This window comes from Rhinopithecus roxellana, chromosome 19 (genome assembly GCF_007565055.1).
Source record: "Rhinopithecus roxellana isolate Shanxi Qingling chromosome 19, ASM756505v1, whole genome shotgun sequence".
NCBI lineage: Eukaryota > Metazoa > Chordata > Mammalia > Primates > Cercopithecidae > Rhinopithecus > Rhinopithecus roxellana.
In genome coordinates, this window is record NC_044567.1 from 7,802,040 (window position 1) to 7,864,534 (window position 62,495).

The window sequence follows — 62,495 nt, forward strand, 5'->3', positions numbered from 1 at the left end:
ATGCAGTGCCTGCAAGACCTGCAGCTCCCACCCCCACCCCATCTCCTAAACCTGCTGACGTCCCTGTCACCTCCCCTTTCCGGAGGCCTGGGCGCTGTGGAGGAATGGCCTTGGCGGAGGAGACTGTGGTGTGGGCCAGGCCTTTCCAAGGAGAGGTGTAGGAAACGCCTTCTCTCCTTTGAGATTCTGTTCAGGCTTGAGCCCCACCCAATGTCATGGTTGTGCAAAAGCAGACCCCAGGCCTCTCCCTCTTCTCTGTTCCCCAGCCCTGAGAGGGCTCCCCACCAGCATTCACCATTCTTATTTCTGCATGCTGGCTTTCTAGACTAGATGGTACCCGCCCTGTGGACAAAGATGGTTGTTCTTTTTTCTTTCTTTCTTTCTTTCTTTTATTTTTTTGAGATGGAGTCTCGCTCTGCCGCTCAGGCTGGAGTACAGTGGCGTGATCTTGGCTCAATGCAACCTCCGCTTCCTGGGTTGAAGCAATTCTTCTGCCTCAGTCTCCCAAGTAGGTGGGACTACAGGCTCATGCCACCACGTCCAGCTATTTTTTTTTTATTTTTATTTTTAGTAGAGACGGGATTTCACCATGTTGGCCAAGCTGCTCTCAAACTCCTGACCTCGAGTGATCAACCCACCTCCGCCTCCCAAAGTGTTAGGATTACAGGTGTGAGCCACCATGCCCGGCCTGTTACTGGTTTCAATGTGCCCAGAACTTAGCACATAGTAGGTGCTCTAAAAAACCTTTGTGGAAAGAAATAGAGGGAGCAGGTGCAGTGTGAGGTAGGAGTGTGGGTGTGGGGTATGCATAAGCCACGTGGCACCCAAGATACTCTTGTGGCACCTCTGTGCCTCCCCATCGTGGCTGCTGGGGGTTGGCTGACTTGGGAAATGGTGTCAGCTGTGCTGTCCTGTCAAGACCCTAGCAGCTCAGGAGTTGTTAATGTCAGGGTGAACCTGAGGTCAAGGGTCACACAGAGTGACCTGGTGACCTCCTCCCACGGCTCCTAGAGCAGGTTTGAACCCACCCTGGGGGGTGTGAAGAGTCCGTGGTTTTCTACCCTGTGACAATGGAGGGGTATGGAGGGGCTCTTCCAAGATGGGGCTGAGCCCAGCGCTCTCTGACCTCTCATCCTGAGAGGTAGGAGAGCTGTGCCTGGTGTCCTTGGGAAAAGGGGAAAGGGGAAAGGGGAAATGGGAAAAGGCAGATCACACCCAAGGCCAGGCCTCTGCTCAGGAGACCCAGCCCAGCCTCTGCTCCCAGTGGCCCGAGTGGAGGAGGCCTGGTGGACAGTGGGCATGTGCCGCTGAGCCACTCCCGCTGGGCCCACCTTTGGTACCGTGGGTTTGGTGAGAGTGGGGCCCACACCACCCACAGGGAAGAGTGTGAGGGACACAAAGTCAGACAGACAGACAGACACACCGAGGGGAGAGAGAGAAGGAGGCAGATCCGGAGCCAGTTCCAAGGGCCTCTGGGAGGGAGGAGGAGACTTCAAAGCACTCCCAAACAGCTTATAAACAAGCCAGTGGGTGGGGCGGCCAGTGTGGGCTGGGGGTCGCTTTCTGGAGGGGCTGGAAGCTTGCATGGGGTGTGTGGAGGCCATAGGCCTGGAGTGGGCGGGAGGAGGGCCCAGCCTAACCTCTCTGTGACTTGGTTTCCTCTCCCGCACAAGGGAGCACCCTCCTGGGGCTGCGGTGGGGTCAGCAGCAATGTGCAGGTGAAAACGCTGTGTGGGCTCCAGGCCGATCAGATGTTATTTATTATTCTGAGCTGTGTTTTGGTGGGAGACTTGGAAGGGCTGGAGGGAGAGTCAGAGTGTTTTGGGCCCCTCTCTTCCCCGATGCTGCTTTGAGAGTTCTCCTAGCAGAATGTCCAGGAACGGGGCCTGGAAAGGAGAGGCCCATGGCTTGAGACAGGACCAGGTTGGGTGCGCGGGCTTTCTCCATGAGCACCAGCAGTGGGGGTGGGAAGGCCAAGCTTCCCCTGCCCTGCCCTGCGCCCCTCTCCCGCTCTCCTCAGCACCCCCACACCTCTGCTGGGCACCTCCCCTCCTCCCACCCTCTCTCATCTCTCCCACGCCCTCTAATGGTCTCTTGGGACTGCCCAGAAATCGGCCTCCTCTCCTTGGATACTTGTCCTGGCCTAATGGGGCTGTGACAGTTTTTCTAAGTCCTGCTTAGAAATGTGTCACTGTCCATTTCCCTTTGTGCTATCCAAGGAGGCTGCGCAAACCACGTTTGTCCAAGGGCTGTGTGAAGGCCCCCGCGCAGAGCAGCTGGAACACGGGCTGATGAAATTACAGGGAATTCAAAGCAGCCGGCGTCGCCCGCTGTCTGGCTTCATTACGGGGACTGGCCTCGAAGGGAAGTTTATTCCAATAATTTAGAGGATTAGGATCTGACACCCTTCATTAGCGATTTGACATAAGCAGAAAAGACAGATCCTGCAGAATGGCCGCCCAACGGGAAGGAACCAGCTCAGGCGAGGAGAAGGCAGCACCCGCCCGGCTGGGAAGGGGAAGGGTCTGGGCGTGGAAGCAAGGGTCCCATGGCTGTTTTACAGTCCTGTGAGATGGAGAGCTGTGTTCCTGAAGGGGAAAGTGGACGTGGGGGAAGGAGTGGCCTGGGTTCAGGCCTCAGTTTCCTTAGCTGTAAAGCGAGATTACCTTCAGGATCCCTTCTGTCTCTGATGCGTGTGGGGACCACCCCACCAACTGTCCCCAAGGCCCTTGTGGTTTGGCCTTGGAAAGGTACCTCTCTTTCGGGGCTCTATGTGCCTCCACCCCCCACCCCCAGGATCGAGTGACCAACTCGAAAACACTCAGACTGCAGGCTGCTCTGTGGCATTTTAGATACAAGCCATTTGCTGCCAAATGGGGGAGAAATCGCCCCCAGCCCCTGGCAGCTTCTGGCTCTCTTCCCGGCCCCTCCACAAATATAGCCCCTGATGTTTCAAAAATTTCTTGTCCAGTCTGTGAAAACCAGAGTTTGGGCTGTGCCTTGACAGCAGTTCTGACAGATGGATGGGGGAGGGGTGGTTTTAAAAGGCCCCTGCCCACACCCAGCAAGCTGGTGTCCCTGTTTCCTGTACCGTGGTGGGGTAGCTGTGCGACATGGGCAGGTTGCTTAGCCTCTCTGTGCGTCCTCTCCTGAGATCTGAAATGGAGGTGCAGTTTGTTGTGAGGATTAAACGAGATGATGCATTCAGAGAACCCGCACGTGTGAAGAGCCCAGTGCATCTGGCAGCTGGTGCCAGCAGGACTGCTCGGTGTGTGTGACCTTGGGCAAGTCGCTCTCCTTCTTCGACCACAGAACTCCTTTGGGAAGTGGGGGAGGCCAGACACGGCTGGCAGCTCAGAAGGAGCTCACCGAAGAGTGGCCACTGTGGAGAGTCCAGCGAGGGCAGCTGGACTCCAGCACAATCCTGAGACACTGTGACCGCGGAGGTTTTCTTGGTATATCGATGGGAGGAATGTGATCCGTCCCAGCCGCCGGGGGAGCCAGAGCATATCTGGTATGTGTCTCTGGAATGATTTGGGGAAAATTAACTGAAGTTGGAACTTAAGCCGCAAACTGCCCTGGACACAGAGATAGGGAACTGTCCGTGTGCACACCCCCTACAAAGGGACGGGGCCGGGGTGGGAGTCGGCTTACAGGGCACAGCGTGGCGCAGGCCCGCCCTGGAATGGCCGTGAACTTGTTGTTTTTCCACGTCATTTGCTCTCAAATGTACTATCAAGCCGGGCGATGCTAACCCGGCGGCTGCAGGTCCCTCCTCGTAACAAGCGATTGTGTGTTCTTTAGAGGTGGCCAAAGGGGAGGAGGGGGCCCGGCCCCAAGGAGGTGGGGGAAAGGGAAACAAGCCCTCCTTCAGAGTGAGCTTGCGTGTCCTGGAGCCAGCTCCCCGCAAAGCACATGCCATTTCTGGCCCTTGAAGGGGTTAAAGGCCTCCTGGAGTCAAAAACAAGCAGGTGTCCCACCGTGCCAGATACGCTGCCTAAACTGCTTCCAGCTTCTTTTTTTTTTCCCCCTTCTGCAATAAGTCTGTGATCAGCCACGGGACAGAGGCGCCAGCAGCCTGCCTGTGACAGGCATCAGGTTAGCTGGCTCCCACTCGGGTGGCGCGCCCAGGATATAAATCTGGGCGCGGGCCCCTGCTGCGGCTCCTCTCCCTGCACACTCAGGAGAGGGAGCTTCCTTCCAAAGACCTTTCTTTTATCTGAAGCCGCACAGCCCTGCAGCCTGTGCTGACTTGGTGGAGGCAGCAGCGGCAGCAGCCTGAGCAGCAGCCTGAGCAGGAAACCTGCTGGGGTGGGGAGGGCAGGTGCCTGCAGCCTCTGAGAGGAAGGTCCTGGTGGGCCCCAGATCCTGGCATCGTTTCAGGGGAGGTCTCTAGCCACCCCAGCCTGCACCATGTGGGCCCTAAGGTGTCGCCAGTTCTGGTCTTGCTGGGAGCAGGTGGCAGCGCTGCTGCTGCTACTGCTGCTGCTCGGGGTGCCCCCGCGAAGCCTGGCGCTGCCACCCATCCGCTATTCCCACGCTGGTATCTGCCCCAACGACATGAATCCCAACCTCTGGGTGGACGCACAGAGCACCTGCAGGCGGGAGTGTCAGACGGACCAGGTGAGTGGGGTTCAGAGACCAGAGATGGGCCACGTAAGCCTGTGAGGGATGGGGGTGGGACTGTGTGGGAGTGTGAGGAGGGCCAGGTCAGTGGGGTCCAAAAGCCGCAGTATGAGATGGACCAGGTGAGTGGGATCCAGAAGTGAAAGTGTGGGACAGACCAGGTGAGTGGGGTCCAGAAGCCACAGTGTAAGGTGGACCAGGTGAGTGGGGTCCAGAAGCGGGAGTGTGAGGCAGTGAGGCGGACCAGGTGAGTGGGGTCCAGAAGCCGCAGTGTAAGGTGGACCAGGTGAGTGGGGTCCAGAAGCCGCAGTGTGAGGTGGACCAGGTGAGTGGGGTCCAGAAGCCGCAGTGTGAGGTGGACCAGGTGAGTGGGATCCAGAAGCCAGAGTATGAGGCGGACCAGGTAAGTGGGGTCCAGAAGTGGGAGTGTGAGGCAGTGAGGCGGACCAGGTGAGTGGGGTCCAGAAGCCACAGTGTAAGGTGGACCAGGTGAGTGGGGTCCAGAAGCCGCAGTGTGAGGTGGACCAGGTGAGTGGGGTCCAGAAGCCGCAGTGTGAGGTGGATCAGGTGAGTGGGGTCCAGAAGCCGCAGTGTGAGGTGGACCAGGTGAGTGGGAGCCAGAAGCCACAGTGTGAGGTGGACCAGGTGAGTGGGGTCCAAAAGCCGCAGTGTGAGGTAGACCAGGTGAGTGGGGTCCAGAAGTGAGAGCGTGAGGTGGACCAGGTGAGTGGGATCCAGAAGCTGCAGTGTGAGGCGGACCAGGTGAGTGGGATCCAGAAGCTACAGTGTGAGGCGGACCAGGTGAGTGGGATCCAGAAGCTGCAGTGTGAGGCGGACCAGGTGAGTGGGATCCAGAAGCTGCAGTGTGAGGCGGACCAGGTGAGTGGGATCCAGAAGCTGCAGTGTGAGGCGGACCAGGTGAGTGGGATCCAGAAGCTGCAGTGTGAGGCGGACCAGGTGAGTGGGATCCAGAAGCTGCAGTGTGAGGTGGACCAGGTGAGTGGGATCCAGAAGCTGCAGTGTGAGGTGGACCAGGTGAGTGGGATCCAGAAGCTGCAGTGTGAGGCGGACCAGGTGAGTGGGATCCAGAAGCTGCAGTGTGAGGCGGACCAGGTGAGTGGGATCCAGAAGCTGCAGTGTGAGGCGGACCAGGTGAGTGGGATCCAGAAGCTGCAGTGTGAGGTGGACCAGGTGAGTGGGATCCAGAAGCTGCAGTGTGAGGTGGACCAGGTGAGTGGGATCCAGAAGCAAGAGTGTGAGGTGGACCAGGTGAGTGGGGTCCAGAAGCAAGAGTGTGAGGTGGACCAGGTGAGTGGGGTCCAGAAGCCGCAGTGTGAGGTGGACCAGGTGAGTGGGGTCCAGAAGCCACAATGTGAGGTGGACCAGGTGAGTGGGGTCCAGAAGCCACAATGTGAGGTGGACCAGGTGAGTGGGGTCCAGAAGCTGGAGTGTGAGGCAGACCAGGTGAGTGAGGTCCAGAAGCCAGAGATGGACCATGTGAGCCTGTGAGTGATGGGGGTGGGAGCCGCAGGGTGGGGACCATGCAGTAGTGCCCTGCAGGGCCCAGGAAGGTGAAGGAACACAGGCCCCATCCACCTGGAGAGAAACAGGACACCATCCTGTCTATTAACACCGAAGCCTGGAAGGAGAGGTGGGAGCGATGTCCCACTTCATCAGGGACTGAAGCCTGAGGATTCCTCCTTCATGCATGCTGAGGGCTGCTGTGGGCCAGCACCGTGCCAGGCATGTCATGTGTGTCGACATGACAGATCAGCATGGTGGGCATCAGAAGCCCACTCACAGGTGAGAGAGTGGACACAGAGTCAGGCAGGGAGGGCACAGGTGCCACGGCCAGTGAGGGAACGGTGGGCTTGGAACCCATGTTTAACAACAAAGCTTTGGTTGCATTGGACTCTAGGCCACTTCCCCAGGAGTTTGGACCCTGAGCCTGAGAGCAGACCAGGCTGATGGCAGGCCAAGCAGGAGCAGCTCTGAATGGATGCTCTGGTGTCCCTGGGAGGAAGGAAACCACGTTTCAGCCTGTCAGCTTCCTTGGTCCTGCCTTCTGCTCTGTATCAGAGGGCAATGCCACAGGGCAGGGCCGGTTCTCTTCTGGTTCCCGAGTCATTCCCTAGGGCCATTCCTGCCCACCCCCTCTGGGGCAGCAGGCTGTGGGACCTGTACCTGCTCCAGGCAGAGCTATTTCCTGCCCAGTCTGGCCAGCTCTGAGGGCAGCACGGAGTCTCCCAGGACTCCAGGTCCAGGCTGGGGCATCTCCAGGGAACACGAGAGACAATGGTGCCCCCGTAGATGCCTGGTGTACCCACAGGAGAGCAGAGGGCTGACCTGGACAGAGTGGCCTCAACCTCACAGTGCCCAGGGACAATTCTTAGGCCTCCCAGGACAGATGCCCCCATTGGGCAATGGTGGTGCCAAGTGAAAGGAAGATGAGAAGTCAGGAGGAGTGGTGGCTGCTCCCATCTGGCCAAGGTCATGCCATTAGTTGGCTACATTTGCAGGCACAGGCTGGCCTGATAAACCAGGTAGGGCTTGGGGATGCTGAGACTCTGGTGGATTTTGTGTATCTTGGGGAGAAGGCACCTGTGGAGGGCTGGGGATCCAGACAGCCCTTGGGGAGATTCTGACCTCCTTACACGGAAGTGTGCTAAGGACCCCCTCTAGGTTTCCTGTGGCCAGAAGTACCTTTCCTCTGGTGCCCAAGGACCCAGCCTTTCATGGACCTCCAGGTCCTGAACGTCTTAGGGAATGGGATGAGGCTCAGGCCAAAGAGAAGGTTCTCCTGCTCCCACTCCCTTTCCTGCCCTCCATTCCCTGTGGGGTCCCTCTCCCTTAGACCCAGCTCTGAGAGCTGCCCATCCCTGTCCCAAAGCCTCCCCTGGTGTGGCCTAGAAGACTATGCCAAATAAGGGCTGCAAAACAAAGTCCCCATTCTGAGCCGAAAGGGGCAGAACAGTAAACAAGTCAAGCAGGCAGGCTCCATGCAGCCAGGGTGGGGGGATATTTCCCCCCTCTTAGCTGATGTGGAATGTCAAAGAGGCTGAAATAAAAGTTGGAATGACAAGAGGCCAGCCCTGGTGGGGAGTAATTCACAGAGTTACTACCTGGTGGAGGATTAGGAGTGTTGCCTGCCTGCCCAGTGGGTACGATGTGTTATTGTCGAAAACACCACATGAAATCCTTGTTTGTGTCGGCTCCAGGAGCATGTTGCTAATTTCGAGGAATTAAACTAATGCTTTACGTGGCTCCACAGAAAATCAGAGGGGATTACGGCCTGGCAAGTCCTCGCTGACGGCCTTGCTGACCTTTGCCACACAAGGGGACTTTTTTTTCATGTTGTTTTCCCCGTGAAAGGTCCTACATGGAGCTGACACCTGGGCCTGGCAGAGCCTGTGACTCTGAGACCCAGCGTGGGGGACCTGTCATGCCTGCCCTGACTGTTGGCTGTGGATCGGTCTGGGCTCTCTCACAGCCTCTGTTCCCCGTGTGTGTCGGTCTCCTTGACGGGAGGAGAGGTGTGGATCACCTTGGATAAAGTCCCGGGGCATTCCCCTCTCAGCCTCTGACGTGACCTCTTCTAGTCGGCAAGGCATCCTCGCTCCCATAGGAAAGAGATGAAAGGCAGGCCTACTTGTTCAAGCTAGACCTCATTTGTGCTATATGATGCAGGAGAAAAAAAAAATGCCATTTATCGATCCCTTCCACTGGGAGCTTGGAGCCTTGTTCTGCCACTTCCCATCTCTGTGAACCTGGGCATCGCCTCTCTGAGTGTCTGCAGTCTCATCTGTCAAATGGTTGTAGGAAAACTTCTCTTAGAGTCTTTGGCCCACCCCTTCCGACCCTGCCAGCTGTGTGACCTTGGGAAAGCTACTTAGCCTCTCTGTGCCTCAGTCATCGTCTGTAGAGTGGAGATAATGGCTGTAACCTCCTCTGGCTTGTGATGAGCATAGCAAGCTCACGGATGTCAACGTTCTTACACGAGGGCCTGGCACGTAGGAGATGCTATGTATGCATTCGTCATTATTTTTAAATGTTTTGCTCCCACTAGATAGTGAGTACATGTTAGTTCACCTCCCCACAAACCATGGGGTGGGATAGGGAGCCCCTCCTTTCCCCCTCCTCCCTGTTCAGGCCACTCTCTCTGGCTCTTTCAGGAGTGTGAGGCCTATGAGAAGTGCTGCCCCAATGTGTGTGGGACCAAGAGCTGTGTGGCGGCCCGCTACATGGACGTGAAAGGGAAGAAGGGCCCAGTGGGCATGCCCAAGGAGGCCACATGTGACCACTTCATGTGTCTGCAGCAGGGCTCTGAGTGTGACATCTGGGACGGCCAGCCTGTGTGTAAGTGCAAAGACCGCTGTGAGAAGGAGCCCAGCTTTACCTGCGCCTCGGACGGTCTCACCTACTATAACCGCTGCTACATGGATGCCGAGGCCTGCTCCAAAGGCATCAGCCTGGCCGTTGTAACCTGCCGCTATCACTTCACCTGGCCCAACACCAGTCCCCCACCATCTGAGACCACCATGCACCCCACCACAGCCTCCCCAGAGACCCCTGAGCTGGACATGGCGGCCCCGGCGCTGCTCAACCACCCTGTGCACCAGTCAGTCACCATGGGTGAGACGGTGAGCTTCCTCTGTGATGTGGTGGGCCGGCCCCGGCCTGAGATCACCTGGGAGAAGCAGTTGGAGGATCGGGAGAACGTGGTCATGCGGCCCAACCATGTGCGTGGCAACGTGGTGGTCACTAACATTGCCCAGCTGGTCATCTATAACGCCCAGCTGCAGGATGCTGGGATCTACACCTGCACGGCCCGGAACGCGGCCGGGGTCCTGAGGGCCGACTTCCCACTGTCGGTGGTCAGGGGACATCAGGCTGCGGCCACCTCAGAGAGCAGCCCTAATGGCACGGCGTTCCCGGCAGCCGAGTGCCTGAAGCCCCCCGACAGCGAGGACTGTGGTGAAGAGCAGACCCGCTGGCACTTTGACGCCCAGGCCAACAACTGCCTGACCTTCACCTTTGGCCACTGCCACCGCAACCTCAACCACTTTGAGACCTATGAGGCCTGCATGCTGGCCTGCATGAGTGGGCCGCTGGCCGCGTGCAGCCTGCCCGCCCTGCAGGGGCCCTGCAAAGCCTACGCGCCTCGCTGGGCTTACAACAGCCAGACGGGCCAGTGCCAGTCCTTTGTCTATGGTGGCTGCGAGGGCAATGGCAACAACTTTGAGAGCCGTGAGGCCTGCGAGGAGTCGTGCCCCTTCCCTAGGGGGAACCAGCGCTGTCGGGCCTGCAAGCCTCGGCAGAAGCTCGTTACCAGCTTCTGTCGCAGCGACTTTGTCATCCTGGGCCGAGTCTCTGAGCTGACTGAGGAGCCTGACTCGGGCCGCGCCCTGGTGACTGTGGACGAGGTCCTAAAGGATGAGAAAATGGGCCTCAAGTTCCTGGGCCGGGAGCCGTTGGAGGTCACTCTGCTCCACGTGGACTGGGCATGCCCCTGCCCTAACGTGACCGTGAGCGAGACGCCACTCATCATCATGGGGGAGGTGGACGGCGGCATGGCCATGCTGCGCCCCGATAGCTTTGTGGGCGTGTCGAGTGCCCGCCGGGTCAGGAAGCTCCGCGAGGTCATGCACAAGAAGACCTGTGACGTCCTCAAGGAGTTTCTTGGCTTGCACTGAAGCCCCCCGACCTCCCCGGCTCCCTCCCTGGCCTTCTTCCACCTATCCACCCCAATGCCTCTCAGCAGACTGGGCGAGGTCAGATTAGACAGGCTTGGGCCAGCAGGGAAACATCAACCGGCGTGTCAGAGAAAAAGCCACAGAGGGTCTCAGATCAGCATCTATTCTTTGGGTTCAATAAGGGGTTCATATCTTTTTTAGCTCAGGTGGACAAAAGAAGTCAGTGGACACACGGAAGTTATTCCTGACCACCAACTTGCTCAGACATTCTCCTCCTCCCCTCACTGGCCCCACACCCCTGGCTCTCTCAGCCACCCTCCCCCAGCCAGTCTCCCAGAAAGGGTTTAAGAGATGGTCGCTGTGTGCTGGTCACAGGAACAGTTGAATGGATTGGCTTGCAAAAGGCGTAGGTGGGGAGAGATTGGAGGGCCCAGGGACTAATGGGACACCTTTCCAACAGCGTCCTCAATTGCTGTGAGCAGAGGCCACTTGGGGTTAGGGGCATGGGCAGTGGCAAGCTGGAGGCAGAGTCCAGCCCAGCACATGACTTGCCCTGAGTGGAAGCTGCTGGAATGGGTGCCTTTGGGTGGTGGTCAACTTGCTGCTGAGGCCATCACGGCACCAGCAGAATACGTATTTCTTCTCCCTGGCTGCATTGGTTTGTCGATCTAGTTCAGTTGAATTCAGTGGACGTTCTCTGAATGCTTACTGGGTGCCAGGACCACAGAGAGATGTTAGTCACTGCCCAGCTCTTAGTGCCCCAACACAGATGCCCTCGTCCCAGGGCCCCCAGATGCACCCCTCTGCTGGACTCACAGCTGTCTGGAGTTTCTATCTGATGGATGGTGTGCTTCCATATGCCACTGGCTTCCTTGGACATAGAGCAGACAAAAGCCCCGGGATCTGTTTGGTAGCAGGAGAAATGAAGGAAGAGGAAAAAGCAGGCAGGGAAGGGGGTAGTAAAGGACTGAGAGAGGAGGGAGGTGGCTGGAGAAGGAAAAGGAACATTGCTCGATGCTCCCATCTGGTGGCGGCCTTGGGAGCCCATGGGAACCTGGAGGGAGGCTCTCTGTGAGACCTGGGCAAAGGATGTGGCAGCTCGTTGGTGATTTTTCTGTGTGTTTCCAGACTTCCTGTGTAGGCCTGGCCATCCCGCCGCTAGAGAGAGGATTGGGAAGCCGCACTGTCAGCTCTGCATCTGCCCCCACGACCCTCCTCTGCCCTATTCTGTCCCTGCCCCTCCAAGCTGAAGAAGGTCCTTGTGGGGCATCCTCATTTCTTCCTCAAATATAAGGAGGAAGATACCAATTAAAAGCTCATAGTATCAATGGCCCTGCTTGTGTGTTTCATTTGGGTTATGATGGGGAAGGGAGGGAGGTGGGTAGTGTCATTTGCTTTGGTGACCTTACAAGAGGGAAGTCTGGCCAGTGGGAGCATCTTTGGGGGTTGGAGAGACGCTGGTAATATTTGGGCCCCCTTTGTAGCTCCAAGGCCCTGAACTGATGCTCAGCTCAGCTCTGTGAGTTAAGCTGAGGTCGGAGAGGTGAGGTGGCTTGCCAAGAACACAAAGGCAGGAAGGGGTGGGGCCCAGTCCAGGTGTTCTGCTCTGTAACCTGCTGTCACCCCAGCGTGACAGCACAGTTGGTCAGGTCCAGACCCTGCCACCAATGGTGTCAAGTTCAGAGGTGAGAAGGTGGAGGAGATGGGAACGGAGCAGGCAAGGACAGCTGCCAGCTGTGACTCACTAGGGGGCCTCTAGGTGAGGCCTGGTCCCAGGAAGACTCTGCATCAAAGCCCTAGGTATGCTCAGGTCACAGGGCTCAGTTCCCAGAATGGGGACAGCAGTGCCTTTGGCCCCAGGGAGGCCCACAGCAGCTCCCCAGCCCTGGAGACGTGTTCAGGAGCCCTGCAGCCGTGGCACACTGCACAGCCTGTTTGTCCCCAAGAGATGCCACTCCCCTGCACACTTGCCTGTGTTTTCCTGGGCTCCAACCCAAAAGAAGAATCCAGGCCCAGCCTAGCCTGGCCCACCCCATCTCATCTGCAATAAGGGCACGAGGAGGAGGTCGGGAGCAGGAAGAACAGAGGCAGAGGATCCAAGGTTTCTCAAGTGGACATCGGGAGAACACTGAGCACAAAACTGAGCCACCTCTCAAGCCTGTAATCCCAGCACTTCGGGAGGCCGAGACGGGCGGATCACGCGGTCAGGAGATCGAGACCATCCTGGCTAACATGGTGAAACCCCGTTTCTACTAAAAAAGTACAAAAAGCTAGCTGGGCGAGGTGGCGGGCGCCTGTAGTCCCAGCTACTGGGGAGGCTGAGGCAGGAGAATGGCGTAAACCCGGGAGGCGGAGCTTGCAGTGAGCTGCGATCCAGCCACTGCACTCCAGCCTGGGCGACAGAGCGAGACTCCATCTCAAAAAAAAAAAAAAAAAAAAAAAAAAACTGAGCCACCAAAGTGGTGTGGGCAGTAGCCACGGGCCCCCACCCTGCTCAGGTCAGGTAACCAAGGAAGGTGAGGATGGTCTCACCCTGACCTCAGAGACCCAGGGACATTCTGTGCACCTGCTTCCAGCTCGAGCTCTAACACATTACCATGGAAGCTGTGGGGGCAAGTGTCCACATGCCAGCGCCTGTCACCTCCCTTTCACCCCCATTTGCACAGATATGGGACCTGAGCACTGTGGCTGGGCCAGGACAGCAAGGCCCCCAGTCGCACGTCTGCTTCCCTGATGAAGGTGTGAGGTTCAAGAAAATCCCATCTCGGGGCTCCCTCTAACCAGACCACTGCCCACTCACAGCCCCAGACCTGGGGTGCCTGTCACACTCCAGCCCCACCTAGCAGAGCGAGAAAACTCAGCCCGTGAAGTCAGACTTGCCTAGGTCTGAATCTAGGCTCTGCTGCTTACCTGCGATCTCTCTGAGTCTCTGTTTCCTCATCTGTAGAACAGAGGGTAGTAAGATCACTCTACAAGAGGCTCAGGAGCTGGGCCCTGTTAACTGGGTACAACTGGAAAGCCCAGGAAGGAGGGCCTGGCGCCGAGTGGCTGCCCCCTCCCACCCTCAGCAGCTCTCCACTCAGAACAAACCCTAGAACTGAAAGCCCGCCCCTCGCGTTTCTGGGTCTTGGGCTTTGCAGCTTCAAATGTTTTATTCTGTTGCTCACAGAGTATATCCAATCCGAGCACCACTATAAGCTGAGGTGGGGTTCAGAAAATATGGGCACTTAGAGAATGGGTGGTTTCGAACCTATTATAACTTCTGACCTACTACCTGGCATTCATTTTCTATCCTTGAAACCAAGCCAGAGTTCTTTCTTTCTGTTATCCTAGGCCTTATACAAACGCTGGCATCTAGCAGGAGCTCAGGAAAGGGTGGATGGAGCTCCCAGGGCCTGATTGCCAGCCAGACTCAGGAGGTTGCTTTGCTCAGTCAAATCGAGGAGATTTGGCCCCAGCCTAGGTCCCGGGACATAACGAAATTGAGGCCCCTTTATCTAGGCTAGACTCACCTGTCTCCTATCTGCCTGGGATACTCACTCCTTACCTTCCTGCATGCACTTGGCTCTCTCCTTCCTGCTCTGACCCTCAGTATGCCTCTTCAGAGGCCTATTCCTGAGCGGCCTGTCTCCAGATCAGTCCCTAGGGCCTCTGAGGCAGGGCAGCTTGGCTTTGTCCACCCTCTGCCTCCCCCAGCACCTCCAGCCTGCTAGGACACTCTGCTCCATTGTCTAGCCAGCTGCTCTGTAGTCTGATGTCATCCCCCGGACAGTGGGGCTGGAGACCAGGGATCGAGTGGACCCCGACTAGGGAAGGGGGAGAATAAGTCCACAGCCTCGGTGATTGCCTTAAGCCGTGGGGAACTCCCTCCGTCCCCTTGTCCTGTTGTAAAACAGCAGCATGCGTGAGCACGTCCTATGTGCCAGGTACCAGCTCTTGCAAGGTCCACTGCAACTGGAGGAGACAGAAGGCTATTTTGTAGGTAGGAAAACTAAGGCTAGAGGGGATAAGAAACTTGCCCCAAATCGGGTGGGTGGCAGAGCAGACTTGAATCCTGCCAGTCTGACTTCAGAGTTGTTGATTTGTTTTGTTTTGTTTTTAAGATGTCGTCTCACTCTGTCACCCAGGCTGGATGCAGCGACGTGAGGTCGGCTCACTGCAAACTTCGCCTCCCGGGTTCAAGCGATTCCTGTGCCTCAGCCTCCCTGAGTAGCTGGGATTACAGGCATGTGCCACCATGCCTGGCTAATTTTTGTATTTTTAGTAGAGACAGAGTTTTGCCATGTTGGCCAGGCTGGTTTCTAACTCCTGACCTCAGGTGATCCACCTGCCTCGGCCTCCCAAAGTGCTGGGATTATAGGCGTGAGCCACCGCGCCCAGCCTAGAGCTCGTAATGCTCATGTTATGTTGTTTCTCCTAGCACACAACACACACACACACACACACACACACACAAACACACACACCCTGCTCTGGGCTGGGCAGTTGGAGTCCCATTAGGACCCCGAATGTCTCTAAAGAGGCTGCCTCCCGTCAGTACACACATGCCACCCAGGGCTGTTTACAACCTCCCTGTGTGACAAGTATTTCCATCACACACACAAGCAGTCCTGGCCTACATTCATCAGCCTTCTGCCTACTCATCCTTCAAGACTCAGCTCCTTGGGGACGCCTCTGCTGTCCCCCAGCTGTGTGAGCACTCCTCTCTGAGTCCCTCTCCCTCTGTTTGTGCTGATCCAGATCAGAATCATTGCCTAGGGCCTCCAGGAAGCTGTGGGCCCAGCTCTGAGAGCGCATGGAGGGGCCTGCTGGGTGAAACAGAGGGTCCTGGGAGCAGGGTCCATGCAGTGCTGCTGCACTGAACAACCACAAGCCTAGAAGGGGCCTCTCTGGGGTCCTCCCTCTTTCTTCCAGCTCCACTTCCTGTTACCTCCTCCTCCTCCTCTTCCTCCCACCTCTCCGAGGAGTCTGAAGCTTCCCTCCTACCCTGGATAATTTGTGATTAATGCAGGCGGGAAGGGTGGCAGGGTTCCTGGGCCCTATTCTTGGCTGTGGCCTCATTCTGGAATGTGCCCTGAGGTCAGGTGACACTCCTCACTCAGGCTGTGTCAGAAGGAAGGAAGAGTAAACCTCCAGCCGGCATCTCCTGAGGGAGAGGGCAGGGTGGGCAGGTGGGCAAACCCCTCACCCCTCTCCTGCCTGCCTCCCAGGCTCCCGAGGCCCTCGGCCCATTTCAGGGTCACGTTGGAGTCCCTGTGGTTCCGTCCCAAATTACCCCGGGACACGGAACTCCACTAGGTCTCCAGCAATACTCTGGCCACCCTCAACCACACTTGGATGAGGGAAAGCAGAACCCAGCCCAACACAGACTAGCCTCTCCCGGAGGTGGGGCCTCTTCCCAGGTGTCTGTCAGGGGCAAAGCGGGCACTTGTGTGCTTTTGGCCTTTTTCAGGTCTTGAGGACACTGCCAGAGACCCGATGGGAGGAGGTGGACCCACCCCAATAACTTGTTTTCTGTTTTGGTGTGAGGGATGCATCCAATTCTGTCCATAGTCTAAGCGAGAGCAGAGGGTGGTGACTTTATCTCCTTTCTGTATGGGTAGCCTGGAAGCAAGGAGGGGCCTGGGGTTTTCTCAAGGACCCTGGGCAGGGGAGAAGCACAGTGCCAGCAGTGGGGTGGACGTGAGGATGCTAACCCCTGCGCCAGGCACTTTACATGGAATGTCCAGTTGAATCCTCCCAACCCTCTGAAGGCACCATATTATTTTACTATTTCACCACTTGGCAGATCACACTCTAAGCTGCAACCTTCAGGAGGGCAAAGACCATGCTTTGTTCACCTGTACGCCAAACACAAACCTGACCATGTTCATTAGGTGTTTGTTGAATGAATGGATGAATGAATGAGGCAAGCCCTACAGGCTTTATGGAGGAAAAGAGACCCTCTTAGGTGCTATTTTACAGGTGCTGAACCAGAGACTCTAAATGTTTAAAGAATCCAAGGCCACAGGGTCATTCAATGAAAGAGCCAAGATTCAAAGCCAAGTCTGTCTGAGTTTGGTGCCTATACTCTTATCATGATGTCACATATGTATTTTAACCATCGCAGTTAAAGGTTGAGGACCCCAAATGGCAGTTCCCCCTTCTAAACACCCATAACCACCACTTCCAACTGGTCCTTGACCTCTGGGAGTACCAAGGGTTTCTAGAAGTTTTATAAAGCCATACTCTCCAATATTGTTAGTACTGAATTCATGTAAATGAATTTAAATTAAATAAAAATATAAAATTCAGTTCCTCAGTTACACTAGTTATGTCTCAAGGGCCACATTTCATGTAGCTAGTAGCTGCCATATTGGACAACAGGCAGAATATTTCCAACATTACAGGAAGTTCTATTGCACACCCCTGTTATAAAAAAGATTGACACGAAATTCTCTTTACTCCCATTGTCTCATGACCCTGGTCTCAGCCTCAGTATCCCCTCATCTTTTCTCCTGAAAGGCTTATACATTTTTTTTCTTTTTTTGTTTGAGATGGAGTTTCATTCTCTCACCCAGGCTGGAGTGCAGTGGCGCAATATCGGCTCACTGCAACCTCTACCTCCTGTGTTCAAGTGATTCTCCTGTCTCAGCCTCCCAAGTAGCTGGGATTACAGGTGCCCACCACCACGCCCAGCTAATTTTCATATTTTTTAGTAGAGACGGGGTTATGCCATGTTGGCCAGGCTGGTTTCGAACTCCTGACCTCAGGTGATCCATCTGCCTCAGCCCCCCAAAGTGCTGGGATTACAGGCGTGAGCCACTGCACTAGGCCAGGCTTACACATCTTCATGCAAATAAAGTTCTTGATGGCCTCCCTCAATACCCCAGAGTTCCCAAAGATGGACACAAATAAGCGCGCGTGCACACACACACACACAAACACGCAGCACCAACAGTCACGACATGCAGGTGAAGACGAGTTCTCCAAACTTTTAGCTGAATATGGTAGGGGAGCTGCTGATAGGAGGGAGACAGTGGGAATGAGAGGCTAAGTCCTCCCATGGCACAGTGCAGTGCCCATGACGGCTGCTGCCTCCTAGGAATCAGTCTGCCACCAGGCCAGTTATTCAGCAGCTCTTCAGAGACACCTATGCTGCAGCTGTCATCTTGTTTCTTGCATGGAAGTGCTGACTAAAAGTCTAATAATTATTTTGTTAGTGGTCATTGCTGCTATAAGTGAGCTGCATAAGCATTTAAAAAGAGGGCCCGGGGGCTCTGTTCCGCAGGATGGGGGTGGTTAAAGATGTCAAGAACAAGGCCTACTTTAAGAGATGCACAGGAAATTTAGAAGATGACAAGAGGGTAAAACTGATTGCTATCCTTGGAAACACTTGGTGATATAGGATAAAAACAAGTACAACATGCCCAAATACAGGAAAAGTCATGTAACTAGTAGAGATAAAATTTGTCAGATTACTTATGCTCATATAGAAGGGGATATGATAGTCTATACAGCTTACACACATGAACTGCCAAAATGCAGTGTGAAGGTTGGCCTGACAGATGACACTGCAGCCTGTTGTACCAGCCAGTGCTGGCCCGCAGGCTTCTCAATAGGTTTGGCATGGACAAGATCTATGATGGCCAAGTGAAGGTGACCAGAGATGAATTATAATGTGGAAAGCATTGATAGTCAGCCCGGTGCCTTCACCTGCTATTTGCATACAGGCTTTGTCAGAACTACCACTGGCAATAAAGTTTTTGGGGCCCTGAAGGGAGCTGTGGATGGAGGCTTGTCTATCCCTCACAGTACCAAATGATTCCCTGTTTATGATTCTGAAAGCAAGGAATTGAAAGCAGAAGTGCATCAGAAGTACATCACGGGTCAGAATGTTGCAGATTGGATGCATTACCTAATGGAAGAAGACAAAGATGCTTACAAGAAACAGTTCTCTCAACACATAAAGAACAGCATAACTCCAGACATAGTGGAGGACATGTGTAAGGAAGCTCATGCTGCTATAGAAGAGAATCTAGCTGTGTTAGTCTGTTCTTGCACTGCTATAAAGAAAAGCCTGAGACTGGATAATTTATGAAGAAAAGAGGTTTAATTGGCAGGCTATGCAGGAAACATAGCGGCTTCTGCTTCTGGGGAGGCCTCAGGAAACGTACAATCACGGCAGAAGGCAAAGGGGAAGCAGGCACGTCTTACATGGCCAGAGCAAGAGGAAGAGAGAGAGAGGGGGGAAGTGCCACATACTTTTGAACAACTAGAGCTCCTAATAACTTACTATCACGAGAACAGCACTGAGGGATGGTGCTAAACTATTCATGAGAAACCACCTCCATGATCCAATCATCTCCCACCAGGTCTCGCCTTCAACACTGGGGATTAAAATTTCACATGCGATTTGGTGGGGACACAGATGCAAACCATATCACCAGTCTATGAGAAGAAGCCCGAGAACGAAGCTAAAAAGAAGAGATAGAACCGTCCCCAAATGTCCCCTGCCCAGAAGAAAGATTGGGTAGCTCAAAAGAAGGCAAGCTTGTTTTCTCTGAGCCCGTTCTCACGAGAGTAAAGGAGCAGGCTGCTGAGGACTAAACCAAACAACAATTTTCTTTTCTGTTTTTTTTTTTTTTTTTTTTTTTTTTTTTTTTTGAGATAGGGTCTTGCTCTGTTACTCAGGCTGGAGCTCAGTGGTGCGATCTTGGCTCAGGGCAACCTCCACCTCCCAGGTTCAAGCAATTCTCTTGCCTCAGCCTCCCCAGTAGCTGGGATTAAAGGCACACCCCACAACACCAGGCTAATTTTTGTATTTTTAGTGGAGACGGGGTTTCGCCATGTTGGCCAGGCTAGTCTCAAATGCCTGGCCTCAGTTGATCCGCCTGCCTTAGCCTACCAAAGTACTGAAATTACAGGCGTGAGACACCACTCCCGACCCCAGACAATTTTCTATGAGGATTTTTCAGATAAAGACAATCAACATATTAAGCAATTAATTAATTAATTAATTAATTAATAAGGGACCAGATGTTTTAGGCCTCAAGGTCCCCAAATCTCCTTGCTATCCAGAGTGGGTGGCAGTGAGAAAAGATCACAGTCATGGCAGAGCATGGGCTCAAATACTGGCTTTGTGACTTTGAGTAGTTAACTTCTCTGTGCCTTAGTATTATCATCTATACCACAGAATAATAATGGTAGCCATAGTGCCTCTCCAGGGTAGCTGGTCCTGGGCCTCATTGCTTCAGCTTGTTGGCGATAACTGCTGTTGCACGTCCCTGCCCATGATTGGAGCAAGAACCAGGAGGGGAGAACAGACCCCTCTCCCAGAGCAAAGCCAGAACAGATTCAGTCTCCTTTGCTGACAAGGAAAGAGTCCAGGAGAAGGGTAGCTGGAGAAGAGACGGGGAGAGGAGGAGGGAGGGAACAAGAAGAAAAAGGAGAAGAGGGACAGGAAGATGCATACACACATACGCACACACTTGGGGTTGTGCAGTTGGAGGCCCAGGAAGCAGAGATAAAGTGTAGTAATTTGTTTAGAGATGGGGAACCTCTGAGACCTCCATGGAGGCCCTAAGAACATTCTGAACTCTTCATTCCCGGCTCCAATACCTCGGGGTACAGAACGAAGCTCTCATTGACCCTTTATTTCAAGTGCCACTCTCCATCTCAATGTACCACAAGGGGCAACAGAATAAAAGGGGAAACAGCCTTAGAACCCTGGTGTGATCAGTAACAGACTCAAAGCAATCTTCACAATCATTACAACCAGCAGTTTTACCTCGTGACCCTAATAAGCGCTGAAGCTGGTGTTTATGGATGACTAGAACACAGCTTTAGTGAGACTCACACAGATGGTAACCCATCCCTGTCCCAGGCCTCATAGAAGGTGGGCACCCTTTACCAATTAGATGTCCTTTTGGCAGGGGTTAATAATTTCTGTTACTAAGAGCTTACAGCACTTAATATGTGTTCAACATGCATTATCTCATTAAATATTTACAACCCTGTCATGTGTATATATTTTCACCTCCATTTAATAGTCTGTCCATTTCAGAGATAATGAAACCGAGGCTCAGGGAGATTGAAAAATTTTCCTAAAGTCCCTGGCCAAGCAGGGAACCAAACCTAGGTGTGTCTACAGGACTCCAAAGGCCACATACTCAACCGCATTTGTGGTATTTTCCACCACAGATTCAAGAACAGTCAAGTCTGGTTTCGTCTCATTTTTGTGTCCTTCCTTCTCCCTGCTAATATACCAAGAAGTTTTACTTCCTAGGATTCTGATGAAAAGGCACGTTTATGGCCAGTTGACTTCCCCTAAATAGGTGAGCGCTCGTCCTTGAGGCTAAGCCATGGCAGGAGAAGGGGATGATTTGAGCCCTCTCTCACCAGAGTAAAGAGAGTTCAGGTTATTCAATGTAGGGAAGAGGATGATGCTGAATGCTTTATTTATCTTACATACTCATCACACCAACCCTAACAAGTAGAATTTAGAACCCTTTTACAGATAGGAAATCTGAGGTGGAATCGTTTTAACAGTGCACTGCTATTTAAGGTTGAGTTTGGGATTTGATTCAAAGTCTGACCCCAGGCCAGGCATGGTGGCTCACACCTGTAATCCCAGCACTTTGGGAGGCCGAGGCAGAGGATCACCTGAGGCCTGGAGTTCGAGACCAGCCTGGCTAACATGGTGAAACCCCGTCTCTACTAAAAATACAAAAATATCAGCCAGGTGTGGTGGCGGGCGCCTGTAATCCCAGCTACTCAGGAGGCTGAGGTAGGAGAATCCCTTGAACCTGGGAAGTGGAGGTTGCAGTGAGCCAATATTGCGCCACTGCACTCCAGCCCGGGTGACAGAGCAAGACTCTGTCTCAAAAAAAAAAAAAGGAAAAAACTCTGACCCCAAAGCCCATGTTCTTTCTCATAGAGGATCACTAGGAGTAATGTTATTTGGAGGCTGAATGAAGTGCCCTACACCACTCTAGAGCATTCTTACATCTGCAGGGAAAATAGTGGAAACATGTGTCCCTGCTGGTCCAGTGGGTGCGAGACAAGGGTCAGACGCTGGTGTCTTCTGTGCCAAAGCAGGATCCACGCTCTGTACAGAGTAGTGATGCTCCCTAAACAGTCCCAGGTCACATGAAGGAGCTTGGCCAGCTTGTGGTGGTATTTTCAGTGGATGACAGAGTGTTCAGCCACAGAGAACTTAGGGAAGCCTGGGGAAGGGCATTGCCCGGGAAAGCGACCCAGGCGAAAAGTTATTTGGGAATGTTAATTTCTGGCTGAAATTTATACAAAGCTTTCCCTTCAAAGCCTCATTCTTTGATTTATGTTCAAACCGGAAGATATTACAGGCACCCAAAAAGCCAAACTGGAAAAGGAAACTACTGAGCTCCACAGACTTGTTACCTCGGCCAGGGGTTGGGTGTGGCAATGGGAGTGGCAACTGGGAGTGAGCTGGGGGTGTCTGAGTTTCTGCAATGAACACACACTTTCCACCACCACCAACTTCTGGAAGGGTGGTACCTGCTGTGAGCCCTGACATCACAAAACCAAAAGAGGCTTTGTCACTAAAGGTAGGAAAACAAATGAGATGACCCCTAGAGGGAGCTTCTAGCCTGAGGAGGTTTCTAGATTAAGCATGAAACTGAAACTGTCTTGAAAGCAAGGAATTTGACATCCCTCTGACACAGCCTGACGCCCCTCTCACTCCCACCTCTTCCTTCCTTGGACTTCTTACCGGTCCTCCCCATCTCCCTCCTGGGTTTGATGAATAAAGAAGTTTTAAACTATTTCTCTTTCATAATGTTTCTGTACAAAGCTTGAAACAGTGAAAAAATAAGTTAAAATGTTCAAATTCAAAGCAGCTTCTCCCAGGGGAGATGGGCTGGCAGCAGAGCTTCTATTTCTGACTTCCTCTGCCTTTTCCCCAAGGGTTAGCAGCACACATTCTTCCTACTGCGGATACATCTGATGAAGAACACACACACACACACACACACACACACACACACACACACACACCAGGACCAAGGTTTTCCTCTCAACCCCCTGTTCTTCTACTGGAGCTGGGAATTTGAGGGAGCCCAGGTTTCTCCAGGTGCTTCCAGTGGACACTGTACCCATTCTTCATAGCTTGATATCTCCTCCCAGATCTAGAATCTCTTAGATAGGCACAGTCTCTCCCTTTTTTTTTGTTCATATCCCTACATATTCCTGTGTATTATGATTATCTGGGCGTGTGTGTTGTTCTTTGCTAGAGTGTAAGCTCCTTTAGAGGTTCTGAAGGAGTATATATATCACTACCAGTTCCTAACGCAGGAGATGCTTAATAAATGTGTTGAGTGGATGAATACAGGAGCTGTTTCTAATCATATCTCACCTTGTTTGAGAAAGAATTTAGGGACAAGAATGGAATCTGACCCCAGGGCAGCCACTTGAGTCAACATCACCCTTTTGCTATCACAAGTACTAGTAAAGCTCAGGACCCAAGACTTCAGTATGTGAAGTGTGTATAGCTGCTTCTCAACAAATCTAATCATCCAGAGAGCAGTAGTGATGTAAGTAAGTAAAGCTAGCACGTAGCTCTTAAACTCATATCTTATTCCATTGTGTTTTTGTAACCGATTTCCCTTTCCTAATTGTGCCTGGCAAAGGCTGATAGTAAAATAAGTTTGGGATTGCTGAGCGAACAATCACAAGTGAGGTTTGCAGGAGAGGGGGACCAGGCACAAAGTGCAGCTTAGATGACTTCTGAACAACCAAGTGTGGCTCTTTTTAGAAAATCGACCTGTTGAGGTCAACCAAAGGAGCAGGATAGTGTAATGGTTAAGGACCACGGACTTTGGAAACAGAATCCCACAGTTCAAATCCTAGCTCCACTGGCTGTGACTGCTGCAAGCTCTCTGCCTCCACTGACATATCTGTAAATGGGAGAAACAGTACAACCTTCAGAGGGTTGTTATGAAGTTGAACTAAATTTAAATGGGGCAGTATCTAGCACATAGCAGATGCATATAAGGGTTGCCATTATTATTACTGAGCTTTTGGGGCTGGTCATTCCCTCTGGATTCCGTAAGACTTTGTGATAGTATAAAAATCATCCTTCAAATGGGCAGTGCTTTACATAGGAGCAGCTCCCCATCCTCCTTGAAAATCTGGAAAAAAGCATACACACAATCTTCAGGAAACTGTGGTGTCAGAACTTCTGCAAAGCCTCCTTCCAGGGAAACTGATCTCCAGGGCAAGTTGTCAGGCAGTGTATGCAGAAGCTCTCTCCTTTACTATCCTTTCCACCTTTCCCAGGCCCTGGAAGCAAAAGCAGATAGAGGACATACACCCTGGTCCCTTGCCCACTGCCAGACCCTTCTCCTTTGGCAGATGCTCCTGAGGAGATAAGCTCTCACTTCCATCTCTCTATTTCTTTTACACAGAACACAAAAAGTTCTTTGAACTTCAGTGGTTCAGAAAATAAACAAGAATCTTCCTTCTAAGTCACCAAAAAAAGTTTCCTTCCTTTCTTCCAGACTTTTTCAAGATTCACAAAGCAGAATTTCCCCAAGTAAAATCCTTTATAGCTGTGTGAAAACTGGTTGTTCTCAAAATCTTTAAAGAGCCTCTGGTGACACCTTAGTTTCTAGAAAGATCGACTGCAAAGATTGCAGCTATCTTAAGCCTTGTATTAAAATGGTTTACGAGATTCCCATCATGTTTTCTGGAAATAAAAAGAAATTAGAATAAAGTAAGTCACCAAGTCTCCACAAAACTTTAGAATGGCAGGTAGTTTGCAAAACTAGAGAGTTTTTTTGGAAAAAGAGCTTTGAGGGCAGTAGGCAAATCTGGATAATCAGAGTGAAGAAAGAACAGGCATTCTCATTACAAAACAAAACAAAATTCAACCTTCATCCTTACTAAAAATGCATTGATGGGGCCAGGCGCAGTGGTTCATACCTGTAATCCCAGCACTTTGGGAGGCCAAGGTGGGAGGATCATAAGGTCAGGAGTTCGAGACCAGCCTGACCAATACGGTGAAACCCCGTCTCTACTAAAAATACAAAAATTGGCAGGGCGTGGCGACACGTCCCTGTAGTCTCAGCTACTCAGGAGGATGAGGCAGGAGAATCGCTGGAACCCAGGAGGCGGAGGTTGCAGTGAACTAAGATTGTGCCACTCTAGCCTGGGTGACAGAGCGAGACTCCGTCCCCCCACCAAAAAAAAAAAAAAAAAGAAAGAAAAAGAAAAAAGAAATGCATTGATGGCTAGTGGAGGGGTGGCAAGGGAAAGCCATCTGAAAGGAATACCTACACTTAGTGCAAAACAGAAAAAGATGTTCCTATGCCTAGGAACTACTGAACCTGTGTCACAAGGTATATGGACCCTGTACTAAAATGTACAATATTTGCAGGGCGTGATGATTCCATTTCTTTTTTCTTTTTCTTTTTTTTTTTTTTTGAGATGGAGTCTTGCTGTGTCGCCCAGGCTGGCATGCAGTGTTGCGATCTCAGCTCACTGCAACCTCCGCCTCCTGGGTTCAAGCAATTCTCCTGCCTCACCCTCCCCAGTAGCTGGGATTACAGGCGCATGCCACCATGCCTGGCTAATTTTTGTATTTTTAGTAGAGATTAGAGATGGGGTTTCACCATGTTGATCAGGCTGGTCTTAAATTCCTGACCTCATGATCCACCTGCCTCGGCCTCCCAAAGTGCTGGTATTACAGGCGTGAGCCACCACACCAGGCCAATAATTCCATTTCTTAAACCATACTGTTATGATACTGATAGTATTCCTTTCTATCAGTATCCAGAAGTCATCCACTTATACTCACCATTTGCTAGAAAACAAGCTAGACTGATGCCATGTCCATTCTTGACACTCTTTCTTTCTGGCCTAAAGGAAGCACGAAATTGTTTTAAGTCAGCCTTCCCACTCCAAAAGGGTGTGCACCATAATTTTCCAGCTTTCTCACTAGCACTAAGAAAGATGAAAAAAAGACCTCAAGAGCTGTAGAAGGGCATGTAGAGAATCAGCGTTTAAAAATAGCTGCAACCTGATGGCTGGGAAGGAAGTTTATGTTTAACATTCAGTGCAAAAAAATAAAATGAAATAAAATCAATGTCTAGCTCATTTTGTCAATGTGGTTTTTCCACAATTATTTTTTGAAACACTTGAAGAGCGTATAGGCAGAAGGGATGCGACCTACGGTATATGCCAAGGTTTGTCTAAAAATATTTTACACCTGTTCTCTGTACTGCACACTGGTCATATTTTATCAGTGAAGTAAGTATGCATCATGCCAGACGGAATGTGTTTTTCCTTCCAAGTCCTCTATGTTTTTCCCTTTGGTAAAGCAAACCTCCTCTTCTTTTCTACCTGCACTAAAATAAAGCTAGCACCATTATCCATATGACGTATCTACCACCAAGTTACATTTTAACTACTATTCCTCAGGCAATATTGTTTAAATAAGAACAACTATGTCAATATTTTTCACAACAGCATGGACATTTTAACTTAGCAAACTCTTATGGCTGCTCCCAAACAGAAATGTCAACTAGTATACTGGGTTGCCAATTGTATGAAATAATCAACTTGCCAATTGTATGAAAAAGAATGCACTGGTTTCCTTCAGTGCCTCAAAACTAGAAATACAAACTCCATGATATTTATTTTTATGAAAATAATTATACGTATTTTATGAAACATGAGCTTTTAGAATACGACTGTAGAATTTCAATTTTCTGTTGACTCAAATAACTGACAGCAAAATGTGCATATAAGAAAGCAGTTATGATCTTCACTTACTTTCCTGATTTCAAAGGGCAGCAAACGTGGCTAGAATTCTGGACTTGATGGCTTCTAAATACTGTGAGCCCCTATGGACACATGTTCTGTTAGTTCACTGACAACTCTTAATAGCAGATGATTAGTTCTCATAGCTCCTCAAGGAAGCATATTGGCATCACTGTACTCATTTTGCAGATGAATAAACTGAGCCATCTGAATCAAATGACTTAATACAATTAAGCAAGGAATTTAGACCCATAGTTTCAGTTAGCCACTAGACAGGGACTGCCTGTTGATTAAATGTTTTCGTCTGAGGCTTGCCTAGTTGTGAGATAATCTCAAAGTTCTCACTAACAGACTATATATACAAACCAAGTCCTCTAAGATATAAAATCTTAAAACTCAAATACTGAGAAATGGTTAATATAGGTTTTACTATTAATACTTACAAGTCAAATTCCATTAATAAGACTTTCAGCCCAATCTAAACCACCTAAAGCTCACCTAAGGGGTCAGCAATATTTGCTCCAATCAAATGCCAACTAACCCAACAATGTAAATAGTATTTAGTATAAACAGGATTGAATCCACATAGAAACTACAGAAATTCTCCTGAGCCATTTTTAAAATGGGCTTTTCTCTTTACTGTGCAAACATGTTCAAAACTAATAGCAACAATCAAAGGTATGTAAGCTTGTCCACAACAGCTGATGCTTCTAAAATGTGACTTTTTATTTTAAACCAAATTGTATTTTTTTTTTTTTCAAGAAAGGCTTTCAGAATGAGTTTGAAATGAGAAGTCAATTTGTTTCTTTAATGTTTTAAAACAGGCTGGTCACGATGGCTCACGCCTGTAATTCCAGAACTTTGGGAGGCCAAGGTGGGTGGATCACTTGAGCCTGGGAGAGTTCAAAATCAGCCTGGGCAACATGGTGAGACCCCAAATCTACTTTAAAAACTATAATTTTAAAAAAAGTTTTGAATGTTTTGAAATAAAAGTAAAAAGACCATGAATCATAATATTTATATGTACAGAAATCCTTAAGGTAGCTTTTCAAAGTAATTTAAAAACAAATCATAGGTACTAGAAACACATTGTTCGAAGGTAGGTCACTTGGCCTTGCTTTAGAATGTTTATCAATAAGCACAGACAAGGAATGGTTGTGAAAATAGCCACAGGAGGTTAACGGTTACAACTTTACTTGTAACCGGCCACTAAATCTACAGTCAGGGAATCATCCAGTGGTTCTGAAAAGAGATGTAATTTATATGACTGAATTATGAAAACCAACAAAACTAGAGCATTGCTGGGTGCGGTGACTTACGCCTGTAATCCCAGCACTTTGGGAGGCTGAGGCGGGCGGATCACCTGAGGTCAGTAGTTTGAGACTAGCCTGGCCAACATAGTGAAACCCTGTCTCTATTAAAAATATAAAAATTAGCCGGGTACTCAGGAGGCTGAGACAGGAGAATCACTTGAACCTGGAAGGTGGAGGTTGCAGTGAGCCAAGATTGCACCACTGCACTCCAGCCTGGGCAACAGAGCAAGACTCCATCTCAAAAAAAAAAAAAAAAAAAAAAAAGAAAAGAAAAAAACTAGAGCAGTGATATAACAATGATTTCTAAAAACATTTCCCTATTGCCTATGAGTTCAGTTTATAACCAATGGAAATATAAAGTCTCACTCAAAACATCATCATGGCATATTCTGAGCATGGTTAACAGCCTTCCACTAGACCCTTCTCATTAACACTTTTGTAAAGATTCTGCAAATTACATAGCTAATACATCAAAAATGGTGCTATTACCCTGACTTCAAATCAGAATAACAACTAATCTGAGGGAACAAAGCATAGTGCTTAAGAGCATGAACTCTGGAACCCACTACCTGAGTTTGAATCGCCAAGTCTGCCATGTATTGGCCATGCAATCTTGGGTCGGTGAAGCTTTCTGTGCCTCAGTCCCACCCCTCTGCCCCCAACCCAGTCTATAAACTGGGTTAGAACTACACTTGACACATAGTAAGTGCTATATGTTTATTTTCTGATTTAAAATATTTAAAAAAAAATGGCTCCAACTACATGTTTACATAAGCCACTCAAAAATGGCTTCAAACTGGGCATGCAATTGGAAAATGTGCTAATTTTCCAATTGTATGCCCACAGATAATTGATCCTAAATCCTTTAAACAGCAAGATGTAATCTTCCTAATATACCACAAAAACTAAAGCACTCTGATCTCAAATGACCTCCTGGGCCAAACTGATTACGCATCAACTGATTGATATACTTAACAATGCAATGGGTTTTATTCAGCAGTGACCATTTTATATACTTGTCTTCTGTTTTCCTTGTATCTGTTTTTGCACTAGAGTTGTTACCCAGCGTCTGACAAAAACATGCATTTCCAGTCAAGCAAGGGTACATATCTGATGTTCCATGCCTATGCTATTTTCTGTTTGTGTAGGGAAAGGATATAAAGGAAGGTTACCAACTGGCATCTTACTTCATTAGCTTAAGTATGTCCAATGAGACATACTTTGCTTCTTTCTGTGTTACAGTGACTTATTTTAAAATAATCGAAGTCCTGAAAATTTGTTAAGTCTCTCAATTAAAATGCCAGTACCTAAGACATGTATGTGGGAATGGGATTCACACCCAATTGGAAAAACATTATTTTATTTTTTTGAGACTGAGTTTGGCTGTTGCCACCCAGGTTGGAAGGCAATGGTGCAATCTTGGCTCACTGCAACCTCCGCCTCCAGGTTCACGCAATTCTCCTGCCTCACCCTCCCAGCCTGTAGCTGGGACTATGGGCGCACGCCACCACACTGGTTAATTTTGTGTTTTTAGTAGAGATGGGTTTCACCATGTTGGCCAGGCTGGTCTCAAACTCCTGACCTCAAGTGATCCACCTGCCTCGGCCTCCCAAAGTGCTGGGATTACAGGTATGAGCCATAGCACCTGCCCTGGAAAAACATTTTAAACTCAGAGTACCTTTAGTTTCACCTTCAAAAGCTAAGTTAATCACAGTATATATGATCTTTAAGGAGGCATTTGGAAGAAGGCCTATATTTACATTTGCCATCTATTATAGGTGAAAGGAGATTTCACAATGTACCTGATTTCACAAAAGACAAGGCAGGGCAGAAAAGGAATACACTAAACTTAGAAAGCCATTTTTTTGGTATAATATTCCTTACTCATCCATGAGCTATGAAATCTGTAAGGCAACATTTTGGACACTGAGGGTATTCAGAGGCTGCTACAGTATCTGTAGTTATAGGAGTCAAAAAAATGGGAAAGGCCTATGAAAATAATGAATTCATCAAATTGTCAACCAAAACAGTCTCCACACAGAGAGTCAAAAGCGTGATAGCACCATGGGGAGAAAATGACTTGGAACTAAGATGTAAGCTTTTCTCAGATGTGCTAGACAAAAGCACCTTTTAAAAAATTCCCATTCCTAATGAACAAAAAGGGTATGAAAACAGGGCCCTTGTTCTTTTTTTTTTTTTTTTTTTTTTGAGACGGAGTCTCGCTCTGCCGCCCAGGCTGGAGTGCAGTGGCCGGATCTCAGCTCACTGCAAGCTCCGCCTCCTGGGTTTAGGCCATTCTCCTGCCTCAGCCTCCCGAATAGCTGGGACTACAGGCGCCCGCCACTTCGCCCGGCTAGTTTTTTGTATTTTTTAGTAGAGACGGGGTTTCACCGTGTTAGCCAGGATGGTCTCGATCTCCTGACCTCGTGATCCGCCCGTCTTGGCCTCCCAAAGTGCTGGGATTACAGGCTTGAGCCACCGCGCCCGGCCCCTTGTTCATTTTTTAAAAAATTATTAAGTCCTCGCCGGATGCATTGGCTCACTCCTGTAATCCCAGCACTTTGGGAGGCTGAGGCGGGGGGAATCACTTGAGGTCAGGAGTTCGAGACCAGCCTGGTCAATATGGTGAAACCCCGTCTCTACTAAAAATACAAAGATTAGCCGGCGTGGTGGCAGGCACCTGCAGTCTCAGCTACTCGGGAGGCTGAGGCAGGAGGATCACTTGAACCCGGGAGGCAGAGGTTGCAGTGAGCCTAGATGGTGCCACTGCACTCCAGCCTGGGTGACAGAGCAAGACTTCATCTCAAAAAAAAAAAAATTCTATTGTTTATGTACTGTCCAGCTGCCTTATGATTTTCAGAAAAAGCACCATTATACTTGAGCCTTTCTTCATTTATAAGTAGAGTTTTCTCCCAAGTTTATAACTTTATCATCAAAGTCTGTAGCAGAAACTAGTGCTTAAAGCCATTACCCTGATTGTTCTTACAGCTATTCAAACTTCGTGATCACAAAAGCATGTAAGTGGTGTTGGCAGACCAGATCTCTGCTGCTTGCACCCAGTATTCCAATACTTCTTCATAGCCTCATTCTGTCCACTAAAGAACAAAAGCCTCACCATGGAGCTGACGAACAGCTTAGCTCTGTTATTTCCAGTGCTTGTTTCCTTAAAACCTTTTATTGCTCTACACTGCATGGGTAAATGACAAAAGGCTTTTGTAGACGTGTCCAGAAAGCTCATGAGACCAAATTTATTTCACTGGTAACCCAGGCAGTGCTGGTTTCTTACTATAAAAGTACATATAAAGTTTTTAAAGACAGCTTTCTCACCAATACTGTGTCAACACTGTATCAACGGACATTTTTAACTTTTCTCACCAATACTATGTCAATACTGTATCAATTGACATTTAGTGAAATGACTCATTTAACTTTAGTGGTCTTCCAACTCTTCAGTTTTAAAAACCTTCATCCTCAGCAAGTCACTCCAATTTGATACAAGTCAATCTCTCTAAATCCTTCAAACCAGCAGGTTGGATACCCACTCACAAAAAATTAAATACATAAGCGTTTTTCCTGGGAAAATGAAAATCCTAACAATCTGTCCAACTGTGAATAGATTTTGACCTTAAGTTCTCTAGCTACGTGCAATGGCTAAACTTTAAAGATTAGTAAACTGATGTAAATTTTTCTTTTTAAAGTTCAGTCAGCCGCTTTGTCTGAGCAAAAACAGAAAACTGATCCAATGCTCTCTCCATATAAATTTCAAACAAATCATCTCAGATTACACGAAGAAATTTCATCTTATCACCTGACTCCCCCATGTCAGCATGACATTTTGAAACTTGCTGTATAGCTAACCTTACCATACCATCTCTATCATGGGGTAGACAAATGTGGACTGAAGTGGGCTGTTAAAGAAAAATAAAGTTGTCCCAAGCTCTGGTCAGGCTATAGTTTTGATAGCATTTTTTATGTGGCAAACCAGGATCTGGTGCATTAGTAGAGCAACTGCTTTCCATTATTCCTTCCTGACTCAATGAGTCAGGCCTTTTTCCATCATTAGCATTTACAACATAGTAACTCCAGAGGTCGACCTTTAGAAAACACTTAAAAACAAAGACCACAATAGGCGTTTTTAATTTTAAAGAATTTTAATACAAACTTAATATAAACTATTTCAGTCCCTCTTAACATGTAAGACACTGACTCAAAATACTTTTTTATACCTTTTTTTCAAGTATTGCACAATATAGGTACAAAATTAATATTTACGATTACATTTTTCTTCCATAATATATAGCAAAAATCTTTAAACTTTTAACAGAAAATACATTTTTTTGAAAAAGCAAATATTCGTACATTTTAATTCCACCACTAAAGGAATATCCTGTACACAATTTTTAGAATAGTTGATGTCTTTAAGATGGATATTGTACAATTTCAGTAAAAAAAATACAACATGAAGCTGCTGCTGTCACAGATCACTGTAGTAAAAAGATATAAATGCAATACCATGTCGTAGAAACAATATATATATATCCTCTGATATTTTACAAACTTTGTACTAAATTAAATTATACAATTAGAAAAGACCAATAAACCCACTTATTAGTGCCAATTTTTATAAAAAAAAAATCAGCCATGTCCTTGCTATATCTTAAATACTGTAAGAGGCCATATCTGAGAGTATACTTTAAAATATACAGTCAGTATAAAATAACTTTGTGCTTGGTTGGCAAATGAAAAATGATGCATGTTTTATTATTTTTTTTTAACCAAGCTTGAATGTATCCTTACTATAAGCTTCAAAAAAAAATTCTCAAGGAGGTTAAAAAAAAAAAAAACAAAATCCCCCTTGGGCCCGTGCATTTTAACTTGTACCATATATTTTCTTTTTTTTTAGTTAGCCATAACAGGCTGGAATTGCTGGTTAGAATACTGCATGTTATTTAAGCTAAAATTCAAGCCATCTACAAAAGACTTCTCATTGAGGCCTCCATAGGCCGCAAACACATCAAAGGCATTACTGTACTGGAGAGGACTGAGGTTAAGGGGGCTGTCACCTGGGAACATTCCATTGGTACTACTACCTTGACCCTGCATATTAGGAAAAATAAATTCCTTGGCATTAGGAGAAAGAGCAGAGGTTTTCTGCTGTTGTTGTTGCTGTGGCGGTGGCGGTGGCGGTGGCGGCTGGGCTGGCTGCTGCTGTTGCTGTGGCTGCTGCTGGCTACCCAAGCCAAGCCCATACAGAGAGTGCATTGAGGAAGAGATGGCTTTCTGCTTCAAGAGGTCATTCACATTCAAGCCGAGGTTGATAGGAGAAGTACGTGCAACCTTGTTGCTACGGCCGCTATTCTTCATTTTGGTAGAGCCGAACTTGGTGGCAGCAAAAGTGGCAGTGGTAAAGGTTAAAGGCTGAGTGGACCGGGGCATGAAGGTAGGGCTTACAGCAGCAGAGTGACCAAAAGGAGGCGATGGAGAGCTGGACACTGATGAGGCTGGGTCACTTATGGGCATAAAAACCTGGGCCTCTGGGTTAAAGCTGTTTTTGATCTCCTTATCCAACTCACATCCATTTTCATTATTATCATCCACGTAAAGCACCTTCACTGGTCCCTTTTCACCAATTTGGTAAGAAACCTCAAATGGGTCGATCCAAACACTAAGATCCTGTGGCAGATTGCCACGAACATCATCAATGTCCAAACCACTCTCTTTGGATGCTTGTTCAATCACTGGGTCCACTTTCTCCCCTATGTGTATACATCTAAACCCCGATCCTTTGTATGGCTTTTCAGGATACCAGTGCCCTTCATATTTCTTCTTAAGAAGTCTTTCAAGTTCTTCACCAAAAATGTTGACACGTCTCCTGGGAAGCTTATTGTACAAATATGAAATAATAAAATTTAGTGCTACTTGGATTTCAAGCTGCATAGCTGCTACGCCACAAAATTAGGTTTCAACTCCCCCACCAAGAAAAAAAAAAAATGTTCAGTTTGTGGCAGAGAAACAAATTTTCATTCAAAGTGCTGGTATTAGTAGATTATCCTTCACCTTGAGTGATCTTGTTCCTTAAAACAAAACAAAAGCAAACATATCCAAATAAGATAAAGGTAATATAAGTCCCATGACCTTTTCCCCCACAAAGTAACTTCACCTTAAAAAATGTCTAATATCTAGTGTTAGTTTACTAAGGATAAAAAAGAAGAAGAAAATGTCTACTAGGACAGAAAGCCTGGAAACTGTAAATAGTACAAAATATAAATAGAAAATTGTTGATTAAAGTTTAAAATCACACAGGAAAATGTAGATTTACAGATGAAATAATGTTTTTAAAAACCTGTTTCTAAATAGAGTTCTAAGAAGAAGTATCTCTAGAACACGTATTCTTCTCCCCTCAATTCTCACAAGAATATTTATTGTACTCAGCATCCTCCCCCCACCCCCATATATATAGATGCCACTTTTAGGTAGTAATTTTTATTGTTATTCACCAACTTAGAAGTGAATCCACGTTTTAGTTTACTTCGGACATATACTATTTAAATCTGCTCTGTCATTGACATTTAAAAATCTGGTAAGTTAGGAAAATCATTTTAATTTCCATAGTACATGATGCTAAAATTAAAGACACTGAGTACTAAATGAATTTCTTCCCAGTGAATAATTATGAACCAAATTATTCTATATAGTTCCAGCCTTAAGTATATAAAGAGCATACAACACAACAAAATCCAGCTTCTCTGGGTCTTTTGTTTTCAACGTGTATTTTTCTAAATCTGAAAATACCTATTAGGCAGCAAGTATAACAAAAGCAACGACACAAATTAAAACTATTGATTATTCTGTTTAAAGGCCAGGGTTTCTGAGTTTTAGTCTGATTTTAAAAAACCTCCGTCCGTCCTCCCTTCCTCCCTCCCTCCCTCCGCGGTAACAGCCGGAGAAGCAAGTATGGTAAGGTCGACCTTTAAACGTTTGCTGGATCAGCACTGGGTGGGGATAAGAAAAGATCAAGGGCAAACAGAAGATATTTGCGAAAGGGATCTATTTGCACACTGAAGTTGATTTAAAAGGACGTTTAAAAATCAAGTTGGTCTTAATTCGTCTGTTCTATTTTCCATATTCGTGGTAACAAAGGGAAAAAGAATCCCTGGCTGCCCCCAAACTACACTTTCCAAGTCAAAAGCCTGAGTGCCGGCAGAGGCAGCTGATTAAGCCCAATTGCTCGAAGGTGCAGCCGAGCAAAATTCAGGCTCGGTGGAAGGTAGTTACAAAGCAACGCCTTAAGACAGGCAGGAGTGTGAAGAATTACATAAACAGCCAGTTAGATCTCATTAGATTTCTGCTCACAGCCCTCGGAGCCCAAGCGCTACAGCAGCAGCAACAGCAAGAGGAGGTGGAGGTGGAGGAGGAAGAGAGTACGAGCCTCCTCGGAGAAGGAGGAGGAAGGCCCGGGAAATGGAAGAGCAACCTCTCCCGGCTGGGCACCCAGCACCGAGCAGGTCGGGGCGCCGGGTCAGCCGCTCCCCTCCCCCGCCGTAACCCGACCCGCCGCTCCCCGCCCCGCGGCCCCCGCCCCGGGCTCCAGGGACCCGGTCAGAGCCTGGGGGAGCACCGGTTCCCCGGCACCATTTTCAGCCTCGCGGCCACCGGCCCCTCGAACCCCAGCGTTCCTCCGCGAGCTCGTCGCTCCTCCGGGCGCCCCAACCCCCCGATTCCCGTCAGCACGCCCCGGGCCGACCGTCCCCGGTCAACTGCCCGGGCCGAGCCCGACGCGTCGGTAGCCCCTCGGAGCCGCTCCCCTCGGGTCTCAGCGCTGCCCCCTTGGCGCCCAGGGCCGCGACCCCGCCGTCCCCGAGCTCCCGAGGGCCAGGAGCTCCACGCCGCTGCAGCCCCTCCTCCGCCGCCTGGGCCCGGGGCTCTTGTCTCCTTGCCAACCCCGCCCGGCGCCCCAAGATACTTACTGGCTGCTTCGGGGCGGCTTGGACCACAGACCCGCGGCTGGGCGGGGAGCAGCGCGGCAGGGCGGGGGCGCGGGAGGGTCGGGAGCGGCGAGCTCGCCGAGTGCAAGACGTCGCCGCTGCGGGGCTGAGGGCAGAGGACGGAGGCCTCGGGCGGGCCTTGGGAGCTCGCCGATGGTGGCTCGGGGTGGCGGGCACGGGGGTCAGACGAGCGCGCTCACTTCTCCACACAGCCCGGTGCCCGGCCCAGCGTCCCCGTAGTGCGCCCGCTCCACGCCGGGCCAGAGCTTCGCTCCTTCTGCCGCGGCGCGCGCCCCGGCTCTCGTTTTATGGCCTCTTCCCTGCCCCCATCCCCCTCCGTCGGGGTGCGCGCGCCCGCCAAGCGTCACACAGCTCCCGCGGCGCAGCCATTCCCCGCGCTCCCCGCCCCGCACCCCGGTCCCCCGCCGGCCGGCTCCGCCCCTGCCCTGTCCCCCGACGCCATTGGCCAAGTCCCGCCTGCCCCTGTCCGGACGCGCGGTGGACGCAGGGGTGGGGAAGCCGCACCCTCCGGGCTCCAGGAGGGCCAATGAACCGACAATCGGAGCACTGGGGACGGAATGAAGAGAACGTTTGGAAAGGGACTGTGGGGGGAGACGTGCCAAAGAGAGAAAGGGGTGGGGTAGGGCGGCTGACGCCCGGTTTAGGCGGAGAGCGCCGGGCAGTGGGGGAGGAGGGCGAAGCCGGTGGCGAAGCGGCCGAGGAGAACCGGGGCTGGAGGAGCCCAGGACTCCGGGAGGGCGGCAAGGGTACCCAGAAAGTGCCCTTTCCGCTTGGGGCTGCAGCCAAGGAGGATCCCGCTCGTGGAATAGCTACTAAATCAGCCTCCAGCCCACCCCAGGGCGGTGTAGAGAAAGGGCAAACTGTGACCGGGATTCCTGCACCCGATTAATTGAATACTAATCACCCCAAGGCCTAGGCCAACCGCTACCCAGACAGTGGCAGCTGCAGAACCCTCAAAGCCGTGGAGCCGGGCTGGGGGTGGGGAAGGTAGGCTGCCACAGCTCCCGCCCCGCCGGCAGTTTAACTGCTTCCGCAGCCTCAGGCCTCCCGGTGAGACCCTGGCTGCGACTCGGATCCGTTTATTCCAAATGTCCCAGCCCACGCCGTGCCCAGGGTGTGGCGACACGAGGCCAAATTGCGTATGTATCTGTGTCCATGTCTACACACACACGCATGTGTGCATTTCTAGAGCTTGCTGGAACGCAGGTGCACAGAATAAACGCGGTGCCTGCCTGTAGAGTGCGTTTAAGATCATTCTCTGCTGAAATATGTGCGGGTACCTAGGGAGTGGGGTAAGAGAGGGACTCGTGGCGGGGGGCGGGTAAGTGCCTTTTTCGCAACCTGCCCCAGAGAAATACTCGAAATTACATGGAGAGTGGAATCGAGCGTCCCTCTCAGCTAAAAATACTACTCACAGGTAGCAACGACCCCTGATTGGCCGCGCTGGTCCCCTCGCAACCAAGCGATTGGCTGCCTGGTATCCAGGAGACCGACGTCAAACTCGGACTGGGAAAAGGGGAAAGTCGGGGGGGAACTAAGGAGGGGATGGGGAGAAAGAAGCAATGAATGAAACGCCCATCGCCTGGCCTTCCCCCTTCCCCTTTCCCCTTTCCTCTCCATTCTTGGAGCACTTCCTGGGAAAACACCCTTTGGGGCGCCGCCTTCCCCTCCAAACGGGGCCTACACTCTCAACCTGCTATAAGGAAGTTAAACCGCAGCTCACCGAGAAGTAGGGTGTCTACGGTGCGGGCCCGTGTAGACCAGCTGTGCTCCTCGGGGACAAACCCGCTGTACATGTCAGGCCTAGAAGCTTTTGGCTTTAGGAACGCAAAATCTGGTTGGAGCCGCCTTCTCTACCCTGACTCTCCCGCCTCTTCCTTTTAGAAGGAACCGCATTGAGAAAGGGTATTTCTGAAGGCTCAATGCGTAGGAGAAGGGGAGGGAAGATGGGTTTGTGGAATGGGCTGAGCGTGGGGAGTGATCAGGTGACTTATTTCATGTTTATTGTACAAATTCCTAAAACACAGTTTTACTAAGTCCTTAAATTATGATTAATGTGTTTTTTTAGTGTTTGGGTTTTTTAGTTGCAAACGAGTGGAATTGAACTGTGAAAGTATGGCGAACCTGTGAAAGCATTTAAATGCAAATGTCCCTTCCTCTGCATTGAAATGGCATCAAAACGTCAAATATAAATGATTTGTTCAGTTTCCTTTTATTATTTGTTTTTGGTTTTCTGTAATGACAATTCCATCTGTAATAAAAGTGAGTTACATTTTCTTTTTTTCTTTTTTTTTTTTTTTGAGATGGAGTCTCGCTCTGTCGCCCAGGCTGGAGTGCAGTGGCCGGATCTCAGCTCACTGCAAGCTCCGCCTCCCGGGTCCACGCCATTCTCCTACCTCAGCCTCCCGAGTAGCTGGGACTACAGGCGCCCGCCATCTCGCCCGGCTAATTTTTTGTATTTTTTAAGTGGAGATGGGGTTTCACTGTGTTAGCCAGGATGGTCTTGACCTCCTGACCTTGTGATCCGCCCGCCTCGGCCTCCCAAAGTGCTGGGATTACAGGCTTGAGCCACCGCGCCCGGCCGTGAGTTACATTTTCTAATTAAGCACAGAAGTTTCAAGAAACTAGATAGGATATTCTTGGAATGCCTTATCAAAAGAAACACTTAATTTTTCACATGTTCTAGAAGCACAACTTCTCTTACCATTAGGCAAATAATGGTACTATACTAAACATCTAGAATTGCGGGACCATGTGTCTTGATTAGTAATTTTATATTTGGGGGCTGCATATTAGGCGTGGCTGAGATTAAAATGTCTAAAGATACATGAATTGTAATTTTGTCACACTTATCTGTACTTTTCAAGAATTCTCTCAAGAGAAGGGACAAGTTCTCTTTTCTGAATGTCTTCAATCTGTAATTCCAGGTATAAAATATGAGGGCAGTCATCTGATAGGTACTGATTAAATATCAGCAGCATTAAAAGCATTTTTAAGTCAGAAATGTAGATGTCAAAAATTTATGAGTTATTGCTGCTTAGCCCAGGAGTATAAGAAGATGTCTGACCAAATATGAACACACACGCAAACACACAAACACACACACATGAAGGCCCCATGGCATACTGGAAAAAGCAATGAAGGGTGGGTACTGGGAGATCTGAGTTTCACACCAATTTCTATCAACTTTTAGTTTTCTCACGTATCAAAAGGGTTGAATTAGATCATGTCTAATGTCTCCTTCAATTAAAAAAAATTCCACACTTGGCCGGGTGCAGTGGCTCAGGCCTGTAATCCCAGCACTTTGGGAGGCTGAGGCGGGAGGATTACCTGAGCTCAGGAATTTGAGACCAGCCCAGCCAACATGGTGAAACCCCATCTCTATTAAAAACACAAAAATTAGCCGGGTGTGGTGGCACACGCCTGTAATCCCAGCTACTTGGGAGGCTGAGGCAGGAGAATTGCTTGAGCCCCGGAGACCGAGGTTGCAGTGAGCTGAGATTGTGCCACTGCACTCCAGCTGGCCGACAGAGCGAGACTCTCTCTCAAAAAAAAAAAAAAAAAATCTGCCCTTAAAACTCAATGTTCCTGGCTGGGCGCGGTGGCTCAAGCCTGTAATCCCAGCACTTTGGGAGGCCGAGACGGGCGGATCACGAGGTCAGGAGATCGAGACCATCCTGGCTAACACGGTGAAACCCCGTCTCTACTAAAAAAAAATACAAAAACTAGCCGGGCGAGGTGGCGGGCGCCTGTAGTCCCAGCTACTCGGGAGGCTGAGGCAGGAGAATGGCGTAAACCCGGGAGGCGGAGCTTGCAGTGAGCTGAGATCTGGCCACTGCACTCCAGTCCAGGCGACAGAGCGAGACTCCGCCTCAAAAAAAAAAAAAAAAAAAAAAAAAAAAAAAAAAAAAAAACCCTCAATGTTCCTAACATACATAATGCAGCTCTTTTTTCAAATACAGATTGCAAGGCCAAGCATGGTGGCTTATGCCTGTAATCCCAGTACTTTGGGAGGCCAAGGCGGGTGGATCACCTGAGGTCGGGAACTCGAGACCAGCCTGACCAACATGGAGAAACCCTGTCTCTACTAAAAATACACAATTAGTCAGGCATGGTGGTGCATGCCTATAATCCCAGCTACTCGGGAGGCTGACACAGGAGAATCGCTTGAACCTGGGAGGCAGAGATTGCAGTGAGCCGAGATCACGCCGTTGCACTCCAGCCTGGGCAACAAGAGCAAAACTTTGTTTCAAAAATATATATATACATTATACATATATATATATGGATTGCAAATACAAGGGAAAACCGATTCACATCTCTGAACATTGCCAGTCACGAGGTATAAAATGTTCTTTATCCAAGTTTTGCATATGGCTTATTACTATCTAACATTTACTTTGGAATTGTGCAGGGGAGTGGAGGGCTAACTGCTAGTTGTGCAGGGAATTAGACTTATGGAGGAAAAATATTTGATATTGGGCTCCAAGTGTATCACAATCAAGAGGTATTCCTCTCTCTCAGCAAATGACAGTCACTAGAAACTACACCTTTTGCCTTTCACATCCCTACATTCTACACAATTCCCAGTGGGCCCTTACAACAAAGGTAATCGTTTGCTAAAAATTAACTTCCAATATCTTCGTAAAATACAGTTCTTGAAAATGCCTTGAATTATTACCTAATCCACGCAAGGACACACACACACACAACACCTTGACTTCTGAGATAGAGACATCCTAAGCTTTCTAATTCTTATGTTTCCCTGTAAATTGAGACAGGGTTACAGGAGAATAGCTATCACATGGTGTGTGATTATTAAGACTCATTTTTTGTTTGTTTGTTTTTTGTTTTTTGAGATGGAGTCTCGCTCTGTCACCAGGCTGGAGTGCAGTGGCACAATCTCGGCTCACTGCAACCTTCGCCTCCTGGGTTCAAGTGATTCTCCTGCCTCAGCCTCTCAAGTAGCTGGGATTACAGGCGTGTGCCATCACTCCCAGCTAATTTTTATACTTTTAGAAGAGATGGGATTTCACCATGTTGGCCAGGATGGTCTCGATCTCTTGACCTCGTGATCTGCCCACCTCGGCCTCCCAAAATGTTGAGATTACAGGCCTGAGCCACCGCGCCCAGCTGACTCATTTCACTTCTAAGGAATCAACCTTTTACCTTTATTTGAATATTAGACAGGCAGGGTGGGGTGACTCACATGCTCATAATGCCAGCATTTTAGGAGGCTTGAAGTGGGAGGAAACCTTGAGCTGAGGAGTTCGAGACCAGGCTATGCAGCACAGTGAGACCCCCCCCCCCCCCGTCTCTATTTTATTAAAAAAAAAAAAAAAAAAAAAAAGCGGGAGTGGCGGCCGGGCACGGTGGCTCAAGCCTGTAATCCCAGCACTTTGGGAGGCCAAGACGGGGGGATCACGAGGTCAGGAGATCGAGACCATCCTGGCTAACCCGGTGAAACCCCGTCTCTACTAAAAAATACAAAAAAAAACTAGCCGGGCGAGGTGGCGGGCGCCTGTAGTCCCAGCTACTCGGGAGGCTGAGGCAGGAGAATGGCGTAAAGCCGGGAGGCGGAGCTTGCAGTGAGCTGAGATCCGGCCACTGTACTCCAGCCTGGGCGGCAGAGCGAGACTCCGTCTCAAAAAAAAAAAAAAAAAAAAAAAAAAAAAAAAAAAAAAGCGGGAGTGGTCGTGCATACACCTGTAGTCCCAGCTACTTGGAAGGCTGAGGTGGGAGGATCTCTTGAGACCAGGAAGTCGAGACCAGCCTATGCAGCATAGTGAGACCCTGTCTCTATTTTATTTTATTTTTATTTTTTAAATTAGCTGGGCGTGGTGGAGCACACCTGTAGTCCCAGCTACTTGGAAGGCTGAGGCGGGAGGATCTCTTGAGACCAGGAGGTTGAGGCTGCAGTGAGCAGTGATCGCACCACTGCACTCCAGCCTGAGCAACAGAAGGAGACCTTGTCTCAAACAAACAACAAACAAAAACCCATAATGTTCTTTTTTTTTTTTTTTTTTTTTTTTTTTTTTTTTTTTTTTGAGACGGAGTCTTGCTCTGTCTCCCAGGCTGGAGTGCAGTGGCCGGATCTCAGCTCACTGCAAGTTCCTCCTCCCGGGTTTACGCCATTCTCTCGCCTCAGCCTCCCAAGTAGCTGGGACTACAGGCGCCCGCCACATCGCCCGGCTAAGTTTTTGTATTTCTTTAGTAGAGACGGGGTTTCACCGTGTTAGCCAGGATGGTCTCGATCTCCTGACCTCGTGATCCGCCCGTCTCGGCCTCCCAAAGTGCTGGGATTACAGGCTTGAGCCACCGCGCCCGGCCAACCCATAATGTTCTTATCGTGATTTTTATTTATTTCTTTTTAGATGGTCATGCAACATAAATCATAGCACACACATTTTAAAATTAAATTTTTTTTTTTGAGATGGAGTCTCACTCTGTGCCTCGACTGGAGTGCAGCTCACTGCAGCCTCCTGGGTTCAAGCGATTCTCCTGCCTCAGCCTCCTGGGTAGCTGGAATTACAGGCACCCGCCATCGTGCCTGGCTAATTTTTGTATTTTTGTAGAGACGGGGTTTCACCATATTGGCCATGCTGGTCTTGAACTGCTGGGATGACAGGTGTGAGCCACTGTGCCTGGCCTAAAATTAACTTTTTAAATCATGCGCTAATCACTGAGTTATTGAAAACCAAGTAAACCAGTTCTTTTCTAAACATTTCTCAAAAAAAGGCAATCCAGTTACGTCTGAGGAAACCTCAGTGTGGTTTCCTGTGGCTTTTCACATGGGTTTGTAGTGGAGGGCTATACAGTCTCCAGAAGACACTGGCACACAGACATTTGTAATTAAAAGATAACTAGATAACATTGAACAAGCCTACTAAAGCAACGTGGTCTGATAGGAGAATGTCTCCTTATAATTTGCTCACTTTCTATTATCTTGATGAACAAAATCCAAACCAAATCTTGCAATTTCTTTCCATTAGCCAAGGAGGAAGATTTTGATTTCAGTAAAGAGATTATAGTGCGGATTCTAGGAGTGATACAGTGTTCATGACATTCTAAGTACAAAGAACATTTATATAAAGTAATCTGAGAGCAAATGTTATTAGAGTACTTTAAATACATTTAAAGCATGGGTTGCATATGTTATTATGCAGCTCTGCTAACTAAAATAGAATGTAATTTTATATATATAACCAATTGTGGCAGACACTGTTGCCAGCTCACCCGTTTCCCATGCCCCATCCTCGTTCCCCTGTCTTCCTAACTAAAGAGGCTAGAAGAGCTAAATGCATGTTTTCCCAGGCTTCATTGCAGTAGAGGTGGCATTGTGACACTGTTCTGCAGATAAGACGTAAACAGAAGTCAGCTGGGATGGTTTCTGAGCGTGCTAATACTTTTCTTATCAGAGGGGTTTGTTCTAGTTACTATTGCTGCATGAAAAACTATCCAAAATACCCATTTATTGTGGCACAAGAGGTCCATTTTATTATACCCTTGGATCCTGTAGGTAAGAAATTCAGGCTTGGTCTGGTGGCTCATACCTGTAGTCCCAGCACTTTGGGAGGCCAAGGAGGGCAGATCACTTGAGGTTAGGAGTTCAAGACCAGCCTGGCCAACACAGCAAAACCCCATCTCTACTAAAAATGCAATAAAATTAGCCAGGCGTGGTGGTTTGTGCCTGTAGTCCTAGCTACTCAGGAAGCTGAGGCAGGAGAATCACTTGAACCCAGGAGGCAAAGGTTGCAGTGAGCCAAGATAGTATCACAGCACTACAGCCTGGGTGACAGAGAGAGATTCCGTCTAGAAAAAATAAATTCAGACAGGGCACAAGGGGATGGATGGCTTATCTCTGCTCCACAATGTCTGGAACCTCAGCTGGAAAGACTCAAATGCTCAAGTATCATCTGAAGCAGGTCTAACAGAACTTCCTCCAGTGATGGGAATATGCTGTATCCATGCTGTCGAATATAATAGCCACATGTGGCTCTTGAGCACTTGAAATGTGGCCAGTGTGACTGAGGAACTGAATTTTTACTTTAATTTAGTTTTAATGAAATTTAGATTTAAGTAACCACATGTGGACAGCATCTTCTGAATTGGACAGCATGGACCTGGAGGCTTTTTCAAAGCACATGTCTAGCACCTGGGTTGCAGTGACTCAAGGGCTGGGCTTAGTTGGCATTGTCCTTTGGAACATTTCCACACGGCCTCTGAATTTCCCCTGTGGTTTGGGCTTCTTACAGCGTGGCTGCTGAGAGGAAGCAGAGGAGTTTCTGGTTGAACTTTTTACAAATTAGAACAATTTTTTTTTTTTGAAGTTTTTTGTAGAGATACGGTCTTGCTGTGTTGCCCAGGCTGGTCTCAAACTCCTGGCCTCAAACAATCCTCCTGCCTTGGCCTCCCAAAAAGCAGTGGGATTACAGGCATGAGCTACCATGCCTGGCCACCATGGAAGCTGCCACCATGGAAGCTGCATGGCCTTTTATGACCCAGTCTCATAAGTAACAATGCACCACTTCCATTACACCCTAATGGTCAAAGTAACCACTAGCCAGATTCAAGGGGAGGGGACATAACCACCACCTCTCAAGGAGGAGTGCCAAAGAATTTGAGGCCATTTAAAAAAATCACCACTGGGTCACTTCTCCCTTCTTCCTGCCTTGAACATGGATCTCATGGCAGGAGCTGCAGCAGCTCCTGCTGAATAAACCATGAATAAAATGCAAGTTAATCACAGGGATAGGGGTTCTTACCAATGCTAGTCACTGCCTAGGTCTGGTCTGCTTTTTAACCGACATTAAGTGTTCCATGACTTGCAGCTGAAGTATTTCCAGCAAAAACACTAATTTTACATCTTTTAAGGAAAACTGAACTTTTCAAAAAAGCCAAAATAAATTTTTTTCCTCTAGTCTAAATTATCAGGGCTTCTTTCTCATTATAAAACCTGGAAATGCTCATTATAGCAAATTTGGAACACATAGAAATAAAGAAGAAAATAGCAATCATCTTTAATCTCTCCACGCAGTGCTAACCATCTTGCTCCATTTCTTTCTGAATGAGTTTCTATCAAATACGCAATTTTCTATCCTGCAGTTCACTTAACATTGCATTTTTCCTATTTTCTCCTGACATTAAGCATTTGTCACAATCAGCATTTTTAATGACTGCGTATTATATTCCACTCTATGGATTTAGAATAATTTATTTAACCATTGCTGGGCATGTAAGTTGCTGAAACCATTTCTGTATTAAAAACAAACATATTTGGCCGGGCGCAGTGGCTCAAGCCTGTAATCCCAGCACTTTGGGAGGCCGAGACGGGCGGATCACGAGGTCAGGAGATCGAGACCATCCTGGCTAACACGGTGAAACCCCGTCTCTACTAAAAATACAAAAAACTAGCCGGGCGAAGTGGCGGGCGCCTGTAGTCCCAGCTACTCGGGAGGCTGAGGCAGGAGAATGGCGTAAACCCGGGAGGCGGAGCTTGCAGTGAGCTGAGATCCGGCCACTGCACTCCAGCCCAGGCGACAGAGCAAGACTCCGTCTCAAAAAAAATAAAAAATAAAAAAAAAAAAACATATTTAACAGACATTTTTATATGTAAATCTTTAACTACCTCTCTAATTATTTCCCTGGGCTAGATTCTATAAGCAAAGTTAGCCGGTGGAAGAGAAGGAACATTTTTTAAGGCTCGTAACAAAAAGACAATCCACTTTCCAGAGAGATTGTACTTTTTTGCCTTCCCAGAGGCTACGCACTGCAAAATCACTACATTTTTAGCCAGCATTGCCTACTAAAAATTTTTTTTCTATCGTTGGCTAATTTGGTAGGTAAAATGATGTCTGTTGTTTAATTTTTATTTCTTTGATTACATGTAGGATGAACAGAATTTGACATGTTTGTCAGCTTCTTGTACTACTGTTTCTATAAATTTTTTATCTATGCCTTTTCTCCATGTTTCTCTTAGAGGTCTTTATGTTTTGCTTCAATTTGTATGAGTATCTTGCATATTGTGTACCAGATATGTGGCTGAACAGGATGCTGGTCATAAACCTCACTCTAGAACTTGCCCAAACATTTTAAACATGTGATTTTGATGCTTAGAACCTTGATTTTCGATCTACTATTTCACTTTATAAGGTCCTGACCAACTCCTGGGTTATCAATAAATGCTTTTAAAAAAAAAAAAAAAGGCAAGCCAGGTACAGTGGCACCTATAATCCTAGCACTTTGGGAGGCTGAGACGGCAGAGAGGATCATTTGAGGCCAGGAGGTTGAGACCAGCCTGGGCAACATAGTGAGACCCCTGTCTCTACCAAAAAAAAAAATTATATATATATATATAGATTAGCAGGGTGTAGTGGCGAGCACCTGTAGTCCCAACTACTCAGGAAGTTTGAGGTGGGAGGATCCCTTGAGCCCAGGATTTCCAAGCAGCAAGTGATCATTCCACAGGACTCCAGCCTGGGTGACAGAGCAGACCTTTTCTCAAAAACAAACGAACAAAAACAGTTCTAGAGGTCTTTACTTAAGCCTCTGTCTTCTTGATCTTTCTGTCACATTTCACACTGTTTACTAATAACTGCTTCAAATATTCCCTTTTAAGACTTTGCCCATTGTATCGACATTGGATGTCCCAACATGGCCCCCACTTCCTATCTCAGCTGCAGTGGAGCATAGAAGAAAAATTATGAATTTAAAATCAGAGAATTTGTGTTTGGGTCTTGCCATGCCTGGTATTAGTTAGGTATGGCTGCTCTGAGTCTCAGCCCTCATCTTATAAATAATTAGAAGCAATAATTACCCTCAGAGTTGTGTGAGAATCAAATGAGGTGACACCTGTGAAAATGCTCTATGAACCGTCAAGCCCCCCAAAAATATGAATATTTTCTTCCTTTCTCTCCCCCTCCCTCTTCCCCTCCTTCCCTACTCTCTCCTCCTCCTCTTCCTTCTTTGCTTCTTATATCTGGCAGAAATTCAAGTACCATTTGATTCAGCTCAACTAAAAACACATGTGAAATTGCTTTTAAACTACAAACAAGTATTATTAACACTTCTGTCATATACCGTGTTGCCAACTCAGTCCTTTTCACCTTCAAAATACCTCTCAGAATCCCACGCCTTGATGTTTTACATTATTATTTAATTATAATATTATTAGTTTATTTTATTAGTTTTATTAGTTTATTTGACCTTCCGTGTGTTTATGTCCTAGCCTTTGTTGGATTCTAAGCATTTTTTTTTTTTTTTTGAGATGGAGTCTCGCTCTGTCGCCCAGGCTGGAGTGCAGTGGCACAATCGCAGCTCATTGCAAGCTCCGCCTCCCGGGTTCACGCCATTCTCCTGCCTCAGCCTCCCGAGTAGCTGGGACTACAGGCACCTGCCACCGGGCCCGGCTAATTTTTTGCATTTTAAGTAGAGACGGGGTTTCACCTTGTTAGCCAGGATGGTCTCAATCTCCTGACCTCGTGATCCACCCGCCTCCACCTCCCAAAGTGCTGGGATTACAGGCGTGAGCCACCGCACCTGGCCGGATTCTAAGCTTTTTAAGAGCAGAAAGCATGTACCTTTACACGAGCTTTATAGTGCCTTGCAGTCAATCAGTATTGACTGATGACTTTGCTAGGTCGCTGCTTAATCCAGTGAAAGAACACAGAATATTTGAGGAAGGGTAAGCGGCTCAGAGTGGCTGCTGTGGATGGTTCCGAGGTGAGAATCTAGAGAGGAGGCTGGTTGGTAGGCAGAGGCCAGATTACCAAGGGTCTTGTATTAGGAAATCTGGAATTTTGCCTTTAACAGATGGGAAGATGTTGGGTGATTTTTCAGCTGGGAAATGCCATTACTGGAATTCTGTTTGGAGCACATTTTATTTATCTCTAAATGCCCCAGAGTCTAGTATAGTACTTGATACTCAGGAATTGCCCTGCCAATGTGTGTTCAATTGCTAGACGTAGTTTTATCACCCAATGGAATATTCTTCAATTGTTTGGTTGTTCTGAAGAAGAAATACTTACTGTCCTTTAAGGAAGATATAGACCCCACCTGGAGATCAATACTTCTATCCGCTTGGAAACAAAAGGAAAAGTTTTGGCTGGGCGCGGTGGCTCACACCTGTCATCCCAACACTTTGGGAGGCTGAGGTGGATGAATCACTTGAGGCCAGGAGTTTGAGACTAGCCTGGCCAACATGGTAAAACCCTATCTCTACTAAAAATGCAAAAATTAGCCAGCTGCTGTGGTATGCACCTGTAGTTCCAGCTACTCGGGAGGCTGAGACATGAGAATTGCTTGAACCCAGGAGGTGGAGGTTGCAGTGAGCCGAGATCATGCCACTGCACTACAGCCTGGGTGACAGAACGAGACTCTGTCTCACAAAAAAAAAAAAAAAAAAAGAAGGAAAGAAAAGAAAAAAGAGAATATTATGTGGCAAGGTATAAGTCAAAAAAGTTTTTGAGTTTCTGAAAAAACTAAAACCTTTCTGCAGAAAATTCTACTGTGGCACCAGGAGGGTTGGTTTCTTTTTTTTTTTTTTTTGAGACGGAGTCTCACTCGGTCGCCCAGGCTGGAGTGCAGTGGCCGGATCTCAGCTCACTGCAAGCTCCACCTCCCGGGTTCACGCCATTCTCCTGCCTCAGCCTCCCGAGTAGCTGGGACTACAGGCGCCCGCCATCTCGCCCGGCTAGTTTTTTTTTTTTTGTATTTTTTAGTAGAGACGGGGTTTCACCGGGTTAGCCAGGATGGTCTCGATCTCCTGACCTCGTGATCCGCCCGTCTCGGCCTCCCAAAGTGCTGGGATTACAGGCTTGAGCCACTGCGCCCGGCCGGGTTGGTTTCTTCTACCTTTCCTTGTTATTAGCCTAGACAACATCTATTCCCCTTTCTTCCAGCAACAGTTGCGATTTTTGTTTGAGAACCTATCCCTCTCCCCTCTTCATCCATGAGCTTCCACTGGGACTCTCGCCAAGGCAAAAGCCAGGGAAAGCATGGCATTCTCCTAAGTACTGTGATGGGTTTAGGGATGGCTGGTCAGAGCCAATAACTCAATTCTGGGACTTCTGTCTGAGGTGTTGGGATAAGGACTCTTTCCCGTGAAATATGAACCTGGAGGTCTTCACTGTTGAGGTTCCCAGGGCCATCTTAGTACCACCAGGAGAGTACCTGTCAGAGAATGCAGCTAACCTAGTTAAAACCAAGAAACACCAAGTCCTGGAAACAGCCTTTTGAGCAGCCCCTGAATCAACTTTACCTGAACTTTCAGCTACAGGCTGTCTTAGCATTGGTTCCTAAATAAGCAGAGCCTGAGGCAAAGGGCTTTGTGCTACCACTTTATTTTTTATTTATTTTTATTTATTTATTTTCACTCTGTCACCCAGGCTGGAGTGCAATGGCGCTATCTCGGCTCACTGCAACCTCTGCCTTCTGGGTTCAAGCGATTCTCCTGCCTCAGCCTCCTGAGTAGCTGGGATTACAGTCGCGCACCACCACTCCCAGCTAATTCTGTATTTTCAGTAGAGACAGAGTTTCGCCATGTTGGTCAGGCTGGTCTTGAACTCCTGACCTCATGCGATCCACCTGCCTTGACCTCCCAAAGTGCTGGGATTACATGCGAGCGCCACCGTGCCTGGCCTTATTTTATTTTATTTTTGAGACCGAGACTTACTCTGTCCTCAACCAGGCTGGAGTGCTGTGGTGTGATCTCAGCTCACTGCAACCTCCGCCTCCCAGCTTCAAGGGATTCTCCTGCCTCAGCCTCCCTAGTGGCTGGGATTACAGGTGCCCGCCACCATACCCAGCTAATTTTTGTATTTTTAGAAGAGACAGGGTTTCGCCATGTTGGCCAGGTTGGTCTCAAACTCCTGACATCATTTGCTACCACTTTAATAGGGAGTGAAATCCCAGGAAGCAGGAGAGAGGGGCAAAGAGAGTAAAACAGCAGAGGAGGAGAACCTATTCCAGGTTGCGTTATTAAACCAACTGCTGTTAAGTACAATTGTTTGATTCCATGGATTAGTCCTCCAAGAAGCCCTATAAACTGTATCCCTTTATGTGAAAAAAGAAAGGGGAGAATTCATCCATTGGTTCCCATCTCCTGCTGGTCAAAGAATTTATGCCATGTTGCATAACTGTATTTATTGCATGGGTGTGTGTCCCGTCTCTCCAAGAGGCCTGCATTGTCATGAGAGCAGGCCAGTAGCTTCTACTGCTCTGTGCCTACACCATCCACAGAATGCTTAGTAAATATTTGACTCAACTGACTTCATAAAGTTCAGCATTCTGCTATTTGATCATTTGCATCCCAATGTGCTTTCCCTAATTTGTGCTGTTTTATTAACCTGTTAAATGTTATCATTTGAGTAGTACTTACACAATCAATCACCAGCTGATTTCACATGCTCAGTGGCATTTGGATTCTAAAACCAAATCATTATCCTTCTATTCTCGATATGGTTAAAATGAAAAAATGTTAAATGACATGTAAACTAGCTCCAAGAGATTTGACGTTGACCAACACAGGGATTCCAGAAACTAAGAATGGAGAGACCAAGGGGAAGGAAATAACTAAAGAACTCAGAGGAGAAAAAATTGATGTATCAGTTAAGTAACAAAGTTTTGGCTAACATAATTAATAAGCTGGACTCAGTAGATATCGGTGTTCTTATAGGACTTTCCACATATAGACATTCTTTTCAACAACCCATGAACTAGTTTTAAAATTGCCTGTGTAATATGTAACCAAGAAAATTTACGTAAATTCCCCCAAATAAAAACCTTATGACCCATACTGTTCACAGATCATCAAAGCTAGAGATTAAAAACAAATATAGCAAAGCATCTCTTTGCTTGCATTTTTTTTTTTCAGACAGGGTCTCAGCCTATGCCCAGACTGCAGTACAATGGTGTGATCAAAACACTTTGGAAGGTTAAGGCAGGAGGATCGCTTGGGCCCAGGATTTCGAGACCAGCCTGGGCAACATGGTGTGACCCCACCTTTACAAAAATTTTTAAAAATTACAAAAATAAAAAAATAGAAACAGAGCTTTTAAATGATTAAGAGCATACTGTGTACAACTACATTAAATTTACAATGCTTAGGGAAAATGTAAATCATCTAAATTGATTTAAGAAATAGTATCAAACCTAAATAGACCACCAATAATGGAAAAAAACTGGTTTAACATCTACCTCCAAAAAAGACACAACGCCAAGGTGGTTCTATGGTCAGCTCTGCCAAAAAAATTCCTGTGTTTGAACTTTCAGAGCTTAGGGAAGCACGAAGGTCTTACAAACTCACTCTATGAGTTGGTATAACACTGATATCAAAGTGAACAATGATTTGAGCAACAACAACAGAAGATAAAACCAGGCACGGTGGCTCATGCCTATAATCCTAGCACTTTGGGAGGCCGAGACAGGCAGATGGCTTGAGCTCAGGAGTTTGAGACCAGCCTAGGCAACATAGCAAAACCCTGTCTCTATAAAAATAAAATACAAAAATCGGCCGGGTGTGCTGGTGCGCACCTGTAGTCCCAGCTACTTGGGGGGCTGAGGCAGGAGGATCACTTGAACCTGGGAGGTCAAGGCTGCAGTGAGCCAAGATCACACCACTGCACTTCAGCCTGGGTAACAAAGTAAGACCCTTTCTCAATAAATAAATAAATAACCAAAGGCTAAATTTGTTTATGAATACAGATTTTAAAATCCTAAATGAAATATTAGCAAATTGGATCCATGTACTAAAAGTATAATGCAAGGATGAGTCAACATTAGGATGTCTGTTAATGTAATTCACTATATTAATAAACCAAAAGGGAGGAATGACCTTTTCAACTGATGCAACCAAAAAAGCATTTAATGAAATCTAATACTCTTTCATGATTAAAAACAAAACAAAACTCTTTTTTTGTTTTGAAATAGAGAATGACATGTCTTTAACTTGATAAAGTATCCATTAGAAACCTACAGCAAAGGTTATACTAACGGGGGAGTGTTAGAAACTTTTTTTTTTTTTTTGAGACGGAGTCTCACTCTGTCGCCCAGGCTGGAGTGCAATGGTGTGATCTCGGCTCACTGCAGCCTCTGCCTCCCAGGTTCAGGCAATTCTCTTGCCTCAGCCTCCCAAGTAGCTGGGATTACAGGTGCCTGCCACCATGGCTGGCTAATTTTTGTATTTTAGTAGAGATGGGGTTTCACCATGTTGGCCAGGCTGGTCTCGAACTCCTGACCTCAAGTAATCTGCCCACCTCTGCCTTCCAAAGTGCTGGGATTACAGGCATGAGCCGCTGTGCCCGGCCTAGAAACATTTTAAAGTCAATACTGAGACAAGCAGGGTTGATATCTTTGCCATTAGTCAGTATTGAGACAAACAGGGTTGGTACTATTGCCATTATTTATTTATTTTTTTTTTGAGAAGGAGTCTCGCTCTGTCACCCAGGCTGGAGTGCAGTGGCCGGATCTCAGCTCACTGCAAACTCCGCCTCCCGGGTTTACGGCATTCTCCTGCCTCAGCCTCCCGAGTAGCTGGGACTACAGGCGCCCGCCACCTCGCCCGGCTAGTTTTTTGTATTTTTTTAGTAGAGACGGGGTTTCACCGTGTTAGCCAGGATGGTCTCCATCTCCTGACCTCGTGATCCGCCCGTCTCGGCCTCCCAAAGTGCTGGGATTACAGGCTTGAGCCACCGCACCTGGCCACCATTGCCATTATTAAACAAGCCTGGAGTACCTAGCCATTTTAATAACACAAGAAAAGGAAATCAGAGGTATACATCATAAGAGGCTGAGGTGGGAGGATCACTTGAGCCCGAGAGGTCAAGGCTACAGTGAGCTGTGATTGTGCCACTTCCCTCAGCCTAGGTGACAGAATGAGACCCTGTCTCAAAAAAATAAGAATAAGAATAAGAATATGTGTGTGTGTGTATATATATATATATATATATATATTTTTTTTTTTTTTTAACAGAGTCTTGCTTTGTTGCCAGGCTGGAATGCAGTGGCACAACACAATCTCGGCTCACTGCAACCTGCATCTCCTGGGTTCAAGCAGTTCTTCTGCCTCAGCCTCCCAAGTAGCTGGGATTACAGGCACGTACCACCATGCCCACCTAATTTTTGTATTTTTAGTAGAGACAGGGTTTCACCATGTCGGCCAGGCTGGTCTCGAGCTCCTGACTTCAGGTTATCTACCCACCACCTCAGCCTCCCAAAGTGGTGGGATTACAGGCGTGAGCCACTGCCTTTGGCCTAGAATAATAATATTTTTTAATATGGTTGAATAATTTTGATGCATCTTGTACTTCGTGGCTGTTGGTGAGTTGGATTCATATAGACGGAGAAAATACTATGTACCAGGCATTGTTCTTCCTGCCTTACATTTAAATTTTCACAAAAACCCTATGAAGAAGATACCATAATTAATGCTATTTTATAGATGAGGGAACTGAGGCACAGTGGGGTATGCACTGGGCTGCATATAAAAGCACACAGCTGGTTAGTGGCAAAGCTGAGATTTGAACCTCAACCATTTTGCTGTAGAGCCTATGGCTTAGTCACATGATATGATATCCTTGGAAGATAAGAAAGTCACAGAAAAAGAGTAATCTCACCTTTATTAAAAGTAGGCTGAGTGCAGTGGCTCATACCTGCAATCCAGCCCTTAGGGAGGATGAGAGGGAGAATCGCTTGAGGTCAGGAGTTCGAGACCAGCCTGGGCAACACAATGAAGCCGTGTCTCTACAAATATATTTTTTTAATCCATCTGGTTAGACAGATGGTAAGAATAAAAACAAGCAAACAAAAAACAGGTGTGGTGGCGTCCACTTGTAGCTACTTGGGTGGCTGAGGTAGGAGGATCTACTGAGCCCAGGAATTCAATGTTACAGCGAAGTATGATTGCACCACTGTACTCCAGCCTAGGTGACAGAGCAAGACCCTGTCTCTAAAAAGAGAAAAAGTAGGCCGGGCGCAGTGGCTCACGCCTATAATCTCAACACTTTGGGAGGCTGAGGCAGGCGGATCACAAGGTCAGGATATTGAGACCATCCTGGCTAACATGGTGAAACCCCGTCTGTACTACAAATACAAAAACAAAATTAGCCAGGTGTGGTGGCAGGCGCCTGTAGTCCCAGCTAGTCGGGAGACTGAGGCGGGAGAATGCCGTGAACCCGGGAGCGGGAGCTTGCAGTGAGCCGAGATCGCACCACTGCACTCCAGCCTGGGCAACAGAGTGAGACTGTCTCAAAAAAAAAAAAAAAAGAAAGAAAAGAAAAAAGTAGAAAACATGTTTTGGTGCACAGAAGAAAGTAGTTACATTTGGTGAGGGGTCGCTCTGCGGGTGAGTGAAGGGACACTTCACTTGTGACTCCTTGTGACTCCTCTGTTTATATGTTGCTTGGATTTTCCACAGTGGTCAGTTACCTTTGCAATTAAAAAGAAAATTTTGTTTTGTTTTGTTTTTTGTTTTTGAGACAAGGTCTCACTCTGTCACCCAGGCTGGAGTGCAGTGGCATGATCATGGCTCACTGCAGCCTCAGCCTCCTGGGCTCAAGTGATCCTCCTGTCTCAGCCTCCTCAGTAACTGGGACTAGAGGTATGTCTAGTCTTCCATGCCTGGCTAATTTTTTTTTTTTTTCTGTGTTGCCCAGGCTGGTTTGAACTCTTGGGCTCAAGCAATCCTCCCACCTTGGTCTCCTAAAGTGCTGAGATTATAGGTATGAGCCACCATACCTGGCCTAAAATAAAATATTAAATACATTGTAACATTTATTATATTTATATATTATATATACTTTTTGTATAATTTGAATATATACATATATCATTTTTATATTTGGGGCTGACTTCTTTGTTTATGTAGTGTTTGTTTCCAAAAGCTTCCTTTATTATCTCTCACAAAAATGAGAACAGAATGCACACACCACACCTATCTGCCCTACATTCCAAAACCATTCATTTATCACATTGGAAGAGATGTTTTGTTTTTTTCTCTAGATCTCTTCTGTGAACAGAGATCGATTTTTGTGCATTCTGAAATACCTACTTATTTTTTTTATTTTTTTTTTTTTGAGGCGGAGTCTCGCTCTGTCGCCCGGGCTGGAGTGCAGTGGCCGGATCTCAGCTCACTGCAACCTCCGCCTCCCGGGTTTACGCCATTCTCCTGCCTCAGCCTCCGGAGTAGCTGGGACTACAGGCGCCCGCCACCTCGCCTGGCTAGTTTTTTGTATTTTTAGTAGAGACGGGGTTTCACCGTGTTAGCCAGGATGGTCTCGATCTCCTGACCTCATGATACGCCCGTCTCGGCCTCCCAAAGTGCTGGGATTACAGGCTTGAGCCACCGCGCCCGGCAATACCTACTTATTTTAAGAACTCTGTAAATGGTTGGCTAACATGGCTTTAATTCAATCCTAACATACTCCTTAATAGAGAGTTAGACCTTTTGTCCTGTTTCCCAGGATCTGGACTCCCATTCCATAAGCATCGCTCACGGGACTACTCTGCTTGCTGGGTGCAGGAGAATAGGAGGCTGAGTAAGCCCCAGGCTAGTGGGACAGACACTTCCCAAGCCAGAAACTCAGGAGTCTTCTGGGACACCGGCTTTTGCTCTCTCTGTCCCTAACCTCAAGCTGGACCCATCCGCCTGACCTCCTACCTATTGATCTCGTCCCTTCGCCACCCTGCAGGCCATGAGCACCTCCTCCCTGGACCACCGCACCAGCTGCCTACTGATTTCCCTGCCTTCACTCCTGCCCCCATTGCTAACACCTTCTCCACCCCACAGCCGAGGGGTGGAGCTTTAAAAAATGCAAGTCAAGCCTAGGCAACATAGCAGGATCCTGTCTCTACAAAAAATAAAATATAAAAAAACAGCCAGGCGTGGTGGCATGCACCTGTAGTTCCAGGTACACGAAAGGCTGAGGCAGGAGGACCGCTTAAGCCTGGGGGTTTGAGGCTGCAGTGAGCTATGATCGCACCACCACACTCCAGCTTGGGAGACAGAGCAAGACTGTACTAGAAAAAAAAAAAAAATGCAGTCCAGGCATGGTGGCTCACACCTGTAATCCTAGCACTTTGGGAGGCTGAGGTAGGCGGATCACTTGAGGTCAGGAGTTTGAGACCAGCCTGGCCAACATGGTGAAACCTTGTCTCTACTAAACATACCAAAATTATTTGGGTGTGGTGGTACACACCTGTAGTCCCAGCTATTCAGGAGGCTGAGGCATGAGAATTGCTTGAACCCAGGAGGCAGAGGTTGCAGTGAGCTGAGATGGTGCCACTGCACTCCAGCCTACGCAATAGAGCAAGACTCCTTCTCAAAAAAAAAAAAAAAAAAAAATTGCAAATCAGTCATGTTCGCATCGCCCTGCCCCCATTGGGTTGAACCCATCAGTGTCTCCCACGACTCTTAGGATGAGGACCAAAGCCCTCACTGCAGTCTACAGAACCTTGAGGATCTGCTCCCTGTCTGCCTACCCAGCAGCAGGCCAGAGCTTGCCCAACCTTCTTCCACCCTCTCTTACTTCCTCAAATACACCATGTTCCCTCCCACTTCAGGGCCTTCTGCTAGTCCTGCCTGCAGCCTCTCACTTACTCCTTTCACCTCATTCATCCCTACTGAGCTTAGCATTCGGCTTTTATTTCCCTTCTTCAGGGGAAGCTGCCTCAGTCCTATTACAGCAACCCCCCAGCTATTTGCTCCCATAGTTCCTATGCAGTTATTTATTCAGTAGCTGTCCCCACCTCTGAGCATTTAAGCCCAAAGGGATAGGATCTGTGTCTGCTTTGTTCCTTGCAGTATCCTGGGACCACAGCACAAAGCCTGGCTCATACAGGACTTAATGAATGAGTGAGTGAATGAATGAGTGAGTAATCCGGCTGTATTACCAGACAGATTGTGGTAGGGGCAACAGGTGCTGTGGGGGTTTGGGAGGCTGTCTTTGCCTGGGAGGTAGGGAAGGCAGGGCAGAGTCTAAAGAAGCCTTGAAGGGAGAGTGTTGCTTCATGGGCAGGGAAGGGAAAATGACATTCCAGACTCAGCCCCTATACAAGTGTGAGGCAGACTCCCATGGTTGTCAGGTCAGAGTAGGGAGAGGCAGAGATAAGGCTGTGATTGTGGGTGAGCTCAGCCTGGGAGGAGCTCTGCATACCAAAATAAGGACTGAACCTTGTGTAGGTAGTGGGGGAGCCTGGGAAGGTGTGTTAGGCAATCTTTCCCCACTCCCTCCCTCTTTCCGTCTCTCCCCCTGCTTTCCTTCCTCCTGGAGATAGGAAACAAGGTCTCCAGGGGCCAGGCAGGTGCTTCTGGTTGGAAAGGCCATGACCAGGACTTGTTGGGTTCATTTGACTCAACGGACCCCTTTCTTGGCCCTGTCCCCAGATGTGTAAGGTAGAGCTAGAGTCATAGCAAAACGGAGACACACTCCTCAGGGCCACCACACTCACCCAGCAGGAGGCTGGGAGCCCCTGAAGCACCCAGGACCCCAGCCTCAAAGGTGGATGCTGGAGGGAGGAGTTGAGGGAGCAGGCACCCATCAGTGGGAATGACGAGTTGATGGCACGGCTGACAAGTGTCTGGGGGTGTGCCAGCTCCCTGTGCTTCTTCTGAGCTGTTTGCTTTGCCTTGGTACTCTCGGGGGGTTGGAAGTCCTCAGTCTTCAGAGCTCCAGGTTTGGGGCACAGACAGGTTCCACTTTGCTCAAAGCCAGGCAAATGCTCCTCTCTCTGAGCAGAGGTCCCTGGGTCACAGGAGCTCAGGGTGGCACTGCACTCAGGATTTGCAGCTGCCTTGACATCACCAGTGTCCCAGGTGAAGGCACAAACTCCTGGCCTGAGGCGAGGCTGAGGCAGACAAGAGTCCACCAGGCTAGGCCAGCACTTCCCATGGGCTTAGACCCCCCTGCTCTCCTCCCTCCTCTGCTGACGTTTCAAATCTTTCAGAATTTCAAAACCATGGGACCTATTGGCTTCTAAGCTCCCCACCCTGCTCTTTGGGTTTAAACTGTGCTTTATCTCAACAGCATTCATTGAGTGCCAGCTCTGTGCAAAGCCCTGTGCTAATGTGCTAGGCTCTAGAGCCATAAAGATGAAAAATTTTCTTTTTTTAAAATAGAGAATAGTCAGTCTTTGTTGCCCAGGCTGGTCTCGAACTCCTGGCCTCAACTGATCCTCCCACATTGGCCTCCCAGATACTGAGATTATAGGCGTGAGGCACCTTGCCCAGCCAATGAATACTTTATGATATGATCCCTGTTTTCAAGAGTCTTACAGTCTAGTTAGGGAAATCAACACAAATAGACCCTTTCAGAACAATGTAAAGACCTCAGAAGAGGTCAAATTCTAGAGGAACCCATCGCTTTTTTTTTTTTTTTTTTTTTTTTTTTTGAGATGTAGTCTCACTCTGTCGCCCAGGCTGAAGTGCAGTGGCACTATCTTGGCTCACTTCAACCTCCACCTCCGGATTCAAGTGATTCTCCTGCCTCAGCCTCCTGTGTAGCTGGGACTACAGGCGTGTGCCACCATGCCCAGCTAATTTTTTTTTTTTTTTTTTTTTTTTTTGAGACGGAGTCTTGCTCTGTCGCCCAGGCTGGAGTGCAGTGGCCGGATCTCAGCTCACTGCAAGCTCCGCCTCCCGGGTTCACGCCATTCTCCTGCCTCAGCCTCCCGAGTAGCTGGGACTACAGGCGCCCGCCACCTCGCCCGGCTAGTTTTTTGTATTTTTTAGTAGAGACGGGGTTTCACCGGGTTAGCCAGGATGGTCTCGATCTCCTGACCTCGTGATCCGCCCGTCTCGGCCTCCCAAAGTGCTGGGATTACAGGCTTGAGCCACCGCGTGCGGCCTAATTTTTGTATTTTTAATAGAGATGGGGTTTCACCATATTGGCCAGGCTGGTCTCAAACTCCTGACCTCAAGTGATCTACCTGCCTCGGCCTCCCAAAGTGCTGGGATTACAGGTGTGACTTTTTACTATCTATAGGTAACTGCTATATATAATGCATGATCTGTAATGCACGATCCAACATTTTGTCATCTTTGCAATCCTTCTTGATTTTTTTTCTGTAATATTTTGGGGTTTGAGATTATTTCCTTTGGTTTGGCTACAAGGAAGGCTAGATGTGCTTCAGAGTCTCCTTGAAATTTCTTCTGCATTATCAACCAGCTCAATCTCCTCTGAATTAGACCTGCCTTCTCATCTGGGAAAGGCAGATCTTTAACAGGTGGCTGGAAGCTATTGAAGGAAAAAGCGAAGATGTGGTTTCTGAAGAGCAGGCAGGAGGGTCCCTGATCATACATATGTCCTTGATAAGGGCCTGAAATCCCACTCTTAGAATTTTACTTTTTTTGAAGTTGTACGAGCACCTGGGAAGAATACCGCCTTAAATCCTGACCACTTATCAACTCCGTGAAGATTTGTTTATAGCCAAGGGTTCCCACCATGGGCCGAGGAAGAGCAGAGGGGCAGCCAGCTTTCCAGGCGGGCCCTAACATGTTATCCAGATTTTGAGGTTGTTTTAGTTAACTGCTGTGTAACAAACCACCACAAAACGTAATGGCTTAAAACAATGATTTATTGTTTCTCACAATGCTGTGTGTTGGCTATTTCGACAGTTCTATTGGTCTCACCTGGAGTCACTCAGATGGCTACAGTCATTGTAGATTAACTGAACTTCATCAAGGTGCAGTGGTGTCAAGGTTATGAGAAGGTGATCACAGAGGCAGGAAGACCTGTGGCGGGGCGTGGTGACTCACGCCTGTAATCTCAGCACTTTGGGAGGCCGAGGTGGGTGGATCCCTTGAGGTCAGGAGTTTTCCACTTTCTTGTGCCCTCCTGCTTAAACAACCTTTGTGCTTCAGCAAATTAAGTACAAGCCCAATAAAATGCAGCATGAAAACAAGCATCAACAAATTAATGAAAATAACACACAAAGGGCAGCCTTGTCTTAGGATGGGAGGAAAAGATGCTTGTTTTTAAGGAAAGGTCTTGTTGTTTAGGATGAATATGGAAGGAGGGTCAGGGAGAAGAGCACCTGCAGACCAAGACAAATGGAGAATTGAAGGGAAAAAAACCTGTGAAAACAAAACGTGCTGGCGATGCTGACTCCTCCCCCAGCTCAGAGCTGTGTTAAGGGCTGAATGGGACAAGCTGGAGCCCCAGTGGGGAGATTTCTTTTCCAGGCTGGACTGACCCATAGGGGCCATCACCCAATCGCTTGGAGGTGAAACCAGTGTAGCCCAACCTTCAGACTTTTCTGGAAGCACTCAGTATTTTCCAAGTTATTTCTAACTCCCTGGGTGTGTGTGACCTCTTCCTTGTCACACTGAAGCCTCCTTGAGGGAGGTGTCCAGGGGACGGAAATGGCAGTGAGCCAAGATCCGGCTCTCTGCCGATCTGGGTGACAGAGCGAGACTCCGTCTCAAAATAATAAATAATAAAAAAAATTCAAAGCAACGAATACATTGTAAATGAGCTTTACTAGTTTTCTTGGGGAGGGGTGAACATGGAGAGTTGGAAGGAGGAAGGAAATTAAAAAAATGAAAAGATGATCTGAATACATCCCTGCCTTAGACAGCTTCCAGGTGAGTCCAAGAGACAGACTTCAACACAGACCTGGGCTAATTGCCCATATTGCTCCCTGGCCTGGGGCCCGTTGTTTTCCACAGATTGCGCCCCCACTTGAGACTCAGTCTTCTTCTCTCCCTCACCACCCCCCATGCAGTCATTTCAGCCCAGTTGCAGAACAGCAGGACATGAATGGAAAAAAGATTGCGTCCACACTGCAGTAGCTGCAAGAGGTGATTTAAGATCTAACATTCTGAGCAGTTTCCAGACAGTTGAGGACAAAGCCCAGGCTGGGGTCCACAGGTGGGGATCGGGCAGGAGCAGAAGCAGTCAGAAGGCAGGATCAGCCAAAGCCCTTGAAGAATGCCAAAGGGCAAACTGCAGAAAGCAAGTTCAGGTGTCAGGTCCCAAAGGCCAGAGGGAGAGGACCCAGGGGGCCCCGGAATGGAGTGGGGGCAGGTTGGGCTGGAAGTGGGAAAACCATCACTCCCACGAGTGACCGGGAGCATTCCCAGAAGGACTGCACAGGTGCCCACTGTGATGGCGTGGATGGGCTACGTCAGCACAGGTGCCCAGGCCAGGACAGACACTTCATCCCTGGCCACCCAGCCTTGGCCATGGTCCTCACAACCAAGCCCTACAAGGTAGCCCCAAACCTAGGCAGAGGAGCCCTGGGCGTGAATGCATCCTGAACTCTGCCCATCAGCCCTGATCCATGACAAAGTTTTTGTTCATCAGCTACAAACTGGAAAAAAAAAAAAACAAAAAAAATAAAACAAAAAAACCCCATAAATGAGTGTTTAGTAATGTTAATTTTTGTTTCTAGTTTAAATTCTGATATGATGGCTGTTTTACTTTTGGTGATAAGATGGCTTTTCTTTTATGAAGGCATGGTGATGGGAGGTGAGAGGGCTTTTTCTGGTTGTTTGAATTGCCTCACTAGGCCGGGAGCGGTGGCTCACGCCTATAATCCTAGCACTTTTGGGAAGCCAAGGTGGGTGGATCACCTGAGGTCAGGCGTTCGAGATCAGCTCTGGCCAACATAGTGAAACCCCATCTCTACTAAAACACAAAAATTAGCCAGGCATGGTGGCACGTACCTGTAATCCCGCTACTCGGGAGGCTAAGGTAGAAGAATTGCTTGAACCCGGGAGGCGGAGGTTGCAGTGAGCTGCGATTGTGCCATTGCACTCCAGCCTGGGAGACAGAGATGGTGTCTCAAAAAAAAAAAAAGAAAAAAAAAAAAGAAAAGAAAAGAAAAAAAGGAATTGCCTCACTTGGCTAAATTTAAAGTTGAAAATATTGCTTCCCAGATTTGAGGAAATTTTTTTTTTTTTTCTGAGACAGAGTCTCACTCTGTCACCCAGCCTGGAGTGCAGTAGCACAATCTCAGTTCACTGCAACCTCTGTCTCCCAGGTTCAAGAAATTCCCCTACCTCAGACTCCTGAGTAGCTGGGATTACATGCATGCACCACCACGCCTGGCTAATTTTTGTATTTTTAGTAGAGACAGCGTTTCTCCATGTCGGTCAGGCTGGTTTCAAACTCCCAACCTCAGGTGATCCGCCTGCCTCGACCTCCCAAAGTGCTGGGATTACAGGCGTGAGCCACCGTGCTCGGCCCGAAAAATTTTGATAAAGCATCAAATCCCAGTCTGGTCACCTCTGCTATAAGAAACTAAGAAATCCTGTCCCTGAAACCCAGATCCTGGCGGCCAAAATAACACCATCATCCTCACCATCAGCAACCACAAGGACACTTATACGGCATGCACCTTGGGCAAAGCTCAGCCTAAGCTTTTGCATACACTAATGAACTCCTCCCCTGTTTTGACCTCTTGCCCACTTACTGTCTGCGGGATATCTTGATTCGGCCCTCTCTGCTCTGGGCTCTCACAGATCCCACTGTCAACTGAAAGCCAGTTCCAATGGCTCCCTTACTACAGGTTTCTGCAGGTCATATCATGAGATTAGTTGCTGTCTTAAATGGAAGCAGATGAAAGTGCTTCTCCGCTAAGGTAGAAGGAACCTCCGTTTCGAACTCTCTTTGTCACTGCTGCAAAATGTCCCTTTTCCCAATGCTGCTAGGAATCTGACCCATTGACTTCTGTGGACCTTCAGCAAATATGCGTTCCCTGGACTCTGGCTGCCTACCTGGAGGCTGACTTTGCCTAGAACTTTGCAGGCCCCTCTCTTTCGGAGATCTGGCACCTACTAACACCCAATCGCATCCTTCATTCTTTCCTAGTTTTATCCAAATGACAGTCAAGCTGCCTGAGGTTAAGGAGGATGATCTCTGAGTCCTGCATATAGATGGTGTATGAGATTTAAAGAAGGTGTGATTTTAAAAAAAGAAAGTTTGTGGGACCCTATTTATTTTATGTTACATAAAAAAGAAGAACCAGGATGCTGAAAACGAGGCTATCGATTATAAATAAGAAGAAAACGCTAGTCGGTTGAAATAGCCAGTATGGTCTTGGTCATTCATAAGGAAAGAATGGCCCCTATCCTGGGAGCT

General features: G+C 48.2%; 2 protein-coding genes, 1 long non-coding RNA gene and 1 pseudogene across 3 annotated transcripts; 3 read left to right on the forward strand and 1 right to left on the reverse strand.

Moving 5' to 3' along the window:
• Positions 1-3,891: 3,891 nt before the first annotated feature.
• On the forward strand, positions 3,892-11,647 carry WFIKKN2 (WAP, follistatin/kazal, immunoglobulin, kunitz and netrin domain containing 2). Its single transcript, XM_010386194.2, has 2 exons — positions 3,892-4,623; positions 8,799-11,647. The coding sequence occupies exons 1-2, from the start codon at positions 4,414-4,416 to the stop codon at positions 10,317-10,319; spliced, it is 1,731 nt and encodes a 576-aa protein (XP_010384496.2). The 5' UTR covers positions 3,892-4,413; the 3' UTR covers positions 10,320-11,647.
• Positions 11,648-17,724: 6,077 nt separating this feature from the next.
• Positions 17,725-18,885, forward strand: LOC104680302 (annotated as a pseudogene).
• A 12,659-nt stretch (positions 18,886-31,544) lies between these two features.
• Positions 31,545-35,744, reverse strand: TOB1 (transducer of ERBB2, 1). Its single transcript, XM_010386196.2, has 2 exons — positions 35,380-35,744; positions 31,545-33,486 (listed from the first exon to the last, which is right to left on the reverse strand). Exon 2 carries the CDS (start codon positions 33,347-33,349, stop codon positions 32,312-32,314), a length of 1,038 nt encoding a protein of 345 aa, XP_010384498.1. The 5' UTR covers positions 33,350-33,486; positions 35,380-35,744; the 3' UTR covers positions 31,545-32,311.
• Positions 35,745-36,001: 257 nt separating this feature from the next.
• Positions 36,002-37,589, forward strand: LOC104680293. The gene is made up of 2 exons (XR_750438.2): positions 36,002-36,557; positions 36,836-37,589. It is a non-coding gene; the product is annotated as an uncharacterized LOC104680293 (long non-coding RNA).
• Positions 37,590-62,495: the final 24,906 nt, after the last annotated feature.

Bases quoted from the DNA above. Each gene is read 5' to 3' on its own strand.
- WFIKKN2 (XM_010386194.2), top strand. From the start codon at position 4,414: ATGTGGGCCCTAAGGTGTCGCCAGTTCTGGTCTTGCTGGGAGCAGGTG. The intron at 4,624-8,798 runs GTGAGTGGGGTT...TGGCTCTTTCAG, and splicing joins GGGAGTGTCAGACGGACCAG to GAGTGTGAGGCCTATGAGAA.
- TOB1 (XM_010386196.2), bottom strand. From the start codon at position 33,349: ATGCAGCTTGAAATCCAAGTAGCACTAAATTTTATTATTTCATATTTG.